Genomic DNA, 72,089 nt, shown 5'->3' on the forward strand with positions numbered 1-72,089 from the left:
ATTTAAAAATGCTTCTTGGAAGCAGATCATCATAAGAAATCCAAATTTTGCACCCTCCCTGGTGGCTCCACAGTAAAGAATCTGCCTGCCAATGCAAGAGATCCAGGTCCAATCCCTGGGTTGGGAAGATCCCCTAGAGGAGGAAATGGCAACCCACTCCAGTACTCTTGCCTGGAGAACCCTATGGTCAGAGGAGCCTGGTGGGCTAAGGTCAGTGGGGTCGAAAAGAGTCAGACACAACTAAGCAAGCACAGGCAAGCACCAAAGTAGCATTTCAGGACTCAGATCTATCTCTGGATGGCACCACACTGGTGGACGGCCATGTCAGGGAAATGTTCTGCCCTCGGGTTCTCTCCATCCAGGGCTGGTCATGTGTGTCTCCTGAGGATGGCGCTCTCTCTTCTTGCCACTACACTCTGCTTTGAATGCTCCTGGTGGTAGTTGATGCTGGTTAGTTGTTCAGTCATATCTGACTCTTTGCAACCCCACGGACCATAGCCGATGGGATTCTCCAGGCAAGAATACTGGAGTGGATTTCCATTCCCTTCTCCAGGGGATCTTCCCAACCCAGGAATCCAACCTGAGTCTCCTGCATTGCAGTGGATTCTTTATCATCTGAGGCACCAGGGAAGCCCTGCTTTGAACGCTGCTCTAATTCAATTAGCCCTCATCCCACAAACCAAACACATCATAAACTCCTCCAGAGAAATTCTAAAGACCACCCACCGCATCCCACTCATTCCGTTTATTCTGCAGCAGGCACTGAAGCATCTCTACTCTTCAAATATGGGACATACAGAGAAGACCCAGGAAAGCAGGAAGCCAGGGCCCCCTAAACTAGAAAAGGATTAACTACAGATTTTTAATTCTGGTGAAGACAAAATAAGAAGTTTTATCCCTCTAACTACAATGTGTAATTTCACCTCTTCGGTATAAATGTTGCTGTTAGATGCCTCTTTATATTTCTCTTTTATTTACCTTTAATTGGAGGATAAATTGTTTTACAACATTGTGTTGGTTTCTGCCATTCATCAGCATGAGTCAGCCATAGGTATACTTATGTCTCCTCCTTCTTGAACCTGCCTCCCACCTTCCACCCCATCCCAGTGCTCTAGGTTGCTACAGAGCACCGGGTTGAGTTCCCTGAGTCATACAGCAAATTCCCACCGGCTATCTATTTTACACATGGTATTGTATGTGTTTCCATGCTACTCTCTCTATTGCCCCTTTCTTTATGTTTCAGTGAGGTCAGTTGTACGGGAGATGAGGTAGTTTCCGAAGCTTCATTGGTTCTTGTACCTTCAGACTCCTGGTACCCTTAAAAGATATCACAAATATGGAACTGATAATGTTTTGAAATTCTGGTGGGTTTTCCTGTGTATTTTCCCACAGAAGGAAAAATGGGGCTGCCTCTGTTTCAGAAGAAACCCATTTACTGCCCAGGAGCAGATCATCTACAGAAAGAATCTGTACCATCAGATTCAAGGACACTCAAAACACCGTCCTGGGGGATCAGGGGTGGGAGAGGGGTGGAGTGAGAGGGTGGGTCTAGCAGATGCGAACTTATATATAGAATGGCTAGCAAAAGGTCCTACTGTATAGCACATGGAGCTACATTCAATCCTGTGATAAACCGTAATGCAAAAGAATATGAAAAAAAGGGGGCGGGGGGAAACATTGTCTTAAAACAATAGGACTTGAACGGGAGTACATCTAACTATGTTCTTATATATTCCTGTAAATTGGATACATAGTTGAAGATGGGTGAAGCTCATGGAACATTGTCCTAATTGCCTTCTCATGTGGGCCCCCCAGTCCAACAGGATCCAAACTGCACACTTACATAGCAGTCAACATAGGACCCAAACTGAATTTAAGTAACAAGCTCTGAATTTGACTTCTTTTCCTGCACTACATCTTTAGTGCTGTTTCATGTCATATAGCAGCTGCTCAATACGTATTTATTGAAAGAATGAAGTGGATATTTTAAAGCTTGTATTTTCACCTCTTTTATTATTCTGTATTTTCAGTGCTATCCCATTGTGGACTGTGCCTGTGACATGAGGTAAATGAGAGGGGGACATTAAAGTAATATTAACAAAAACTAATAGGGTCACCTTCCTCTAAACACAACGAAAGTCTGTGCGTGCAGCCCCCAAAGACACCATGCAGCCAAGCTGGCCTGACTGCAGGCCGACTGCCTCCATCTCCAGGAACCAAGGCCCCAACCGGTGCTGGCCAATCAGCCAGCCCTCTCCACTTTCTCAGGGTCCATCACGGGCCCTGAGAGTTTCCATCCAGGAAACTCTAGTAAAAGACCCAACGAGCTCAGATTCTCCACGAACAAAGCACCGTCGACACATCCAGAGGGCCAGCAGCTATAAGCTCTCTCTCCCATCCCTCCTGCTCTTTTATGTTTCATCTCAGACATGACAACCTCAGATCCTCAAAAGTCCACGAGGCGCATGTACATATCCCAGCCCCCGGCCCCTCCCATCCCCGGATTCATCACAATACACCAGGGTACCTGTGGTTTAAGCTCCAGGACCCCTGGGGGACCCCGCCTGTCTCTTTACTGCTGATGCCAGATCCACACAACCAAAGAAAGGGGGAGAGAAGGCGTGAGGAATAAGGAAACAGAAAGGGAGGCAGGGAGGGCAGGATTTGCTCAGCCGTGAAGAGACGTTCAGAGGACCGCCTCCTTTTGAAAGAGCACTTATAGTCCTCAGCATCTTCACAGGCCAGGAGAAGCCCTCTTTTTATTCATCAGAAGCAGAAATCCCACAGAGCTGCCATGCACTCGCCCTGCACACCCGCAGACACTGGAAGCCAGAGACAGCAGCCAGGTGGAGCCTCCAGAGTGCTCTGCCACACCCCTCAAGGTGTTCAGGGAGAAGCCTGCCAGAGTGTGTTCACAGCAGGGTTCCCCAGGCCGGGCCACGGACATGGTCAGGACCACTTGCCCATCCCTGGAGGCCCTGAGCAAGGCAGGCAAACTCAGCAGCTCAGCCCACCACAGGCTGATACACCATCTTGTAAATCTTTCATTCCTAGCATCAAATGTGCCCGGTTCAGTCCATGAAAAACAATAGAAATCACAACCAAAACCACAACATAATCAGAAGGATCTTCAGAAGGGCTGGGAAAAACAACAGCCAGTTACAAGCAGTTGGCCAAGGGTTGTTGAGATACCTGGTGCTGTGCTCAGTCGTGTCCAACTCTGCGAACCCCTGGACTGCAGCCCACCAGGCTCCTCTGTCCATGGGGATTCTCCAGGCAAGAAGGCTGGAGTAGGTTGCCGTGCCCTTCTCCAGGGGATCTTCCCAACCCAGGGGTTGAACCTGGGTTGCTTATGTCTGCTGCATTGGCAGGCGGGTCCTTTACCACTAGCACCACCTGGTAATTTTGAGATACACCTGGGGATGCCTGCAACTTTTTAAATTCAAATTGTTTTAAAAATGTTTTCCAAGACATAAGCTGGAATATATTCAGAGAATAATGAGAAACCTAAAGATGGGTTTTCTCTTCGACTATCAATCAAACAGCAAAGAGGCCTCTCTTTGGTGTCTTCCCAGCCTCCCTGGTCACCATCAAAACACCATCCAAACTTACAGCCGGACCCACCACCCTAGTGAGTGTGAGCTGGCACAACGCCAAGGGGTAGGACCCACATGGGCAATACTTATTACCACTTTCTTCCCAAAGATGATAGAAAAGGCCAAATCTCGTTTCTGACTGCTCCCCCTACCAACCCGGTGAAGAAAATGTCAAACAAAATTCTTCTAAAGACCCTAGGGAACCGGCTGCCCAGGCAAAGGGCAGGGAGAGAAGCCACACAGAGCTCTGCTCCCACCTGGCCAGCCCTACACACTCCCCAGGATGCGGTACTCTTAGTGATGGAGGCAGGCACCTTGCAGTCTCATAATTCCTCCCTGTCCCACTGGTAACAATAAAATATCAGTTTTAAACCATGAAATGCCTGTGGACACAGTATGTCACTGCATGTATCACAGATACATGCACACAGACACACGGGCTTGGTGGCTCACGCCTGTTTTGAGTCCATCTGGTGCTTTCCCCAACCCCCACCATTTCATTGCGCTTTCGCGCAAGTGGCCACAAACAGTGGATCTAAATCTGGCACGTTTCGAGGTCCAATGACACAGCACACACAGAACGCGACCTCAGACCGCGCCTTTGTCCCCTCACCGTCCATGGAGGCCTGCACACAGCTCCGAGTGCTGCCCGAGGCATGCCCGCGCCTCTCTAACCCTGGCACCCCCCACTCCTTCATCTCAGGCTCACAGAAAAGACAGACACCTGGGTGGGTCTGCTCCCTCCTCCCAGCGCCCCACCCCCTCATCCCCTCAACACACACGCAACAGCTGTAAGAGCAAGGAGATCGTGTTTTTAAAATTTCATCAGTTGGTGTAGGCACAGAGTCGGAAGCAGCTCCAACATGGACATCGAGTAAAAAATACCAGTTTTCCAAAGTCTGTAATTATGTATTTACACAAATTACATAATCCTGTATGTATTTACATACAATTACAGATTATCAAGTAAATAACACAGCATAGTGTCAATGAGATGAAATCGCATGAAAACCATAAACTGAAGCCGTTCACTGACCCACAGAGCAGGACATGGCAAGGACAGATGCCCCGGAGTGACCTGGCATGTCCTTCGACACGGCCTGGGGACAGGTGCCCCAAGGTGATGTGGCATGTCCATTGGCATGGCCTGGGGACATTTGCATGACAGATGGGGGCGGGGGTGATCAGTCCATGCCCGTTAAGTCTGTGACTGAGGTGCAGGGTTGGCACCAGTTAAGACAGTGGTTTGGCTGGCCAGGCTCATGTTTGTGAAAACTGGACCCACCACTCCAGAAGTGGGGGGCAGCTGTCCACAGCCTTGGGTGCCTTGCAACAAGAACCGGGTGCAAAGCCGGGAGCTGGGGGGCTTACTCCACGGCCCCGCAGGACAGTGCCGGCCCCAGACCTGAGCCATCCACTCCCCCGGCACACTTATGTACAGAAATTGCATAAGTCAGTATTTATTTATTTACACACCATTACAGTTTATTATATCAGTTGCCAAAGCATATAACATTTTTTCTTAAAAAAAAAAAAGTCACTGAAAAAAAAAAAAAACACCTCCAAAAGTCGACATTAAAGTAGCACTTTCTAGGAACCCATGGAGAGGTTTGTCTTTTTCGCAGATGGTTTTCTTTCTCTCCGACGGGTCAATCCAGCATCTAGTGCTACCTTAAGATCACTTTTGGCTGTCTCCTAAAATCAGTTTCTTCAGTGCTAAACATTGTACCCACGACATCCTAGAAACGTGATCCTTCCCTGTGGTCAGAGGCTTGGTGTTTCTCAGCCAAAAATATTAAATGCCTTTTGGAAAATCTACAGCCTGAATATGTGCACATATTAGCAGCAGCAAAGGGTTAAATAATAAATAAGAATACTACATCTTGGGATTAAATGCAGCTTCTGTTTAGAGGGAAAAAAAGGAAAATAAATGAAGAGGACACTCTGACCTTTATCATAAATCAGATATTTTACATTGCTTCTGACCCCTCCCCCACAACATTTCTTAATTCCAAACACTGGACTTGGTTTTTCCTTAATGCACATCAGTGAACCTGTCCATTCTCCACTTTGGGCCAGGGAAGGGGCCCCTGTGCTCATGACAAGAACCCATGAGCTTCTACCTCAAAACAGCTTTGACTCACCAGTGACATAGTTTTATTTTTCATACAGAATGTGCATCAGAGCAAAACAAAGCTGGAATATTAAACTTTAAAATCAGTTACATAAATCCCAACACATTTTTTAACTGTCACTTTCAATTTCCCATGTAACTGGCTAGAAAGTGTTATAAGTGATATTTGAATTTGTTATAAATTTCTTCTTCTTAAATATTGCTTTAAGAATTTGGCTCTCTTCTCCTTAGTATAGAGTAAGAAATAGTCTCCCTTGCCCAAGGGCAGGTTTCAAAATTATTGCTACTAAAGAAATATGCATTCTTATGCTTTTTAGCATAAAATGTTATAAAAGGCTAGTAAAAGAGATATTATATAGTAACCTCCCCTCTAAAAAAATCAAGTGCTTGTGAAGACCCTTTTAAAAAACAAAACACAGTCAACAAGTATTTATTTTCCCTCATTGTTATGATTGATGGAGATTTATTAGTTTCATTTTGCAAGTCATATTTGAAGGGTGTTTATTATGACAGGTCACACCAAAAGCAATTTTCTATAAAAGATGTTACAATGACCCCTATGGTGCTTGTGTAATTTAATATTTGAGAGCCAAGTTTATAAGAATTACACTGCTGTTTTGATTCAGATTGTTGTCCCCTAAAAAAAAAAAATCTGTACCAAGTAAGCTTTTTTTTTTTTTTTTCCATTTTGAGAATTCTAAACCAGTACATGTTTGAAATGAGTCCTGTTGTTCTGGAGCTCGACTAAAACAAAAACACAGTCATTTTTTAGCTTTGGTATATTCTGTGATAGATTTAGACAAGTAGGATATATTCCAACCATCATGTTCAACCGTGGAGGAAGCCACTTAGGAGAGAGGAAATAGTACAGACACAGAATAAACGTTTGAGACCCAGTTAATCTTTAATCCTCTGGGGTAAGCTATGGGACAAGCAGTCTGAAGAGTGGATACTCGGTGTCATGAGCAGTACGCGTTAGTTTACAGTAACATGGGCACAACAGCGGCTGTCGCCTTCGGGACACAGGGCCATTCGAGTGTCTGAAATCCATGCACGCCACGTTTGCACGTGGACTCACCACAGGTTCTAGCGGACTTGCCATTTAATGCTTACAGAGCCTAAAGCTTCCAAATGCCTATCTGGCCTGTACATATTTCATTAAAAATAAACTCTATATAATAAATAAATATATAAAATAAATAAAATGTCGCCTTTGGAATCTCTATAAATAAATTTAACTTTTTTTTCTTTTTCTTTTTTTTTTTTTACTAAGAGGTCTTTGCTTTAAATTCACTGGGATGACACCCGTGACAAGGAACCGAGAAAGTCTTGTCGGTAAGACCGCGCGCCCACCACACCTGCGGAGACGCAGCGGGCCCGTGGCCACCGGCCAGTCCCGACGCGTCCAGCTGGAGCAGCTGTGCTGACCAGGATGAGAAAGGACAGACTGGGCAGGTACATGCATGGCCTGTCCTCTCTCCTCCCCACTCTCTGCAGGCCCTGCCCCCACGTGCCCCCCACCCCACATCCCCGGCCGCCCTCTGCCCCAAGACCCACCCGGCAGCGCAGCGGGCAGGGGTCCCACGGGAGGACGAGCCCGGGGCACAGCACAGTCACACGTCCCCTCCACGCCTCCGTCAGGCTATGCATGCGACAGAGTTTGGCAACAATGGATGTGATGACACAGCAAATCAATAGGGACCCACCGCGTGAAACCTTTATAGTGGTTACTTTTTTAAGGGCTCAAGTGAAGAAACGGTCTTTGTCAACTTTGGCTTAGGATATCCTTATAGAGTTCGGGTACTTTGTCGGGGTCCACGGGTCTGGGTAAAAAATGGGTGAATTTCTGGTGCCGCTTAGTCCTGGTTCCTTCCCGGGGGGTCCCGTCCTTATTTAACGCGACGTAGAACCTCCGTCCAGTGTCCACATGCTTATACAGGTTGGAGGAGTACGTGTTGTACCAGTTCTCTTCAAACTGTTCTCTGAAGACACACTCTTGCGTGAGTTTTTCCTGTCAAAAAACAAAAGCAAATATTTTGCAAAATCAGCTCCTTTCTGTATTTAAAAGTTGTTAAATAACTGGTGAGAAAATACCGATTTTAACCCACTTTAAAAGTACTCTGCAAAAGCTACTTACCTCTATAAATTCAACTATGTTCTAATTTTTTTTGTAATGATTAAAGCACAAAAAGAATCTAAATTTTTTCTAGTTAAACTTTTCCGAGTCCCAATTATCTGAATGAGTCAGCAGGCAAACGCAACTAACACCATGAGCTGTTCCTGTTTTCACCACAACAGTTAGGATGGAGACCATCCTGGGGGCGGGGAACCTTCTCGTGGACAGAGTTTCAGACAGCCGCTTCATCGTCAGCGTCCTTTCAGAGTCCTTGCCGTGCGGACCAACATCGCCCATGACGTTACAAGTTTTCTGCCCTTTGAAGCAGCGGAAGTAATTTATTACTCTACAAGAGTGGTTTTCAAACTTCAGCATGCAGAAGAATCACTTCGGGATACTTTTTTTCTTTCAATTAAGAGTTCCAATCCCCAGCCCTTTAAAATTCTGAGCCAGAAAGTCTGGAAATACGCATTTTGAACAGGCCCTTGGGGAACTTGGAGGCAGCCACCACTGGGTCCACATTTTGAGATAACAAAGCTTTCTATCAGGACTGGGTCTTCCTTAGTACAAAGAAGTGAAGACAAACATCCCAGCCCTCGGGCTTCCTTGAACTTAGACAGAAGAACCATTCCCCTCCCGGTTTAAAAGCAGAAAGGGTCCACATTTTCATAAATGTATTGCACTTTGCCCTTCACTGGAGCTTTATGAAAGCCTGGATTCCCAGGAACCACACAACCAGGGCCCCTGCAGTCATGTATCCCGAGCGCCAAAAGGAATAAGGACCAGAGGCCCTGCTCACATCTCACCCCCACCGTGAGCTCACTCCAGGCACAGACACAAATGGGGCAATGTGGGGCGGGTTGGGGGGCTGCTCTTCTTGCCGTGCTGAAACTTCAAGGTCCATACCTTCCCAGGTGGTAGTGTAAAAAATAAACACTAAAATGACTTTTGAAAATATTCCCCTTGCTCTTGCACACCTGGCCCCTTATGTAAGAAAGAAAACCTACAAATATATGTTCACACAGTTACACACTTGAGGATACAACTCAGAGCACTGATTCACAGCCAGCCTGATGCACAGTGAGGGTAGGGACAAGGGGGGCAAGTCCTGCTGAGGATGCTGAAAACCAGAGAGGACTCATGAGCCAGCTTCCTGACATCGTTCACCAAACGCTTAAACCACCCAAGGCACACAGGACCCACACCTCCTAGGAGGGGCACTTCTAGGTGATCAAAAACACTGAGTGGGTTGGTAACAAAATACGTCCTTGGACAATCTCTGTTAAGTGAGTTGAACCAGGGGAAAAGATTGAGCAAGAAAGACCAATGGGGAAACACTGGACCGCTGAGGTTGCAGGGGGAGCAGCAGCCCCTCCCCTGGGAACTAACAGAAAGGCCCCCATCTCCCTCCATGAGCAAACCCAGAGGAAACCCCCACACTGGGGAGACCAGGCTGAATTTGATTTCTCTTCCATCTCCATTAAAGCAGACAAAATAAAACTAGTGTTAAAGACATTAACAGCTACTTCAGACTTTACTTCCATCTGTATAATAAATATTCTCCCCACAGACAAGACTACTCTTGGCTTAAAAGGTCTGGTTTGAGTTTGCAGTGATTAAGTAAGTTTTCTAAGCAGGCGATGTTCATTTATTTTCTGCTTAATAAAGTGGACCAAAGAATGGAATTGTAGAGCCTTCAGTTCTACCATGGAAATCAAAAAAGGAATTCAAATCCAGCTTTCTTTTTCTTAGCAGGAAACCACATTACCTGACAGATGCATGTGTGTGCTAAGTCACTTCAGTCGTGTCTGACTTTGTGTGGCCCCCTGTACTGCAGTCCGCCAGGCTCCTCTGTCCACGAGATTCTCCAGGCCAGAACACTGGAGCGGGCTGCCATGCCCCTCTTCAGGGGATCTTCCCAACGCAGGGATGGAACCCATGTCTCTGACAACTTCTGCATCTGCAGGTGGGTTCTGTACCACTGCACCACCTGGGAAGCCCTGGCAGATACTTTGTTTATGAAACAGGGTTCCCCTCCTCCTGGACCCTGAGCTGTGCCCTGGCTTCTGTCTGCTCTGAATACAGGTCACACCTGCTGGACACTGGCCCTCTATGGATCAGGATGAGACATGCCACCTCAGGGTCTGCACCCATGAGGGGCCTGCCTTTGGAGCCACAGGCATGCCCCCAGCTTCAGCCTCCACAGCCCCTCCTGGAGCAGGTCAGCGCCACACCTGGGGCGGGGCCAGGTCAGGCGCACAGCTCAGGACACCGCTGGTCACCAAGGTGGCTGTGGACACTTGACATCAGAACCTCTCAGAACTGGAGCAAACCTCAGCCAACAGCAAGTGCATCTTTCCCCCGAAAATGCCCTAGATGGGGGTCCCTGCTCAGGATCCTGTTGTCATGGTGACAGCGCATCTCCAGGAGCTCTGCCCAGACTCTCCACCTTCCACTTCTCACTAACAGAGGCTCCCTCCAGATATCCTGTCTGTCCAGGGACTTCCAAGGCCCCTCCAAAGGGGCTTTACATGTTTGGGGGGTATTGTCAGTTTACAAAAAAACCTTTTTAAAAAAGTTGAACGTGGTTAAGAAACTGAACTAATCTTTTCACTGCTCCACAAACATGGCTGTTTCCCTTATGAGGCTGTTGTAACAGTTGTATGTGTACAACAGTTGTAACATATTGTATGTGTATGTCGTTACACATACAATATAACTTTTTAGACAACTCAGAAAATGAAGTAAACTGTTCCACTATGATCTCCAGACAGCAGTTTTTGTGATGGCTGAAAGGTCAATCATCTCATTCTTGGGAGGACTGGATAACTTCAGTTAACTAGTTAAATGAGGCATGCAGACAATACATTGCCAAACGCCTGGTCCAGTTGAGCTCCTGTAATTATTATGCAAGGATTACAATGCCGCTCAGATAAACCTGCAGACCTTAAAAACTTTTTCTAATTTAAAGGATCATAAAAATTAAAGACCCTGATACCTTTCTATACCATGTATATGCTTTCAAATAATTTTTTCTTACTATTTGGGTTTATGTTAATGTGTGATTTTCGTTTTAGACAAACACAAGATTTACAGAATTAATCTCTTCATGACCAGACTTCAGTACTTAGCGATAAAATATTTAGCTGAGGTGAATATATTTATGTTAGGAATGTGTAGTCCAAAGTTATTTATCTAAATTAAAAATAAGTAAATAGATGCAAATCAGGATAGCAAAAATATATATATTAACCTGTATTTATATATATATATATATATATATATATATATATATGCAGAGGAGAAGAAACAGTTTCTGCCTTCAAATAAACTATACACTTTAGAATTATAGAACTCAGATGTTTTAAAACTCACATGTTTCCAATGCAGACGGTTTATAGAGTATTCCACTATAAAGTGATCAATTCTTGTTTTATTGTATTTCCATGTTTTAATTTTTTTTTTAGATTATTTAACTGTAGCTGTTTATGGCATACCTATCTTTGAACTGCTGGATTATGTCACTAGGCTTGGGTGGAGAATGTGGCTTTAATTCAAAAGTCTTCTAAAGCCCATGCTTTGGAACAAAATCTGGTGAATGTTAGCAACTATGGAAACCTCTTTTCATTTTACATCATCAAATTCTAAGCAGTGGGAAAAACTGAAATTAAAACTTCAAAACTTTTACCAATCCTATTAAAACCAAAGCATGAGATAATAATGTAAAAATTATAGTATGCCCCAGAGAATATTTAGGAATGTTATACGACATAAACTCATATGGACACTAATTTCAACTATTTGACAATTGGAAAATGTGTAATTCACATGGGCGTTACCATGCCCAAGTCCCCATTTAAAAACTGAAATCAGAAGTTTCCAAACTTTGAGAGTCAAGAGTTCTCATTGAAAATACTTAGACTTATGCTGCTATTTTAAAACATGATTCCATTTTTATACATATAAACATATGGTGTAGTTCTAACCACACCATCCAAATGGTTGCTTGTGTTCAACACAAAGAGTTGTTTAAACCCCCAGCATAAACATACTCACAACATGTAAATTCCAAAGTCAGAAGTCACATTGATAGGAGAGTTTCCAACCTTTTATAAGTTAATGATTTGATGTAATCACTCATTCTCTGTTGTTGTTGTCCAGTTGCTAAGACCTTTCTCATCCATCACTGAAGTTTCCACGTGCAGGCTTATAGATTTCAGCAACCCTGTTCTCCTTACCTCCTTGTTGTTCAGTCGCCAAATCGTGTCTGACTCTTTGCGACCCCATTGACTGCAGCACACCAGGCTTCCCTGTCCTTCACTGTCTCCTAAAGTTTGTTCAAACCCATGTGCACTGAGTCGGTGATGCCATCCAACCATCTCATCCTCGGTCGTCCCCTTCTCCTCCTGCCTTCAGTCTTTCCCAGCATCAGGGTCTTTTCCAATGAGTCAGCTCTTCGCATCAGGTAGCCAAAACATTGGAGCTTCAGCTTCAGTCCTTCCAATGAATATTCAGGGTTGATTTCCTTTAGGATTGACTGGTTTGATCTCCTTGAAGTCCAAGGGACTCTCAAGAGTCTTCTCCAACATCACAGTTTAAAAGCATCAATTCTTCAGTGCTCAGGCTTCTGCCTATCGTTTACCCCAGTCATGATATTTAGACTTCCCTTAACTACAATTACTTATATAGATGCACCTTCCTCATTAATAATCTAGCTGTAAAGTCTTAGTGGGAACTACTGCAAGGATTGGGATGATTAAATACAATGATGAAAGGACCATTAATAAGAAGCCAGGTCTTTTAATGTTTCTCTCCTGGGAGAAGTCCCCAAACAGAAAGCAACAAACACAGAGAACAGGTGGGAAGACACTGTGTCTTATTTGATTAGAAGCTCCAGTTCCTTAACATGTCTTACCTCCCGCCTCATTTTTCAAAACTTCTTTAAAATCCCCACCATCCCCAATGGGCCTGCTTTTACACCTGCAATCCTGGCCATCAAATGTGCCACTGGAATTGGGGGAACATGTGAAGCAGGTGTGTCTGGTGAATGCACATAGAACAGCTGGACAGGCAACACTGTCTCATCAAATATACAGAAAATTAAGAATTCCTACATTCTCTCCACTCCTCCCGCCAAACCAAACCAAACCAAACCCTCCAGAAGCGGCTTAAGCATCTGTGGACTCAAAGGCAGGGCCCAGTCTGAATCTGGAGGAACATACCAACATCTCCTAGCCTGTATGCTCACCAGCCACGTGGCACCCACAGTTCAGCCAAAGACAGGACCTGCCAAGAGTACTGCAAAGCAAACAAGGCTACTTAGAGGTAATCTTCACAGCTACTCCCAGAGACAGACATTTGTTTGGTACATCATGTTAGTTCACATACTTGCAATATATTTTCAGAGATGGAGACCCACAGGGGAAAGAAAGTCCCGCCCAAGGTTGAAGAGAATTCCCGTTTGAGAAGTTTAATATTCACTGTAGGCAATATTCTTACTTCTGTCTCAGTGTCTAGACAACACACATTTGATTCATCTGCGAAGAACTCTACGCAAGTTCTTGAAATTTTTTTCAGGATCTTAGAACACCTAGTTAAAAAGAAAGCTTATGTAACATTTCTTACCATAATCACTATCTTGATGAGAGAAGTCATTCAATGACCACTTAAAATGCACATCACAGACTTGCAAAAGCTGAAAAAACTTCAAGCTAAACATTAGCTCTCTCTAAAACATTGCTCTCTCTAAAAACTGAAAGTAGAAGCACAGACAATGGAGGAGAAGAGGAGAGCTTCAAGGCAGGGAGGTGGAATGAAGGAAACAATTCCTGTTGTTAAGGAGGCGCCTGGAAACAATGGGACCCAGACACCCAGTCTGCAGGACAATCAACACACACTGCAGGGGGTGGAGTCAAAACAGAAGAACGTACCAAAGATTTTCTGCGGTAGACCAAACAGGCAAGATTCAGGCCTTGGGTTGCGGAAATGAAATTAGAGAAACTGAAAGATCAACAAAGACAATGGCTGTGAAGCCCAAAGGCAATTTCTGAAGAACTACAAGATTCACAGAATCTCTGAAGTGACGGTGACCTCACACCCACATACACACACACCCCAAATGGGGTTGATCAGCCATCCTGGGGGCTCAAGTTCCTTCTCTGTGAAGAGAGGGTACAGGACCCAGAGACATCTAGGGTCTTTCTCAGCCTAAGATCAAATGGTCCAGCCTTGGAGCATCCAGTGTGGAAGCCGAGATGCCCACAATGACTGGAGAAGGACGCACTGAATGGGAAATGGAAAAGGAGCTGCAGTGTCGCTAGAAAATAGGGAAGAAACCAACTAAAATGTGCAGCATCCATTGCCAACGCAGAGACGCAGCCAAGTGATGCTTCTGGCAGCGGCCAAGAAGGCAGGCTGCTGTTTCAGGGAAGAAAGGACGGGGACAAAGACAGGGCCGTGGCACCAGAGGCCTCTCCTTCCCTCCCTGGGAGACTGTCAGGACACCCCCCTTACAGGGTGTCTTATGTTGGGGGACCACTGCTGACCTCTTCCCTATGTTGACCTCAATAATCACAGCTCACGAATGAATGTCTGCCTGACCAACAAAACCTGTGTCATGAGCTGCCCCAAGAGAACTGACTGGGAAGAAAAGCCAAAACCTGTAAGAAAACAGTTCTCAAAGTCACAGAGTATCCAGAGTAGCACATGTGTGCTTAGTCAGTTAGTTGTATCCAACGCTTTACAACCCCATGGACTGTAACCCACCAGGTGCCTCTGTCGATGGGATTTCCCAGGAGTGGGTTACCATTTCCTTCTCTAGGGGATCTTCCTGACCCAGAGATTGAACCCATATCTCGTGTGTATCCTGCATTAGCAGGGGGATTCTTTACCCACTGAGCACCTGGGAAGCCTAGGGAGGGCCTAGAGCTGGGGGCAAAGCTGAACATGTCACACAAGGCAGAGGAAAGGCAGCCCCAAAGAGAAGTGACTGAGGACTGCAAACTTCTCAGACACACACTGTCATCTCCCCAAGATGCACAGAGAAACCCCTCGGGGGGTCACACACACACACACACACACACGTGTCTCTGCTATCTCCTGACTCCCTGGGTGCCCCCACCACTCAGCTCCAACTGGATTCACATCAACCCAGACTCCTCTAGAACCAAACTCATCCTCCCAGCCCTCGCCTGGTGGTAGAGAAATGGCCCCATGCTCGTGCAAAGTTACCGGTGCCACTGTCCCTTCCTCTGAGCAACACGCAGGTCACTCTCTCAGGGCCCCTCTGCTAACAGCCCACTTCCAGGACAAATACGAGCTGACATTATCAGTCACCCAGGCAACAGATCCACAGGCCATCATGGCCATTTTCAAAAGAATGCCTTCACTCCGAGACCCCAACTCTGGAGGTGGACACTCTGGTGCCGCCACAGCTGGTAGACTTCGCCAGCATGTGGATAGGAGAAACCATCCTCGCCACCATCAGTGATGGAAACTCTGTCCTTAATAAAGAAATCCAACTATTTAATTCAACAAAAAACATAACATACTAATGTGCTGCACTTGAGAAGAAGGTATACAAAATTAACCACGGCAAACACAGCTTTATGGTTTACAGTCTGAAGGATAACACAAGGGATGTCATAATTTGACCTGAAGGAAAATGCTTATTTCCTTCCTAACTCTTAACTTCTGAATTCAAACGTTCAAGAAACACGACTTCCACAGGGAGCTCTGAAGTCGGATAGGACAGCACATCCGTCGTGGCCGCACTCGGTCCTGAAGGAGGCTGAGGAGCCGCTGCTCAACCCCAGGGAGCCCAGACGGCGCCCGCGCCAGCCGTTCTCACGACGGGCTGTTGTCAACCCTGGTTCCTACTCCAGCCCGCAACCCTGAGGAGGCGGCCCTGGAGCTGGGGTCCCAGCCCTGTGCTTGCCCCACTCCACGCTTCATCTCCAAGTTCAAAGTCTTCAGGATGCAAGGACAGGCAGGAACCTTCCATCAAGACACAGCAAGCTGAAAACCAACTCAAAAGACAGGGAGGGAAGGAAAAGGGATCTAAGCCACTCCAGAGGACCCGGAGACAAGCCCCTGCAGACAGCGAAGCTGAAAGAAAACAGGGTTTGGGGAGTGGGGAGGAGGGGACACAGAGATCAACCCCGGGTGGGGAGCAGACAGCAAGCCCGTGTCCACGTCCAGGGCAAGGCCCCTGCAGGCCACGCGGAGCTGCCCGGTGGCGGCTTTGGCATGACCCTAACGATTCCGCGCTCACAGCACACGGGCACTTCCCACAAAGGAGAAGCAAACCGCGGCGGTGATGTCAGGACAGTGACAAGGACGACAAAGGGCTGAGGGAGGAGGAGACGAGCTTGGTCAGGATCCTAAGCACTCACAAGCCCTTCTTGGGCTCCACTTGATACCACGGCCTCCCCATCCTTGGGGGGCCCTCAGCGGGGGTGCTGGGAAAGCACACGCATCTTTCAGCTGCCTGTGAGATCACCAACGGACACCCAGGTCAACGGACAAGTCCTCCTGACCAGGGCAAGGTTGGGGGGGTAGCCCCAGGATGGGAGGCTTTGTCAGGGCGGCTCCAGGGTGCCAGCCAGGACACAGAGCAGCATGGCAGCAGTGTCTCCTGAGCGGCTAAGGACAGTGACAGTGGAGGACCCCTCAAACGTCAGCGTCGTGGCCTCTGGCAGCTGCCAGGAAAACCAGAAGCAGAGACAGGACCAGTGTGTGTGGGGGGGGGGGGCGGGCGGGGAGCGGGGGAGCAGAATAGGGACCCGTGAGCAGCCACATCTCCAAACCCTGCAGCCCCAAGGTTGCCTTCACACCAGCCCCTCCCAAACTGCCTTCTCTGTGAACCATCCAGATCTCCCTCCCAGCCCGGGATGAAGCCCCGCCACCAGCCCTCTCTGGACACAATTCCGTTACCTCAACCATGTTTGCACATCTGACTCCCCCCAGCGTGGCAAGTTCCCCTTGAACCAGCGCCAAGGTCGCCCCAGGAGGAAGCAGCCTTACACGCGATGCCGCTCTATGTGGATCAGGCCCTGAACTGCAGCTCCTGGGGAAACGCGGGTTCGGAGCCTGTTTCTCTACTCATCACATGCTTGTCAACCAACCAACACACAGCCCTGCTTTGTTCTGTCTCCATTTAAGTTAATATCGTGGATTTGTCAGCTGCGGACGCAGGGCAGTGACTCAGGACGGCTGAGACTCCTGTGAGGCCCGTGTTTCCTCTTTGACACACGCCCAGACTCCCGCATTTGGGACACGCACAGCATCTCAGCACTAGGCCCCAGGGGCATTCTGATCAGAGAAACCATCCTGGAAAAGCACAAAAACATGAGACCCAGGCACTAAACATATGCAGGAGAGGATGCTCACTCAGCAGGAGCTGAAGGCACAAGGCCGCACAGCCTCACAGGGCCCTGGCCAGCAGTAGCTTCTGCTGCTACTCTTGGCAGGTTTGTGAGTCACACCATTCCAGGGTCATACAATTGGGTACACAAACTCCAGCTGGTGGACAAACGTGCAAGCACGTGGCCTGCAGTCACGAGGGTCAACTGTTCTCCAGCACCTACAAAAGTGCTGGCCTGTGTACGCAATGACACCACCAAACCCTGTAGGGTTATGAAAACGAGTGAGTGTGCACTCGCGTGTGGGCGCGTGTGGCAGGGAGTGTGCACGGCTGCCCCTCAGCATCAGTGCAAGGAACGCGGGGATGCAGAGACTGAAGAGAATCAGAAGGTCATGTCCCCCGCATCTAAGCCCCAGGCCAGGCCCCACCTGTTCTACAAAGAGATGTGATGTGGCGGGCAGGGGGTGGGGGTGGGGGAATCAGAGCACTGACTCAGGAAGCTTCTGTGCTGAGATCCTGGAGCCTAAAGGAAGCCCGCCCCTAAGCACGAACCCCAGTCCCAGGCCATCCTTCTCTTTCTCTCTCCGTGCACATGGGTGCACTGAGCCCAGTTCATGGGCCTGACAATGAAAACCAGGTCCCTGGTAGCTCAGACGATAGATCGTCTGCTCCAATGCAGGATACCTGGGTTTGATCCCTGGGTCAGGAAGATTCCTTGGAGGAGGAAATGGCAACCCACTCCAGTATTCTTGCCTGGAGAATCCCGTGAACAGAGGAGCCTGGCGGGCCACAGTCCATGGGCTCACAAAGAGTCAGACATGACTTAGCGACTTCCCTTTTCAGAGCCTGTGATGCCTCCCCACCTGTGAGCCCTGCCACCACTTACCTGCCAGGTTAGCCACACAGGCCTCAAACCATCAGGGGAGTCAGCTTGCTGCTTAACAACAGAAACTTGACTACAGTTACATAAAGAAGAAGATAAATTTTTTTATAAAAGATGATTTTCCACTAATTAACAGCCAGGAGTATAGATGCTAAGGAAACAAATGAACCACTAAGTAAAAACTAGGCTGCTAGAAGGAAACAATTGTTTCAAAATCATGTCCCTGAAGGACAGACTAGACCCTGCTCTGATAAAAGGGTTATTTCTGGGGGGGGAAATATATACATATATATTTTTTTTTAATTCACAAAAACAGATGGCCACTCTTATGTGTATCAAACAAGATTAATTCACCTGCATTCAAACCAACTCCTTCCTTACCCTCTGTGTGACCTTGAGTCCGTCACTAAGCCACCAACCCCCATCTCCTCACCTCCAGCACAAAGATGCTCTACTAGCTAAACTGGCTAATACAGTAGGAATGGTCTCCCGAGGCGCTGCCCTCCTTCACAAAGAACTGCCACGCAGTCCTCTGACAGCCAGCAACCTGCACATAGGATGGGAGGCCGGGCTCCATCACTCGGTGTCTGCTTAAAGCCACCCGCTTGCAGAGCCCGCCTGCCCCAGGGAGGCCACAACACAGAAGACTCTTGCCATTTCCCCTGCAGGAATGACACCCCTCAGACTCAGCATCCAGGACCCGCTGGCATGGCCGCTGCCGGAGTTGTCTCAACTGACACAGCACACAGACAAACCGCTGAGTCCAGCAGGGACTGGCCACCAGGCACGGTGTCCTGTTCCACAAGCACACGCTCATTCTGCATGTGCCCACGCTGCTCACACAGGTGCTGCAGATGCCTCACGGAGACCACAGGGACCACCCCCCATCCCAGCACGTTTCCATAGCTGCACATCCTGGAAAGATAAAGGCTAATCCAGGGGCAACAAGCTTCCTGCAGGAATATCATCTCGGACTTTTCATCTCCCAAAAAGTAAAGGAATCCTTTTAAGGCCACTCAAAACCTCCTGAGGCCTGCCTATAGCCACAGATGGTTGCCCAAGGATGTGTCTGTATCTGACGTCACCTTCAGCGCTAAGCAGCAAAACCCTCACCACTGGAACTTATGGGAAGAGAAACAACATCCTTGGACTGTCCGTGTGGCCCAGGTGACACCTGGCTTCCCAGCAATTCACCCAGGAGGCCATGGGAGGAGGCCACCCCCCCAACCCCAGTAGCCCTGGGGACAGGTATGCTGCGCACGAAGCTGTATCTCAGCCCCACTCAGGTAGCTTCACCCATCACATCAGACCCCGCCCACCACTCCAGAGCCCAGCCATTCCACGGTCCAGGGTGAATTTGAATATACGCGTGGTTTGCGTTGCAGTCGCCAAAGGAGCACAGAGTATCTATGTGTGTACATACTCAATTAAAACAAAAATAATTTAAGGCAAATGGGGTTTGGGGATGTGAGATATTTTGCCATTTCCTCTTACCGGGGTGGACATAAACCTTCATCCTGGGATGGGTGGTCCTTGAAGCCCCCCAACCACTGCCCCCCTCCGTGGAAACACCGCACGAGGGACAGCTCTGGTTCACACAGGCCCAGCCAGTGTGGACAGGCACCCCACGTGATGTTCTGGGCTTTAAAGTTTCTACGCAGTGGAAACACAGTCTGAATCCAGCACACCCTGGTTACTGATTACACAGACTCACATGGACCCAGCCGGGTGCAGCTGCGTCTCTGGAAATGTAACAACTAACCAACGGTCCACAGGTGCCTGTGTGACCAGCGTCTCTGGCAGGTGGTGGCCAGGCTCCCGTGCTCCAGCACTGGCCTGAGTCCTTGCTTTGTCCCAAAAGCTCTGGCCCAGGAGCAAGTTACCCCACCTCTTCTCTTTCAGCCTTAACAGCTAAGCAAGGTCCCAGCAGCAGAAAACCGGGGTGGCCCAGGTGGAAACCCAGGACAGTGGAGGTGGACAATGACGGTTCAGGTCACGCTATCTACGTGTGACATACTACACAGGTGCAGGCGTGACCAGCCAAATGGCTGGGGTGACGACCCTACATGCCAACAGCATGCGACACACACAGCAGGGCCTTCAGGAGACAGAGACCGGCTCCTAAGAGCCAAATTCAGTGGGAAAGACCAACGAGAATGAAAACTCCAGACAGAAAACAGCAGGTGCTGAAAGGGATACAATCAGGCGTCTGTCATCCTCCTCATCACGTCTTCAGGTCCCATGCTCCCCTTTCCTGCACCATTACAGTTCTAGAGATTGTGCTGCCTCTTTTTAATGAAAATGTCAACAACTCTCATTAAAGGCAGGTTTCTTGAAACAGATTAATTGTTTTCAAGGCATTCTTTTTTAAAGAAGTATTTATTACAGTGAATTATTCTTAACACTTTGAAGTAACCTGATGATGCTCAGATGATTTAGGTTAAGACCCTAGAGGTAATGAAGCCTTACGTCTACTCTCTGTCATGAAAACAAAAGTGAAAAATGTAAACTAATATTCTAACATTTTAATTCTCTGCCCAAGTATACACTCGTGTGTGTGTGTGTGTGTGTTTGTGTGTGTGTGAGAGAGAGAGAGAGAGGGAGACAGAGAGAGAGAGAGAGATCTAAAGAGAGAGAGAGAGAGATCTAATACCCTTCCTAAATCTCACCCAGGCAGGGTAGTCTAATCTTTACATTTGAAAAATTACACACCGTTCCTTTTATGCCTCCCTTTTTGGAGACTCCTATACATCCCTCAAAACCCAGTGAAATGCTGCCACCCAATTTCCCCAGGCAATTACTTAGACACTCTTCTGGATTCTCAGGATATCTGTGATTCCTCTAACATGGTGCAGTTCACACTGAACTGAATTATTTATAGGTCTATTTCTCCCACCAGAGTCTGAGATACTTGCTGTGTTGTCATGCACTTAGCACAATGCTGGGCACATATGAAGTATAAATGTTTGAAGAAATGAGCAGATGAATGGACATCTAGGGATGAATTCAAAACAGGATTACAATAATCAAACTCCATCCCAGAAACAGAATGGCTCAGATCTTCCTTAAATCACATCATAGTATACATCAGCAATAGAGTTTTTCCTGTCTCCACAGTATGACAGGGTGTGTGCATGCTAAGTCACTTCAGTTGTGTTTGACTCTTTGCAACCCTATGGACCATAACCCGCCAGGCTCCTCTGTCCATGGGGATTCTCCAGGCAAGAATACTGGAGTGGGCAGCCATTCCCTTCTCCAGGGGATCTTCCCAATCCAGGGACAGAACCCACATCTCTTATGTCTCCTGCACTGGCAGTTGGGTTCTTTATGACTAGCGCCATCTGGGAAGCCCTCTGACAGGGTTCAGAATACTATATATTTTTCTGAAGAAGTATTATCCCATTCACCTCTGACCTTTTAGATCTAATACTAATATAGTCTTGGAAGCAAAAGAACCACATAAATGAAAAGAGAAAAAACAATCCTAAATACACTTTACATTAACTTTTGCTGCACTTACACATGCATAGACTTTATAAAAGTGATGGCTAATTCCCCAAATCTCCTGTTCACCTTCTTTCCCAATGAGATCAGTCTTCCCAAGGTTTCCTCAATGTTTAGAAACACACCTTCTCCACTCCGCTGAGCTTCACACAACTTCATATAGGTAAACTTCTCAGCTACGGTTTCTGGCGCGCTCATAACAGAATCGCTGCCTGCTTCTCCCTCCTTCTCTCGGTCTGTTTGGGATGGAGAGGGGATGTGCGGGTCACCCCATTCTCACTGCCACACAAGGGTGATGACAACCACAGTGCAGTGTAGCTCTGGCCACCGAGGAGATGGACTCCCTCACATCTGTGTGAGGTGTGCACACAGGCAAACCAGGCAGGCAGCATGGAAGAGGCAGTCCTGCTGTGTAACATCATGGGCACACAGAGAACATCAAAGGACAGGCAGGGAAGATGGGAGTGAAGCCCAGTCAGCCCAAGGCATGAAAGGCCCAGACCCAGAGCAGAGGAGCCGTGAGGCCGCCCGAGTCTAGCCCCTGTCTGGACAGGAGGAGCAGGCGGGGGCTCCTGGCATCCCAATGGCCACCACCCTCCCCGGACACCATCCTCTCCAGCCTCTGCCCCTCCCCCAGGGATGAACGCTAGGACAACACATCACAGTGCGGCTCAGCATGGGGACAGCAGAGAGGGACATTCCCTCCAGCAGGGCCCAAGGGACACACTGACCACACAGGCAGAGACAGCCAGGGCTGCACCTCGAGGGTCGGGAAGCCATGAATAAACCACAATGTTCAATCCACTGCAACCCAACGAGGACCCTCGCCAGTGCAGGCCCAGGCTGTGTGCAGAGCAACACTGAAAGGAAACCTGCAGCCCCCACCTCAACACACTAGAGAACACGGACCCACAACAAACAGAGACACAACCACATCGGAAGTCTACATTCCTGGAGTGGACACATAACAAACATGGACACAACCAACATGGACACACAACCAACGTAGACACACAACCAACACAGACAAACAACCACACCAGAAGTCTATGTTCCTCCAGTGGACACATAACCAACATGAACACACAGCCAACATAGACACATAATCACACCAGAAGTCTACATTCCTCAGGTGAGGATGGAAACATAAAGAAGGCGCTGCCGGAGCCCAGAGGACACACACGCACACACAAGATGCTGACCCAGAACTCGGGCTCCAGTGGGTAGGGAAGGTTTTGCAGAAGAGGCAGTACTGTCACCGAATCCTAAAGAAAAAAAGCTGCCTCCTGAGGCACAGGGAGGAGGGGACGGCAGGGCGGGGTGGGGGACACGACCCCACGGCCCATCAGATGACAAGTGACCAGAGAAGAGCAGGGAGGCAGACCTGAGGCACATGAGACAGGGACAGGAGACGGCCTAGCAGAGCAGACCTGGGCAGCAAGGTTTGGCGGGGCGAGTGGATGGAGGCAGGTGGCCGCCGCCTTCAGGGCAGGAGCTCAAGCAGTCTGAGCGGGAAGCGGCGGCGTCGGGGGCTAAGGAACCCTCTGTTGGTGGGACCAGGGTGGGCACGGGGGAGGCTGGAGGCTGAGGAAGGAAATGAGGGGGTGGGCAAATGCGGGCCTGATCAGCTGTCCACCAAGCAGGGCCCCAGCCTGAGGACACCTCCAGGCAGGCAAGGACACAGAGGGCAAGGGGGCTGTCCCACCTCTGCTGGGCACCTCAGGCTCTGAACCAGGCAGCGGGCCTCACAAGCCCCGAGTCAGGCCTCCCCGCCACCCCATGGTCACCAGATCTCTGCCCCAGTGGGGCTCAACCGGGGACACGCAGAAAGGGTGGGGGCAAGGAAGAAGGCAGACGGGCCCCTGAAAGAAGGCAGATGTGGCCCCACAACGGGCCACAGCCTCGAGGACACAGGTCCATCTGCTGTGGACAGAACGTGGCCTCTGACTGCCCACTCGTCCATCCCTGCCTTCAGAGCACTTCACCTTAATGCATGCTGCATAAAACACATAAAACAACATAACGTATATGGGCTACACTTTATGTACACAACTTTTAAACAATTTGACATGAGGCACTGAGATCTACGCTCAGAAAACTCTGAAGACCACAATTCCAGGTGCCCGGCCAGCTGCAGTGAGTGCTCTCTGCCTCCACAGGGAGCTTCCAACCCACTGGAGACAGGAAGGAAGACATAAAAGAAAAGAAACTCATAATACTTACAAATAATTATTATATTTTTCTATTCCTTTTCGCCTACAAGAATATCTGACAGTAATTTCCATCTCCCTTGTCTCTACATAATGAAAATCTTATGTAGCTCAGAAAAAGGGCTGATACTCACTGCATGGTCTATTTCTAGTTTTAATTACAATGCTTGCCAAAGCTGGGGAGAGATCATTTCAATTCATTTCAAAAATAACTCCCATTCAATACCAGAAGATGGGATTTTTCACAGTTTTGAATTTTTTATTTACTGGGTAATGAAAATGGCTCAGCATATACATAAAGCGTTTGCTTTAGAAACTTTGGTCTAGTGAAGATTCAGGGCTGACATCTATTCATAACAATGAAGTGGTTTTCTTCAAAAAAGTGAAAACCTACACTCCCCTTCCCACCACCACCAGTTTCATTTCTATTTATAACCTCAAGAAAGAGTGGTTCCCAGCAAACGTGAGTCAGGGAGGCTGGCGAGGTGGCCCGCTGCACTTACCGATCCATATAGCTCCCCCTTCTCATTCATGCCGAGGTAGAGTCCACTGTCCACGCCACGGATGCTGACCAGACCCACGGCTATACTGATAAATTCCAGGATCCCTGCAAGACCAAGACAGAGGGACACAGGTCAGGGCCTGGAGCACTGCCCTCCACACATCCACAAGCCCAGAGCACCGAAGAGGAGCACTTACTCAGGAATCGTCTTCTCTTAAAACCACTGCCCCAAAGAACTGATTTTTCCACTAGATCTTAGCTTCTAGTTATGAGACAAAAACATTTATCAACATGACACATAACAAAAAAAAAAGTTTTTAAATAAAAAGCTAGCATTTATTTTCTCTTTTAAACTTTTTATTTTATTTTATATTGGAGTATAGCTGATTAGCAATGTTTTGATAGCTTCAGGTGGACAGCAAAGGGATTCAGCCATACATATACATGCATCCATTCTCCCCTACACTCTCCTCACATCCAGGTTGCTACATAACACTGAGCAGAGTTCCCTGTGCTGTACAGGAGGTCCCTGTTAGTTATCCATTTTAACTACAGCCGCGTGGACATGTCCATCCCCAACTGCCCCCAACTATCTCTTCCCCCTAATTTTCCCCCCAACCTTCCCCCATCCTCATAACCATAAGTTCATTCTCTTAAGAAAAAATCTGGTATTTACATAGATATGGTAAGAAATGACAGGTCAGATAAGCCAGTGTACATGTTTTAAGTTATACGAGTATAATGTAAGAGAAAAGTTACTTCTACTTTAAAACTGTGAAATGAAGTATCCGTGTATGGGCATGGATTGGAAAAAAGTTCTATTCAGAGAGAAGTCTATGTCTCTTCAGTAAGAATGGAGATGCCAACCAAAGACTTGTCTGGTTTACATCGAAAATTATCCGGCTCTCTCTATCCAATATAACTGTATTATGCTCCATCTGGAAAACTAAAAGGCCTACATCCCAAATATTTCTGCTTAAACAAAGTATTGATTTTTCTCTGTGCTTATCTAAGCCGCAAAGAGATAGTTAAGCAATTAAGATAACACAATATTTGGAGGAAAAAAAAAATGCTCATTCCAAAAAAATGCTCTTGATTTAAAATAGGCATGGATTACTATAACCCAAAATCAAATCAACATAACAATCTTATTTCCTTCTTTCCTCTTGCTTACCTCACTAAGAATAACATTGCCTAAACTGGGCATAAATCCAGAATTTTATAGTCACACAACAGCAGCTCTAGGTTCCATAACAATAGTGTTGTTTTAACATGATTATCCAACGGCATTTTGGGACAATAGTAAGACACTCACGCTCAGCCATTTTCTCCACATTTTGTATTAAAGTGCTACACTCTGTGTAAACCTTGCATTAACACATACCAAATACTGAGCTGTTTTAGAAATATCTGCAAATATTAAAGTAATTTACTTACATTTAAAAAGTTTAGAAAAAATAGGGATAACTGCGCTACAGTCAGTCTCCTGTGACTTGTAAAAAAGCACTTACATGGATTTTTAAACAATTAATTTTGCAATTCTCACAAAACAGACTGTGCAGCAATCATAGCAAGACATGGAGTACATAAATCTAATAAAGCAAAGGTTCCAAGGTGATGGACAGAGAGAGAGAGACTGCTTATAAAAGGGTGTTCCTAGTCCTGTTATAAGCACAAAATGTAACACATTCTTTGAGCTTAGTTTACAGGCTGTCCATCTGAACATGCGAAAAAAAAAAAAAACACAACAACTATGTATTTTAACAAAATGTGAAATAATGTGTGGGAAAATATGATGAGAAATTGCCTTCTGAATCTGATAATCGATGAGTCTCGAATGAAAAACACATCTGAAATAAGTTCATTAATCAGCCATTCCCTACCTCACAAAGCAAATGGAAAGACAAATAAGGCAATATTTCCATAAGAGTCAGTTCATGTGAGATGCACGCCCTTATTGATGAATCATTTTATTTCATTATGCCACATCCAACTCTTAGGATTAAAAATAACTTACACTGTGGCATTTTATTACTAAAGGAGTCACATACTACAGTGTGTCTCTTCTTAGCTACCTGAAAACACACACTGTAAATCATAGTAATCCTGAAATAGGATAAGGAATTCATTAAGGTCCAATTTTCACTGTAAAATGGAAACATTTTGCCCCATTGCAGCTGAACAATTTAATACAGTATGTCAACTGAAAGTCATAAAACTAAAAGATACTTGCACCTTCTAAGAGGGTATTTGATGATCTTTTCTTTCCCTAACATGAGGCAGCTCTGAGAGAACTAATAACAGCTATCAACGAACATTGCCCATCAGCCCCAACAAAACCTAAGTACACGAGCTCTGACAAAGCCATGTGCCTGGCTGGTCTACAGGACATCAGAAGCACCAGTCTCGTCAGTGACAACCCAAACAGCCAGGGTCCTCCAGCATCTAGTGTGTGCCCTGTGAGAGGCCTGACACTCGGGCCACATAACAGCCCAAGGCGTCATCACATGCGAGCCGTCAGATGACATATGGGGACACTAGGCTTAAGGACAACCTCCCCGGGAGCAATCAGACTCCAAGGCCTAGGTCCTTACTGACCACGCACATCTTCCCATCAGCTTTACCTTTCCTCAAAAGTCTGGGATTTCTGTACTACTTTTTTTTAAAATTAATTTATTTTAATTGGAGACTAATTACAATATTGTAGCAGTTTTTGCTATACATTGACATGAATCAGCCATGAGTATACATGTGTTCCTCATCCTGAACCCACTCCCACCTCCCTCCCCATCCCATCCCTCAGGGTCATCCCAGTACACCAGCCCTGAGCACCCTGTCTCATGCATTGAACCTGGACTGGTGATCTATTTCCCATATGATAATATACATGTTTCAATGCTGTTCTCTCAAATCATCCCATCCTCGCCTTCTCTCACAGAGTCCAAAAGTCGTTCTTTATATCTGTGTCTCTTTTGCTGTCTCATATACAGGGTTATCATTACCATCTTTCTAAATTTCATGTGTATGCGTTAATATACTATATTGGTGTTTTTCTTTCTGACTTCCTTCACTCTGTATAACAGGCTCCAGTTTCATCCACCTCATTAGAACTGATTCAAATGCATTCTTTTTAACAGCTGAGTAATATTCCATTGTGTATATGTACCACAGCTTTCTTATCCATTCATCTGCTGATATGGTCATTCCCTCACTAGGGAAATGGAAGATGTTGTCGAGATGAGGCTTGGCCGAGCCAGCGCTCAGGACAAGCAGCAGCAGAGGAAATGAAGAGCAGGCGGGCTCCTGTGTCTGCACTCTCTTCACACAGGATGTGGGAAGGTGGGCAGCTCGGTGTGTTAATATACTGATTTTGTGCACACACAATGTAAGTTCTGAAATGATTATTACACATTTTGGAAATGAAAGTGGTAAGAGATCAATCTTGTTATCTCCTGGCATCAATAAGACATGTACTCATTCATTAAATCAACAAACTAAGGAGTAAACCAATGGGCATGCCCGGTGGTTCAGCAGTAAAGAATCTGTCTGCCAAGACAAGAGATGTGGGTTTAAACCCTGGGTCTGGAAGATCCCTGGAGAAGAAAATAGCAACCCACTCCAGTGTTCTTGCCTGGGAAATTCCATGGACAGAGGAATCTGGAGGGCTACAGTCCATGGGGTCACAAAGGAGTCAGACACCAGTGAGCAACTGAACAACAACAAATTGTAAGCCAAGCACCACAGCAAGGACTAGACTATGACCTCAAAGAGCTTCCCATCTAGTGGGCAGAAGGACAGACAACCAGGTAAGTGTAATAACAATGGGGGAGATGCAATGAGAGGTGGGTATTTCTGGTAGGCAGGCAGCTCACTCAGGCTGGGAAAGGGGAGTCTGGGGTGCTTCCAAGGGTTAAGACCAGAGACAAGTCTTCAAGGAGAGAGACTTCAGATGAGAAGGAGCTACATCTAGGGACCCCAGATGAAAAGGATGTCATCACCTCAAACTAGCATCCTTAGCTCTGCAGCCCCTTAAGATGCAGAGACCTCAAAAAAACAGCCCAGCTTTTCATGAGGTCATCTCGTGATCTGAGGGCAAACAGAATCTAGAACATCTGAGTCACAGCTGCTCCCCCACATGCAGAGCTCATCAGAGCTACAAGGCCAGGAAGACCTGGCAACATGGCAACAAGCCCCTGCCCCACCCAGACTAGAATCCTTGACATTCCTGGTACTATCCTGTCCACCAGAACTCCAGAACCTCCAGCAGGTAGGCTATCCTCTCTCTGGGCCCAAGCCAGTGCCAAGCATCTGCTTTGGACTGCACTTATCTGAGCAGGGATGCCCCCTCCATGGCTGTTTCCACCAGCATGAGACACAGGGTGGGGTGTGGCTGTTGGCTCAGGAAGAACCTGGGGAGAAAGCTTCTGTGTAGACACAGAAGGGCAAGAAGGAAAGAACTAGGAAGAGTAGAAAGGAGGGAGGGAGTGGCCCGTCTCTCTTAGGCAGTGCAGGAGGGCCACAGCCATAGGCACCGATGGAGTGACCTGGGCAGCCGAGCTCCGTGATGGTGGCATCTAGCTGGGCCCTTCCACAGCAGGCAAGCACTCCCATGAGGATGCAGTCCCCGGGCCCAGGAGGCCTGGTGGGGTCTGACAGGGCCCACGGTCATCTGTGGTCCACAAGAAGCCAGGTCAGTTCCTGAACCCCTTCAGGAAAATGACCTCAGCACAGTATCCCCCTGACCCCAGACTCACCAGGTAAGTCGTGTTTGGCCCCAGGCTCTGTGCACATGGACCACTACCCCAAAGCTGGCCTTGCTCCCAGGAGGCCCTCAGCCCTGGGCCGCACCTCCGCTGGCCCTGGGAAGTGCGTGGGCCATGTGAAACAACCCTCCAGCCTAAAAGCCCCCAACACTTAACAGACCTGCATTCTTCAGAGGACAAGAATGTGTGCAGGCTGTGGAGAGAGGCACCAGGGCAGGCTTTCTAAAATAGATTAACCTCCCCCCTCCAGCCCCCTGCTTGGAGAGAACAGCACACCAGGGCTGCCAGATCAGTCATCTCAGAGCCTGAGGCCTTGAGCAAAGCCCAGGGTTCATTTGGGAAATGACTAGCTGAACGGGAGCCACCACCTCACCGATTTTTCCAGAATCTGGGCCTATCCTGAGAACAGCATCCTTTCCCTGACTGATACTGAAGAACAGATACACAGAACTAAGTCGTTTCAAGCGAGACCCTTGGAAATTGGATTGTTTAACCTGTTTTTTTAAAGCTCAGCTATTGATCATATTTCTCCCCTCTGGCACTACTACTACACCTGACCCCGGGACCGGCCGCCCCAAGGCCCCGGCGAGGACCAGCCGGCTCCGCACCAGGCTGGGTCACCCGGCTCGGCTTCCGCGTGCCAAGTCAAATAGCGGATCAGGCCCCAGGCTCCCTGTTTTTATTATCCGCATTACCATTTCCTCCACTGATTTTTCTGCTCACTTTTTCCGTCCAGCACTATTAGGGAACGAACCGTCTGGTTCCCCTGGGCCTATCACCCCAGATGGGATCCTGGGTCCCCTTCTCCGGGCCTGGCCTCCGCACCAAGCCAGCGCCCCCCACCCGGGGAAAACAAAGGGCCCCCCGCGGCCCCCGCGCCCGCGTCGCGGACGTACAGCTCCCGCAGGCACAGCCGCAAGGCTCCCCGCCCCCCGCCCGCACTGACGATGCTGTGTCACCGCCGCAGCCGCAGTCACCTGCGTGGGGGCGCGGGGGGGCGTCTCTCCCGCTTCCTCTGCCATTTCCCGTGGCAGGTGGAAAAAGCACCTTCTGTTTTAACCGAGGTGCAAGCCCCCTTGGCCCCCTACCCACAGCTCCTCTCCTCTAGAGGCTTGGAAGACAAACCGGGGGTGCTCTCGAGGTCCCCAGGGCGCGGCTGGAGGGATGCGCGCGGGGGAGACGAGGGGGTCCTAGGTGCGGCGGGCGGGGCGAGGTGGGCGCCAGGTGTGCTGGCCGCGCCCCCCCCCCCTCGCCCCGCTCAGGGTCCTAGCGCCCACTCGCCCCCGGGCGGGGCCCGGAGCCAGGGTGGGCGGCCGGCGCCGCGCTGCGGACATTGCTGACACTGAACCTGCCGCGGCGGGAGGCCGCGGCGCTGACAGATCCTGTGGGGGCTTCTCCGCGCCGCCCCCGGATGGAAGCCGCAAGAAGCCGGCCGCCGCCCCCTCCCTCCCCGCCCCCACCGCGCGCGCAGCCCGCTCCGCCGCATCCGAACCCGGCGCGGGCGCGCCCCTCCCCCGCCGCCCGCGGCGGCCGACCCCAGCCCCCGGCCCCCACCCCGCCCAGCTCCGGGCCCGGGCTTCCGCTGCCCGGCCCCCCAGCCAGCGCCGCCCCCAGCTGCCCGCCGGCCGCGCGGGCGGACGGGGAGAGGACGCGTCACCTCCGGGATTGGGGGCGGGAGTGCCGAGGCCGCGTTTTGTTTTACGGTCTCCGTGCAGCCGCCGGGCCCGCGTCCTTGTCGGCTGACCCCGGAGCGCGCCTCTCGGCCGCCACCCCCCCATCCGGCCCCCGGCCCCCTCTGTCCACCCCGGTCCCTCGCTGTCCCCGAGGCAGAGGCACTGGATTCCTAATGACCGGGTTGCGTGTAGCGAACGTCCTACCCGAAAGGTGACTGCGTTTAAAAAACAAAAAAAAAAGCGCACGGAGAGGAGGAGAAGCCCCAAGCGGAGCCTCCCGGTCTCCCCGGGCGGGCTCGGCTGCTCCGCACCGGAGGTCGCCGGCCGCAAGCGGGAGCCCACGGCGGGCTCCCCAGGCGGAGAGGGACGGCGGGTCCGCAACAATGGCACGCGGCCCCCTGCCTATGCCGCCCTTTGTCCCCTCTCTCTACCCCGCGGCCCCGGCCCTGCCGGCCGGCCCGACCCACCTCCGGCGCCGCGAGCCCACCGCTCCGGGACCCGGCTGTGCGCTCCGAAGGACGGAGAGGGGTCCGAGACGGGACTGGACTCCGGGGCCTCGGCCCCGCCGCGCGCGCCTCCGGCGGCTCCCGCCCCACGCGCGGCCACGCTGCTCCCGGCGGCGGCCCGATCCGCTGGACCTGCGTTCTCACGCCGCGAGCGCGAAGTGACGCGGCCCCGGGCTCAAGGAGCCCGATCCCTAAATGCGGCCGGAGTGCGCCCGGGCCCGGCGCCCCGGACTCGGCGGTCCCAGCAGCCCAGGGCGCGCGGGGCGGGGGCGAGCCGCCGAACCCGAGCGCGTCTAGGACCGCGCGGAGCAGGCCGGCGGCAGCCGAGTGCGCGCGGGGCCCGGGCAGCCGAGTGGCACCTGCCGGCCGGCGCGCGGGGGCCCGGGCTGGGCGCGACGTCCACGCACCCGGCCGCCCGCCCTGGTCCGGAGCGCGGCGCGAGCGCTGGCGGCCTGGGGGCGGCCGAGGTGAGCGCTTGTGCGAAGTTTCGTCCTCGTTCCGCAGCGGCCGGAGCCGCCTCCACTTCTCGAGCTTCCTCTGGGTAACTGGAGACTGCAAAACGGACGGGGCCGCGGGAGCTGGGCGGGGGGGACCCTGAGCCGTCTCCCTGGTGGGTCCCTCCGGGCCGAGGCTCGGAGAGGGAGGACAGAGGCAGGAAACCCCGGGGCCGGCCCATCTCAGGCCCGGGCCGGCCTCACCTCGGCCATCGTCTGCAGCCCACGAGCTACACGGACAGTTGAGACCGTGCTCAGCATCTGGCGTGAAGCTTGACGAACAGAAAGCACCACAGGACTTTGCTTTTACGACCTAGTTTAAGTTGTCAGAGGGGTTCGCTCAATAAGTTAACTCCTTCCAACAGTCCGGTTGCCCAAACACCGCCACCTCCCCCACCCCACCCCCAGCTTTATTTTGTAAGTATGGGGGGGAAAAAAACCAGGAGAAGCCCCTCCACCCACCACCCCCGGGGCGCTGCCGTCGGGCCCGGCGGCTCAGCGGGCACGTGTGTGCAGTCATTAGAGCGGACGGTCTCCAGCCTCCGGGGTCTGCAGCCCTCGTGCTGAGTCACAGACACCCTCCTCCGGAGATGAAGCCCTAGGAATGCCCTTTAAAATTAGCTCGCCGCTTTTGCATGCGCGCACACATGCACACCCGCACACCAGAGGCACCCAGGAATCCTACACAGGGCTGCGCGTGGTGGGAACTAGACAGCACAGGGCATAAGTCGATGGCTGGAAGGACAAACGACCCTAGACAGGGCCCTGCCCCTGCCCGAGTCCGTCCCCCAACCCCCCTGCGCCCTGCCCCTGCAGCCCCGGAGTCTGAAATACGACTTGAGTCTCTCCTCCCACGGAACAATCTGCAACCTTCGCCTAAAGCGCCCCAGTCCCACTCGGTGGGAATCAGCAATACGCTTCATTTACAATTTAAGCAGGACACTTTTTGGAGGAATAAAGGGAAGGGGCAAAAACTTCATTTGGCACGAGATGGTAAGCATTGCCTTGAGCAAAATGCATTTTAAGTTCTCCGTAGTTAATGATTAAAGCTTGAAACTCGTGGAATCACTCCATTCAAAAGAAACTTCCTAAACCCGATCTTGCCGGCCTATATGATGCAAAAGAACTAGGGGTATGTGTTATATTTATAAATCATGCCCTCCTTTAAAAAAAAAGCCTTCCAGTGTAGACCCGCATCAGTGCCAGCGGCAGGTCTGCAATTCCGGAGGCTTTTTTCTCCCCTGGAGTTAATGAGACCGAATCAGTCCGAGACCAAGGGAGGCAGACCCCTTCCCGCAGACCCCTTCCCTCATCCCCCGCCCGCGCCCGGCCGCCTTCTGGGTAGCTGCGGTCCGAGCCTGCCAGCTCGGGCCCTCAAGGGTTAACGGTGCACCTACCGAACCGGCTGTGGTCCTTCCTGGTTCCCTGGATAGTACCGTTGGGGAAGATTTCTAAGTGAAATCCAGTCCTGCAGTACAGCTGCCTCCGCCTGAGAATCCCCTTTAAGTGATCCAAGTCCGTGACCGCGGGTCCCCTGGGAAGCCCCCCTGCTTCGGACTGACCCAGGTGGTCACTTAGCAAGACCGGGCTGTCCACCGGCAACACCGGCCCGTTCCCGAACGGCACCGCATCCTGCACGCCGAAATAGTTCCCAACTTCACCCAGGGGAGCCATCGGCAGAGTCGGCAGGCGTTCCGAGCACAGCGATAAACAATGATGATGGTGCCAACCCAGGAGGTACTCGGCGAGGTAAATCCAACTCCCGTCCCTCACTGCAGTTGCAGAGAGAAGAAAAGAAAAAGAAAAAAGGTCCTTTTCTTCAATCCATGAAATGCATCAATAAAAGTAACCTGCCGTTTCGCTGGCTCAGGTTCAAGGTCAAACCGCGGATAGTCTAAGCAAGCACCACTTTATACTCGCACACTGACATATTGATAAACGTATCTATGTATCTCTACACACAGATCCCCAGCTCTCGGCAGGCACGCAGGTCTTCATCTCATCCGACCGTAGGGAGGGAAAAAAATCCGGAGTTTCTCCATTAGGCTTGCGACCAGAATGACCATAGCAACTTAAATGCCTAGGCGTTATTATAGGGGTTTTTAAGATGCACGGGCTACGTCAGAATTTACGGATCCTGACTCCAGGAAGGCATGCGCTGTTTTTACTCTAACCGACTCTGCAGACATCAGCAGGAATCCTTCAAGGGAGGAAAAAAAAAAATCTCACGTTGGTGGCGGCGACGAATCTGCAGCCCCGTCCCCTCCTCCAAAAATGAGAAGGATGATAATAAAACAAAAAGAAGGGAAAACTTTAGGCGTCCAAGGCTGGTGTCCAGAGTCCTCCGGGGGCTCGGCTGGCGTCCATCGGCCGGGCGCGGGCGGCGGGCGGCGGCGGCGGCGGCGGGAGCGAGGGGCGCCGCGGCAGGACCCGCGTGCCGCCGGCGGCCGCGAACAGGTGTCGCCGGGGCGCGGGGCGAGGTGGCCGGAGCGCTCCTCCTGCGCAGCCCCGCGGCGCGCAGAGTGGCGCAGGCGGCGGCATTGGGCCGGGTTTAAGGTAGCGCCGCGCCGCCCGCGCTCCCCGCGGTCCTAGCGCCCGCCTCGCCCTCCGCGTTGCGGCAGGCCCCGCGCCGCGCGCCGGAGCGCGGGGACCAGGGGACGCCCCGAGCCTCCGGTCGCACAAAGGAGGCGCGAGACCGCGGGCCCCTGGGCCTCTGCGGCCGCGTCGCTCACGCGGAGTCGCAGCCACGAAGCTAACCCCTCGTTCGCTGCGGCGGCGGAGGTGCAGACTGAATCGGGAGAACTAGTTTTCCCACTTGGGGCTCGGGGGCTGCTTTGAGTTAAATAAAACTTAGCTAAGAGTTGGAGTGAAGGGGGCTGATTTAATGAGCTTGAACGGACCCCACAGTTCCGCTCTCATCTCTCCTGCAGACAGGAGCAAGCGGCGCGGCAGGTGGGACCGGTGAGGCGGGGGCGGGGGACTGTGCGCCCAGCCCCCTCCCACGCGCGCACACCGGCCGCAGTGGCCGCTCCTGGCCGGGTTCGGGGCTCTCCCGGCGTCTCACAAGCCGGCGCTGCGTTTAGGTCCCGCCCCGCGGCGCGGCGGGCTTGGGTGAGGGGGCGCCCGAGCACCGCCTCGCTCCGCGAGCTCGCCTGCGTCTGCGGAGAGTCCGGGTGCAGGAGCGCGCGCCGGGGGCTCCCCCTACCCTGGAACCCTGGACCGCGCTCCGAGGGGCGAGCTGGACCCGCCCTCGGGGGATGAGAAAGCCGAGGGCCCCGGGTCCCTCGCGGCCCCGAAGCCGCCGCCGAGCTGAGGGAGCCCGGTGCGGGGAGCGCCCAAGGGTCGCGGACGCTGCTTCCTGCTCTAAACCCGCGGGACGCACGTGGAAGTCGGAGCCCCGAGCCCGGGGCTCGGTTCTGCTCGCGGCCGGCGTCCCTCGCGCCCAACCCCGGGCTCGGGACAAAGAAATCCGGCGCCCGAGCTGCCAGGGAGCCGCGCGGCGCGCCCTGCGCCCGATCCCCGCGGGGCCGGTTGGAGCGCGGCACCCCCACGCCCACCCCCAGCCCGCCAGAGCGCCCGGCTCGCCCCTGCTCCTCTTTGTTCACATTGTCTTAGAAACGGCCAGACTCGCGGGGCCAGACGGTGAAAGTTGCCGAGACTGAGCACCGCTCCAGGCCGCGGGACGTGCCAGGGAGAAGCAAGGTGGGACGCAGACCGCGGCCCCGGCACTGGGAGAAGTAACTGCAGCGTTTTTATGGGGAGAAGTCGGGTCCGCCTCTGCGGCCGGCTCACGGCTGGCGGCGAAGGACCGGGCTGGCCCTACTCGGCACGGAGGGCTGTCGCCGGAAGACGAAAAGGAGCAATGAATCTGCAGATTTCTCGGGCGCCGGAGGTGCCGGCGACCCGGGGCGACCTGCCCCTGCCCCCCAGGCTGGAAGGCGTGCTCGGCCTGCCTGGGGGAGGGAGGGGGCGCGGCGTCCTGCCCCTCCGTGCCCACACCCGCCGCCGCAGTCCCGGGTCACTGCGCGTCCGGGGCTGCCTCGTGCGTCTCGCTTACGTGTGCGCGGAGCTCCGGAGCCCTGCCCCGCGGCCTTTACAGCAGTCACGTCGACGGTGGGCTTGAACCTGAACTGCCCGGCGGCAGACACCAGAGGCGGGGGAGGAAGTGTCCCTTCTCAGAAACCACCCGAGCTGCTCGCATCCACCACGGAGGCGGCCAGCGGCGCTGGGCTAGGCGGGGGCGTTACTGGACCACTTGGGTACAATGCGCCGGGTTGCTTACTTTTTTTTTTTTTTTTTTTGGTAAAACCTAATGAAGAAAGACAGGCAGGCGGGCAGACGGAAGGAGCGATGCAGAGAGAGGGAGCCGCCCGACTCGGCAGGCCGAGCGGCACGTGGGCACGGGCCCTGAGGCCGGGCTGGGGATGCTTCCCACCCGCCGGCCGCGAGCGCATTCTTTCGGTCTGGATTTGGACCGGCAGCCAATGAGCCGAGAGCATTTCCGCTTCCGAACCCCGCAGCCGCGTGACGGCTACAGTAAAAGCGCTGCGGCGGCGGGCGAGCCCCAGCGAGCCGGTGGAGCACCTTCCCCGCCGCCGGGCGCCCCTCTCCGCCGCAGTCTCTCCGCCCGCGCTCCTCTGCGGCTCCACCCCCGGCTGCAGGCAGTGTACGCGGCTCCCTCGCCCACCGGCTAGCTCCCCCTGCCCCTCGTGCAGGGACGGACGCCGTGTCCTTCCTCTCGCCCATCACATCCCGTTTCTGCGGACCTCACCCACCCCCCGGGGCGGACGCCCTGCAGACCTTCCCGGCTCCGCCGTGGTGCACGACTCCCCTGCCCTGGCCTGTGTGTGTGCTGCACGGGTATTCTTCAGTTAGTGCACAGAGGCTCAGCTCCGAGAGGACCCAGGCCTTGCTTTCTTAGAGGCACGCGGTGTCACCGCCTCGGAAGACTGTTGTTAGGAATAAAAGAGAAAATGCCCATGGAACAGGCAGCACACAATAGAAGCTTAAGACGTGGTGGCTGTAACCACACTCTTCCTAACAGAGCTCCGTGGCTTCATCTGCGCGCGGGGTATTCAGCAAACATTGTTACTGATTTGAACCCAAAGCCCCCGTTAGGCTACCTCTTCCCAGTACGTTCATCCTTCTGGTTTCCCCGCCTTCCAGTTTGCCCCCTGTCTTTCCTGCTGATAATTTAGTCCTCGGACCCAAACAGGAGACTTGACAAGGGAAGTGAAGAGATTCGGAGGGGAGTGCGCACTAGGACGGGGTGGCATGCCTGCACTCGGCTTTGCCACCCCACCCGCTCCCTGCGACTTCCGGTTCCTCCCTCGCAGTCCTGCTGAGCGGATGCAACGATGGGGCTAGGATACCTGTGTGTAAAGTGGCCTGAAGCTATTGACTCGCTACAAACCTAAGGAGGCATTGGAAATAGTGCTCTGTCCACCCCCGCTGCTTACTCCATCCGCGTGTGTCTCCTTTGATTTCCTTCGACCCCCAAACGCAGACCATCCAGAACCCTTTCATTCTTTTCCTACAACAACCAGGTAAGGGGTCTCTGTCCTTCCATCTCCATCCCCCCATCCCCCCACCCAATAGCCCTTCCTCTACTGGTGGGCTTCTTGTGAGAAGTGGGAGGAGGGGCAGTGGTTCCCGCAGGTTGAAGTCAGTTCCCACACTGACCCCCATGGACTAGATTTGAGCTTTAATGATGAAGACAGAACCACAGTAGCCAACATTGATCCGTGGCTTCCTGTGCTCCAGAGACTCTACTAAGGGCTTTCCTGCTTTATCTTTTTAACCCTCAGACTACCTTACGAGGTAGGTACTGTTGCTATCCCATTGTACACCAGAGGAAATTGGCTTATAAAAGTTAAGTAACAGTACCCAGTGCCATGGTGCTCCTAAGTCGTGGAGCCAAGTCCACAGACCTCAGACCCCTATGGTGCAGACCCCAGCTGCCCTCTGTTTTACTGAACATATGCTTGTAAACGTTTAGAAATAGCATGTTTCCGTAAAATAAACATATACACATAAAAACAACCAGTTAAAATATGTAAGGAAGAAATAAAGGCCACACTTAAAATAGGAAAAAGATAAGATTCACAGGAAAAAACTTAACAGAAATGCACAAGATTTATATGAATAAATGTGTTTAAAGCTCTCTAGGGACATAAAAGAAAACGTGAACAAATGGAATGCCACACAATGTTCTTAAATGGAAAAACTAAGTTTCATAAATATGCAATCATTCCTAAATTAATCTAAAAACAGCATCATAATAAATACTATCAGCTGTTTTTATTAGAACTGATGCTAAAATTAATATACAAATTTTAAATTGACAAAAAATGTTTGAAATTGACATGAAATTGACATTAAAAATGAAAAAGTAACTAGCAGCCATAAATATTTTAAAGCTGTACTAATTAAAACAGAGAAACATCATCCTATAACATTCATTTTAGCATGTGAATAAAGAGATAAAGCAATAACACAGAATAGGAATCACAGAAATAGACACAAATGCATATTGGAATTTAATACATAATAGTCAATGGGGGAAAAATGTGAACTATTGAGTAAATGATTTTGAAACAACTAGAGAGTAGATATCTAAATAGTATATAGTAGTGTCTATACTTCACATTCTACATGAAGATGAAACCTAAATGGAGCAAATATTTAAACATAAAATATAAAATCATAACAAGTACTAGAAGGAATAATGGAAGAGTTCCTTTATAATCTGAGTTATGAAGGCCTTACTAATTGTATCACAGAATTAAAATGTCTAAAAGAGAGTAATAATAAATTCAACACACACAAGACATTTGTTTAACTGCATGGGGAGAAAACGCAAATTTAAAATATAAAGGACAAAATGGGGAAAAAATGGTCATCTTATATCAAGACAAAGGACGGATTTTTCCTAATATGCAAAGAGCTCCTACAAATCAATAAGGCAAATATGACTTCTGGTCTCAGTTTGGACATGCAGAGCTTGGAAGTCTCTCTTCACAGAAAGAAAAAGGTTGAACAAAGTGAAAGTCAACAGCCCTTCTTAGATCCATCAGAGAATTGAGGTCACAGGACAAACTGCTTGTCTGAAACTGGAGAGACAGACAGATGCAGAGAATTCTTAACTGGAGCCCACAGCTGGAACCAGGATCAGTAGGAACATTTTAAACTATAATTGATGAATTTCTGGGGGCTCAGTGTGGACAAGTTTGACAATTAAAAACTCAGAAGAGCCCCAGTCTTAGAAGGGGCTCCACACTTTCCTGAGATTTGCCTCCAGAAATCCTACTAGGTTCTCACTGAGGAGATCTGAAAAAAATTCCTTCCTGCTTCCTTCAGGAAGAGGAAAAATAGTAACCATTTTGAATCATGTCCAGATCTCTCTGTTTTCCTTAACACAGCTTGCCTTCAAGGAGAACTATCTACCAGCACCTAACACACAGAGAAGGCAATGGCACCCCGCTCCAGTACTCTTGCCTGGAAAATCCCATGGACAGAGGAGCCTGGTAGGCTGCAGTCCATGGGGTCACTATGAGTCAAACAGGACTGAGCGACTTCACTTTCACTTATCATTTTCATGCATTGAGAAGGAAATGGCAACCCACTCCAGTGTTCTTGCCTGGAGAATCCCAGAGACGGGGGAGCCTCGTGGGCTGCCGTCTATGGGGTTGAACAGAGTCGGACATGACTGAGGTGACTTAGTAGCTTAGCAGCAACACACCTGCAGGGAAGGGAATACACAAGTCCAGCCCCTCCAGCCTTCAACGTGGGGGAGGGGAAATCCCAGACTCAAGCTCCCTGAGAGACTGAGACCTAGTCATGGGATCACAGAATACTCCCCTGCCCGCACACCTCACTGGCTGCATCCACCGGGCTTCTGTGGGATAACAGGGATTAGAGCTAAAAGAACTACATGGGCTCAGACCCTATTTAAGGAGTCTCCAGGGAAACCCAAAGACAACAGGGGAGGCAAAAACAAGGACACCAGAAGAAATTTTAGCCCCTGACACCATAACTACTACAAACAGTAAAAGCAGCCTAGCTCCCAGACAGATAAATATAAAACCTCACACTAAGGGACTATTGACCTCAGCAGTTTTTACCCAATACAACTAGCTTTCAACAAAAAATTTACAAGGTGTGCTAAAAAATAATTTTTTAAGCCTGTAATATGAAGAGACAAAGGACTCATTGGAATCAGACTCAAACAGACTCAGACATGATAGAGATTTGAGAATTATCACACCAGGAATTTGATATAACCATGATAAATATGCTAAGGGATCTATTTGGGGAAAATGGGCAACGTGGGAACAGACAGACAATGTAAGCAGAGAGATCAAGGCTAAAGGAAAGAATCTGAAGGAAATGCTACAAGTAAAACCACTGTAACAGAATGAAAAATGCCTTTGATGGACTCATTCATAGACTGGACACAGCCAAGGAAAGAACAAGTGAGTTTAATAATATGTTAATAGAGGTTTCTCAAGCAGAAATGCAAAGATAAAAGAAACAAATGGAACAGAATATCCAATAACTGTGGGACAATTATGAAAGGTGTAACATATATGTAATGGGAAGATAAGAAGAAATATTTGAAATGATAATAGTTGAGAAGTTTCCAAAATTGATGACAGATTCTAAGCCACAGATCTAGAAAGCTCATAGATACCAAGTAGGATAAATACCAAAAAAATCTATGCTGTATCCCATGTTCCTCATATCATATTCCACGTCTACAATGTAGACAAACAAGGACAAAGAGAAAATCTTGCAAGTGGCCAGAGAGGGGATAAAAAATCTTGCCTATAGAGGAACAAGAGTAAGAATTACATCAGACTTCTCTTCGGAAACTATGCAAGCAAGGAAAGAGTGGAATAAAATATTTCAAGTGCTGAAAGAAAAAAGAAAAATACTAACAATAGGATAAAATAGTTTACAGAAAAGAAAATATAAATGGTTCTTAAACATTAGTAAATAAGCTCAATGCCATTCATACCAAGAAGAAATAAAAATAAAGCCACTGATATACCATTTCTTACCTATAAATCTGACAAATAGTAAAAGTAATATGAAATGGTGTTAGAGTTTGGAAAATTCAGGTACTTTCATACATTACCACGGAGGTGAAATTGACACAGACTTTATGAAAAGAAGTTTGGTAATATTTATTAAAATTACAAATGCACAACAATGTCTTTGATGCAACAATCTCTCTTCTGGAAATTTCTCTTAAATACCTGAACATACATGTGCAAAATCATGTGCTTAGGAGACTCCTCACTGTTGCACTCTTCATGTTAGCAGAAGACTGGAAGCAGCCGATCAAGAATATCCATCACGAATAACTAACTGGTCATGTGACTTGTAATAAATCCATAAAGTAAAACCTTGAGCAGTTTGTTAAAGGAAAAAAAGGGAGGAGAGTAAAGTTTTCTTATACAGCTCTGAACCAATCTCCAAAGAATGTGCTCAGAAGCTCAGTCACATTGGACTTCTTGCGACCCCCATGGACAATAGCCCCCACTAGGCTCCTTCTGTCCATGGGACTTCCCAGCCAAGAATCCTGGAACGGGTTGCCATTTCCTTCTCCAGAGAATCTTCCCAAGTCAGGGATCAAACACAAGTATCTTGTGCCTCATGTGTGGGCAAGTAGGTTATATACTGCTGAGCCCCCTGGGAAGCCACAAAATCAGGGAGACCTTGATAAGAAATAAGAAATCATTCCAGGTGTGGTGCACAACCACTGTGACTGACGACAATTCCCTTGCAAGGGTCTGCCCAGTGGCCTTCACATTGCACTTGTTTCTCTTTTCAGACATAACAGACACAGAGCAGGGTTTAAAAACACCATGGGTGTCCTCTGGAATTTTATTAACTCGTTAGAATCGGTCCTTATCTTTCCGGTACTTCCTGTGACTCCATATTCTTTCCCAAGACTATATTTTCCCAGGTTTCCCCACACCCACTTCTCCCCAACTGAAGCTTAATTTGTAGCCAGGCACCCACTGCATCATCTGTCCATGGCCCGCACTCATATTTCCTGCCTCAGAACCTTATCATTAATGAAACATCCAGCTGCCTCGTTTCTCACAGTCCTATGCCTTTCAGCAATTCAATGGATAATTACCTAGTTATCGTTTTTATAACAAGTACCTAAGAACATAAGACATAGAAAGAAGAGAAAAACTATAAAAGCATAAATTATATTAAGGAGAAAAAATAGTTTTAGAAATTTTTTTAATTTTAAAAATTAAATTTTAATTTTTTAAATTTTAAATTAAAAATTAAAATTAACAAATTTCTAGAAGCCATACATCAAATGTGGTAAAGGATGAGTGAAAAAGGAAAGAAGGGTAAAGAGAAAATCATTATTTTTTAAATACTTTTATTATTTATTTATTTTTGGCCATGTGGCATTTGGGATCTTAGTTCCTCGACCAGGGATGAAGCCTGTGTCCCCTGCAGTGGAAGCGTGGAGTCCTAACCACAGACCACCAGGGAATTCTAAAGAGAATATTAACAAAGAAAATAAGGGCATCTAATTCCTATTATCTCTCCTAGCAAAAACTTTATAATTCATGAGAAGGGCCAGGAGGGGCTTGTCCAAGGGCTTCACTGCCCTAGCCAAGCTGTGTCTTCTGCTTTCTCGTAAGGCCAGCTTGGTAAGGCTCTCTAGAGAGACAGGAAGGATAAACATGTCTTCCTCTTCTATGATATCGATATCACAGGAAGACATGTTTATCCTTCCTGTCTCTCTAGAGAGCCTTACCAAGCTGGCTTTACGAGAAAGCAGAAGACACAGCATCTTTAAGCACCTTCTTGTGGACAGCTTGGCCAGGTCAGCGAAGCGGGCACAGTGGCCACTCTCTGGCCCAGCTGGTCCTCAGCATGGCAGTCAGCAGGGCTTCTGCACTGACCTCTGGAAGCGATCCAGAAAGTCTCCCTGACCAGAACTTCACCCCTTGGACTAATGCAATTAAAATCGAACAATATTCATGCTGATGTATGGCAGAAACTAGCACGATATTGTAAAGCAATTATCCTACAATAGAAAATTAAAACAACAAACAAACAACAAGAGCAAATCAGAAGGGGAAGGGCTGTGGCCTTATTCACAAACTGGTCAGACTCTGAGGACACCATTAATATCGGTGTGGGAGCATTTACAGGGCTTCCCTCATAGCTCAGTCGGTAAAGAAACTGCCTGCAATACAGGAGACCCGGGTTCGATTCCTGGGTTGGGAAGATCCCCTGAAGAAGGAGATGGCAACCCACTCCTGTATTCTTGCCTGGAGAATGCCATGGGCAGAGGAGCCTGGCGGGCTACAGTTCACGGGGTCCCAAGAGTCAGACACAAATAAGTGACTAAAGAGAGAGAGAGTGAGCATTTACTCAGGAATAATTAAATAGCATGAGCTCAGAGAAAAGGAGGAAAACGCAGCCGCACCCAGCACACTGCATCGCGGTGAGTGGTTAATGTTGGTGAGGCATTCTTCTTTGCAATATACAGGAGTGACTTAGCAAAGGAGGTGGACGCATGCTCTAAACACCAACAGTGCTGACACTCCCTCCTCCACAGGGCTGTGTTTTAATCCATCACCCATCAGCGATCAATGCAAAGAAATAGAGGAAAAGAACAAAATGGGAAAGACTAGAGATCTCTTCAAGAAAATTAGAGATACCAAGAGAACATTTCATGCAAAGATGGGCTCGATAAAGGACAGAAATGGTATGGACCTAACAGAAGCAGAAGATATTAAGAAGAGGTGGCAAGAATGCACAGAGGAACTGTACAAAAAAGATCTTTATGACCTGGATAATCATGATGGTGTGATCACTCACCTAGAGCCAGACATCCTGGAATGTGAAGTCAAGTGGGCCTTAGAGACCATCACTATGAACAAAGCTAGTGGAGGTGATGGAATTCCAGTGGAGCTATTTCAAATCCTGAAAGATGATGCTGTGAAAGTGCTGCACTCAAGAGGCCAGCAAATTTGGAAAACTGAGCAGTGGCCACAGGACTGGAAAAGGTCAGTTTTCATTCCAATCCCAAAGAAAGGCAATGCCAAAGAATGCTCAAACTACCGCACAATTGCACTCATCTCACATGCTAGTAAAGTAATGCTCAAAATTCTCCAAGCCAGGCTTCAGCAATACGTGAACCGTGAACTTCCTGATATTCAAGCTGGTTTTAGAAAAGGCAGAGGAACCAGAGATCAAATTGCCAACATCTGCTGGATCATAGAAAAAGCAAGAGAGTTCCAGAAAAACATCTATTTCTGCTTTATTGACTATGCCAAAGCCTTTGACTGTGTGGATCACAAGCAACTGTGGAAAATTCTGAAAGAGATAGGAATACCAGACCACCTGACCTGCCTCTTGAGAAATCTGTATGCGGGTCAGGAAATAACAGTTAGAACTGGACATGGAACAACAGACTTTCCAAATGGGAAAAGGAGTACATCAAGGCTGTATATTGTCACCCTGCTTATTTAACTTTTATGCAGAGTACATCATGAGAAATGCTGGGCTGGAAGAAACACAAGCTGGAGTCAAGACTGCCAGGAGAAATCTCAATAACCTCAGATATGCAGATGACACCACCCTTATGGCAGAAAGTGAAGAGGAGCTAAAAAGCCTCTTGATGAAAGTGAAAGAGGAGAGTGAAAAAGTTGGCTTAAAGCTCAACATTCAGAAAACGAAGATCATGGCATCCGGTCCCATCACTTCATGGGAAATAGATGGGGAAACAGTGTCAGACTTTATTTTGGGGGGCTCCAAAATCACCGCAGATGGTGACTGCAGCCATGAAATTGAAAGACACTTACTCCTTGGAAGGAAAGTTATGACCAACCTAGATAACATATTCAAAAGCAGAGACATTACTTTGCCGACTAAGGTCCGTCTAGTCAAGGCTATGGTTTTTCCTGTGGTCGTGTATGGATGTGAGAGTTGGACTGTGAAGAAGGCTGAGCACCGAAGAATTGATGCTTTTGAACTGTGGTGTTGGAGAAGACTCTTGAGAGTCCCTTGGACTGCAAGGAGATCCAACCAGTCCATTCTGAAGGAGATCAGCCCTGGGATTTCCTTGGAAGGAATGATGCTAAAGCTGAAACTCCAATACTTTGGCCACCTCATGCGAAGAGTTGACTTATTGGGAAAGACTCTGATGCTGGGATGGATTGGGGGCAGGAGGAGAAGGGGATGACAGAGGATGAGATGGCTGGATGGCATCACTGACTCAATGGGCGTGAGTCTGAGTGAACTCCGGGAGTTGGTGATGGACAGGGAGGCCTGGCGTGCTGCGATTCATGGGGTCGCAAAGAGTCGGACACGACTGAGAGACTGAACTGAACTGAACTGATGTTTGAGGCTGTTTAGGATGGCATGGTTTACCTCAATAGGTTATATACACAGTGAAAGGACAATGAAGAATTCTTAGTGTTTCTAAGCATACCCCAACATTGAGAGAATGCTACATTTTGAATCAGTTCTCAGTGAAAAGGTACAATGAGATCCATTTGACGGTGCCCATTAGTAGTCTTTGAATGTTTCTTTAAGGACAGCTGGATTTTTCTTAGTGTGCTTTCCATCCTTCCAAAAGGGTTGGGTGTCCATGGAAGGGGTTTCAAGTATGTAGCTGACTATGTGGATTTCAAATGGGATAGTTAATCAGTGATGAACCCAAACCTAAAAACTATGGCTTTTTCCTCTGCAAAAAAATGATTGGAATGTGAACTAAATATGAAAACATAAATTGAAGCCAAACACCAATATTCATACACTTAAAGAAAAAAGGCATGCTCCCCTTTGCTGAGTTGTAGAAAACCATTTACACTATAACATAAAATACAGGGCCAGATCCTGAGTCTCTGACATATTCTTTTCCACAGAACAAGGTGCAAAGGGATGTTCCCCACAGTTCATAACTCCTGGATCCACAGATGATCAGGTGAAATAAGCAAAACATGACAACATAGCAAGGTAGAAAGAGGACAGTCTTCAGAACCCTGCCACCTGGCAAACTGGACAGGCTGGACAAGCTCATGAATGGTCCTGAGACCAATTTCCTCATCGGATGGTATTTGCCATGTACTTGGTTTGAGGATAAAAACAGAGAGACCATGGAAAATGCCTGGTACCTAAAAGAGACTCAGTAAAAGTTATTAATGAGCATAAATTAATGTTATGTACACAGTAAAGCTATTTTCAACAAAGGAACAATAAAGAGGAAATGATATTTATGAAGACTGTTCATAACAAAGGGAAAAGCAACAAAACAAGAAACCTCTTGAGACAGTATGACCCCCACCACACAGACGCACATTTGCCTGGGGCGGGAGGGCAGGAGGGAACCCTGGCGGACCTGCGGGATGCCCGGCCCTGCTGGTCACCGCCGTGAACTCTCCGCGTGTTTGTGCCCTAGTTCACAGACTTTCAATGGTGGGCTGAATGTTACTTACATAATGAAAAACACTGTTTTTGAATTTTGAAAGCTAAACGATGCCCTTTTCCATAAAAATCACCTCCTTCCTAGCAGAGACATTCAAAATATTGTTTTCTATACTCCAGAGCTGTTTGCATAATTGCTCATAATAATTTCATTCAGTTCATCATTTATTGAGCGCCCGTGTGCCAGGGTCCAGGAGGAAACAAAATAAATGAGATAGGGTCCTGTCCTCATTATGTCCCTTGACAATAACAATGGTGGTGGTTCTCCTATTGTAAATCAGTTTGTTCATTAGGCTTCCAGGGAAACAGAGAAGGGGGGAGGGGTGGGAGGTTGATTGAAAGGCACTGTGGGGGCTGGCTTGGCAAATTCCAAGTTGGGCAGGCTTGCAGGCTGGAACGCTGGAGCACAGCAGAAATTTCCTGCACTTCAGGGAAACCTCACTTCTGCTGCTTCTTCTTTTTTAGAATGAGCATTCTTTCTTTCTTTCTTTCTTTCTTTTTTTTTAACTTATTTTTTCTATTTTTTGACCATGCTGAGCAGCATGTGGCATCTTAATTCCCAGACCAAGGATCGAACTTGCGCCCTCTGCAGTGGAAGCACGGAGTCTTAACTACTGAACCTCCAGAGAAGTCCCCTCACTTCTGCTTTTAAGGTTAAATTGATTGGATCAGGCCGGCCAGGTTATCTAGGATCATCTCTCCTGCTTCAAGCCATGTGGTCCGGACATTAAGGACATCACACATACTGGAGAACAAGCCTGGTGGATGGTTTGACTGGGTAATAGGGAGCTGCAGCCTCTCCAGGTGGACACTTCACACTGACCACCCGGGGAACCAACTTTCCTCTCCCTCATCTTCTCCTACTTCCTCCTTTGCTTAAAGCCACTCATATCTCAGCTCATTTCAGAAACAGGGCTCTTAGCAAACAACATTCTTGCTGATCCTCGGTCTTCCCTCCTAGGACCGGCAGGACACACGCTTGGTGGTTGTGCAACTTTCCATGGAACTGAACCATCGTTACTCAAACACAGTGTCATTACTACAGGGTGTAAGAGCTCTCTCACTAGACGGTGTTCTTACTCTGGGTAGGCTACAGCCTTGATCCTGGCGAAACTAGGGTGGAGAGGGACCAGGGAAGTCACGCACAGCAAAACCCCTTCCTCTTAGCCACATGTCAAGTGTGAGGAGCCAACACCGCAGGCTCCAAACGTTGGAGATTCCTTGTGCATGATCAGTTGCTCAGTCGTGTCTGACTCGTTGCAACCAATGGAATGTAGCCCAACCAGGCTTCTCTGTCCATGGGATTCTCCAGGCAAGAATACTGGAGTGGGTTACCATTTCCTTCTCCAGGGGATCTTTCCCACCCAGGGATTTGGCAGCTGGATTCTTTACCACTGAGCCACCAGGGAGGCCAAGGGATTCATTAACTTTTACCTTTCTATCAAGCAGGCTCCTGTTTGAACTTACTTGAGGCTGCGGTCCCTCACTTAGTCACATGCCTGGCCTTGCTCATGGCATCTGTGTCTACACTGCAGTCATTCTCTCCCCAGGGACTCCAGGCCACTGCTGGAGATCTGTTTGGTTGCCACCAACGGGGGAGCAGGAGTACCACTGGCACCTACAGGGAAGAGGTGCGCTACACAGATGGGCAGGACCCCCGATGAAGCATTATCCAACCAGGTGCACCGATGCTGAGGTTAAGAAACCGTGGTCTAGCGTGAGTTCTGCCACAAATTCCAATCAAGTACCTCAAAAACTAAAGCTATACAGAAAAATAACTTGTTAAAATTTCTTAACTTTTAGTTTCCAGACATTACTGAAATTGCCCTTCAATATTATGTTAGAGTTTTTAGGGATTTTGAAAGCGAAAGATGAAGACAATACATCTGCTTTTAAACTAGCTGAAATAATGTTCTGAGTGAAAGTAACTGATTGTGGTAAGAGTTTTAAATGTGATCATGTGTATGTCTACCACACTGTTGTTAGTTTTTCATGAGGCAATTTACGTTATTGATATAACATGTTTCAAGTGATTTATTCAATTTTCATTTATTCTTTAACTGAACCTACATTAAGTCATTTGCTCCTTTCAAAATGCATTTCATCTCAAATGTGGAAGGAGAGGAAGTTTTCCAGATCACAAGTGTAGCATCCTCATGCCCAGTGGTTCTGACTGACAAACAACACATTTACTTTTCTGCTAACAATCTGATATGTTTATCATTGAGGAAAAAAATAAAGGCTAAAAATACATGAAATACTGTGAACTTTTCATTCCCCATTGTATTAATCAGAGTTCTCTCAGTCCAGTTCAGTCACTCAGTCATGCCTGGCTCTTTGTGACCCCATGGACTGCAGCACACCAGGCTTCCCTGTCCATCACCAACTCCCAGAGCTTGCTCAAGCTCATGTCCATCGAGTTGGTGATGCCGTCCAACCATCTCATCCTCTGTCATCCCCTTCTCCTCCCACCTTCAATCTTTCCCAGCATCAGGGTCTTTTCCAATGAATCAGTTCTTCCCATCAGGTGGCCAAAGTACTGGAGCTTCAGCTTCAGTCTTTCCAATGAATACTCAGGACTGATCTCCTTTAGGATTGACTGGTTTGATATCCTTGTAGTCCAAGGGACTCTCAAGAGTCTTCTCCAACATGCTTCTCCAAAGCATCAATTCTTCGGTGCTCAGCTTTCTTTATAGTCCAACTCTCACATCCATACACGACTGCTGGAGAAACCAAAGCTTTGACTAGATGGACCTTTGTCAGCCAAGCAATGTCTCTACTTTTTAATATGCTGTCTAGATTGGTCATAGCTTTTCCTCCAAGGAGCCAGCGTCTTTTAATTTCATTGCATAGAGAACCAGGGTTGTCTACAGAAATATAATCAATATGACATATGTGTGCATGTATATATATGTAGGGGCTTCCCGGGTGGCACTAGTGGTAAGGAAACCACCTGCCAATGTAGGAGACACGGGTTCGATCCCTGATCCGGGAAGATCCCACAAGTCGCAGAACAATTAAACCCGTGCCTCACAACTGCTGAGCCTGTGCTCCAGAGCCCGGGAGCCACTGCAGTGAGAAGCCTGCACCTCTCAACTAGAGAGTAGCCCCTGCTCACCACAGCTGGAAAAGAACCCTCGCAGCAACGAAGATCCAGCACAGCCAAAAAATAAATTTTAAAAAAAATTTTTAAGGGAGAAGAGGGAGAGCAGAGGCGGGGGGCGACTGGCTCCGAGGACCCTGTGACCCTGCAAGCCTCCGCTAACCACGTCCCCAGGCCCCAGCTGCCCCCAGCAAACCTCCTCTGACCACGTCCCCCTGGGCTCAACCTCTCCAGGGGTGAAATCGTCCAAGTGCGTCCCATCCAGTTCTCCTCTGGCAGATGCTGGCTGTACATGCTCAATGAGAAAGGAAATAAACAAGCTCATAAATAGACACCACAGAAACCTGCACTGAGAGTGGAGGTGGGCACACAGACAGCGCACCTGGAAGTGTGACCCAGCCCCCCGCACGCGGATGGTGCGGACTCCTTACCTCTCTGGAAGAACAAGTCCCTTCCGGCAAGCGCATCCTCACCTGCGAGTCAGACACGAAGCGTGCTCTAACCTGCAGAGCTGTGACTGGTTCACGTTCCGTGTTTCTCTCTCTAAGACGATCCGTTACTGAGCCACGTTCAGTACATTAGGGCTGGATCAGGGGCCATTGATCTCCTTGTTTTTCCTCCACTGGCTCCGTATCCCCTCCTTGCACCTCCTTGAATTCAGATTTCTCTCCTAGTTGACTTTTCCCTCTGCTTTGTCCTCAGAGTCATTGTCGTCTCCAGATGACAATTCTTCCTAATAAGAATACCACCCTAAGTCTCCTCTCTGCCGATTCTGTCATCCCACTTTCATTGTCCTCATTTCTGACCTTACTCTGTGTCTTGGGTTTTCTCCGCACCTCCCATAGAAGAGGACGTGCTCCCAACACCACCCAGGGGTGAGGCCTGCAGTCACCCGCACATTCAGGTCCCCAGAAGAGGCTGCCCTATCGCAGGGGCTCAGCAAAGAGGACCTGCCACCTTCCAGGTCTGATTCCACGTGACAAGTGAACTCTGCACCAGAAAAATTCAGTTGCCCTCTCCTGACACAACAGCACTGGAGCCAGGGTGTTTGATGACACCGCACAAGAGGAGACCCTGGAGAAGGAAATGGCAACCCGCTCCAGTATTCTTGCCTGGATAATCCCATGGACAGAGGAGTCTGGCAGGCTGCGGTGCGTGGGGTCACAAAGAGTCAGCACGACTGAAGCAGCTAAACAACAACACAAGAGGAGATGTTCTCAAGTCCTATGAGCTAGTACCTGTGACTTCTTTCCAGAGTGTTCCTTTTGCACTCAAGCTGTCTTATGCACATCAGCCTTGAGGTTGTAGCGCTAACTTTGCCTCTAACATGTTTCATTCCTGGTTTCCAGAAAGAACGGCGGTGAGGTTTCATGCCAAGCCCCAGCTTTACCCTTGCTTCTGGGTCAGCATGCCCTCTGGCTTGATGGAACAGAGACTGTTGACACTGGGTCAGAAGCCAGTTTTGAACAAAGGCTGATGCTAACATCTTCCTCTTCCTGTGTGAGTGGTTATCTCCTCCTCGCGTTCGCTCCAGAGCACAGTGACTTCCGGAAGAAGGTCTCCGGCTTGGAAAACTGGGGGCAGGTTGCCCCTTAGGGGAACTAGGAGCTCGACCCTCCTCTCCCTCCATGCAGGGACATTTGCTGTTGTTCCTCAGCCTATTCGGGAAGGAGAGGAAACCCTCCAGGAGGAACCTGAGCAGCCCTGACGGCTCCATTAGACCCTGGCAAAGGCCCAAAGAGACCACCAAGCTCGCTCATAAATGCACGGTGTCTAATAAACATGTGGTGATGATTTCTATGATACATTTATTGAGCAGAAGAAATGCGCTACATTTAAAAATGCATGTACTCTGCTTTTCATACCTCCTGATGGGTGTGTAGAAACTGCTAGCTGTATGTCTTCCCCAGTAACTGCATCTTGCTCTCCTGGCCTGAGGGCTGCCCAAGGCCACCATTCTGCTCATGTGCTGGGGGTTCTGCATGAACTGAGGGCTGACCGCCATCCCACGTCAGGACCACTTAACTGGGGCGAGCTTCCGTGTACAGATTGCGTCAGGGATGTTTACTGACCCCATTGGATTTTTTGTTCTATTTCTCCAGGGGAAAGCATTCGTTTGAGCTTTCAGAGTGAGGGATTTGCTTCTTCACCCCAAAACTACACACACACAAATGCCATCTCATACCCTGAATCCAGTTCCGATATAGAAACCACTGCAGGAAACCAGGACCCTCGCAGCCTCTTCTGTTTGGAGAACAACAGCAAGAAATTGGTTCCTCAGGGAATTTCCCCCAACAACCATGATGTTACAAGCACTTTATCAACTCAGGCAAAGCGTCTTAAACAGCACGTGTTTAACAAGTGGGAAACCGCAAGTTGTGTTTCAAACCAGAAATTGGTGCTCTGTGCTCACTTTCTCTAAACTCTGCAAAGAAAAGAATAAACCCAGTCAATAGAAAACTCTTTAAATCAGGTAAAGTCTGTTTTTCTTCCTTCCACTCCTTAAAAGCTAGAAGTAAGCAAAATGACTCAACCAAGGCAGAGAAGGCGCATTTCAGGACCCAGCACAGGAAGGCCAGTACTCAAAATAACCGCCCCCCATTTTCACACCTGCAACTATTTTCAGGCTCAATGATAGAAGTAAAATTGGTCACTTGTGAGCTGAACTCAGCGCTGGCTCCTTATTTTGACTGCATCAGAATCATCTTCTAGTGAAATTATATTTTACAACCAATTTTTGTATCTGCATGTAAGGGCTGAAATGAACTACTGCACAAACAACAGCAACTGCTCTCCTTAAAACTTAGTAAAACACAAAACGTGTTTGTCATTTTCTCCCCTCCTTGCTTTTCTAAGATGATAAATTAACACTTGCCATACATGCAAAATTAAAAACAGCTAAAATAAATTCAAAGTCTCACATGTTTTGTTTTCCAAAAAAAAAAAGGTCTGGGTTTAAGTCTATCAGTTATGCTTAAGAAAAATTCCTGTGATGAAAATGACCCAGCTTATCTCCAAATCCACTCAGTAAAAGTATTGTCCTATTTTTTTCTGAGTGTTTGTGTTTAAAAATAGTCTGTAATTCCCGCAACTCCTGTCTTTCTGCACAGAGGAAGTGGTATATGTGTCCATGTTACTGAAAGCTCACCAAGGTCTTAAGTGAAATAAAGATAAATGAATGAACTCACGTAAGAGAAAGCACCCATGACTAGAACCCAAGGGGCTCGTCTGGGGAGGAACTGGGGTGGGCACATGAGGTACCCAGGATGCAGAGTTTAGGGGAGCTTTGGGGAGCTGGCCCTGCCCTGGAGGGACCCTAAGCAGGAGGCTAGCTTCCTCCCTCCCCTGAGTCTGGGTCACTCTGGAGCCCTCAAGGATGAGGGGACCAGGCAGGGCTGGTCCCTCTCACAGACGGCAGCCCTCACAGCCAGAGCTGGAAGCCCCCGTGCACCCCCTCCTGCTGTTTAACCTGTGATGCTGAGCTGGGCGAGTCCTTTGAGTAGGAGCCCTCCCTCCCTGTCCACTGTTCCAGGGAAATGTAGGTGGAGGTGGGGGGCTCTGTGCTGGTTGGAGGTGCAGAGATGTCTTTGCACTTTGTAGGCAGAACTCGGGAGTCATGTACATGGGGGCAGACAAGCTGGGTCTGGACCCCAGCTCTCAGGGGGACCCCAGCCCCCTGGGCTCACTGGCGCTCCAGCCCACTGGCATTGTTGCGGTCAGCGGGGCCGCGGTGGGCGGTGGCGAGAACTGCCCTGGCAGCGGGGCCGGGCCCGCTCATGTGGAAGGGCGGCCGCGCTCATTCCCAGGCCCCCGGCCATTAGGGAGCCAAGCAGCTCATTAGAGTTCCTCCCCTCTCAACGCCAATTACCCCCAGATAATGACGGCCCGGCCACGCTCTGCCTGCCTGTCCTCTCGGCCAGCGCATCCTCACCCAGGCCCGGCCTCCCCCCACCAGCCTGGGAACTCGGCCCCCAGCGTGGGTCTCTGTCCAGTGCTGGTCCGAAGGGGGTTGGGTGCCCCCCCCCCAGAGCTGGCCAGTGGAGGCGCCCCAGTCGTCCTCTTCCAGGGGAGCAGGCTGTGAGTGGCAGAGGTTGCCGTGTCTCTTCGTTGCAGAAAACACTACAGAAGAAAAAGCCAGCCTGAGCCCCTCCCCATGGCATGTTAGTTTAGGAGTAAAAGGAATGACTGGAAAAGGAAGTGGTGACCCCTTCCAGTGTTCTTGCCCGGGAAACCCCATGGACAGAGGCCATGCTACACTCCCCAGGGTCGCAAGAGTGGGACATGACTTAGTGACTAAACCGACACTACCAAAAGGAGCGGCAGGGAAGCCAGGAACGAGAGAGGGAAGCACTTCCCAGGAAAGCAGAAAACAGCCCGAATCTGTTCCGAAGCTGCCTCTTCGCCAGGGACTGCATGTTGAGCCTCTGGACTGAGGCCCTGGGCTCGGGCACTGCTATGCACATACTTTTATCTGCTGTCATCAAGCTTAACTTGCTCCTCGCTCTCTGACCTGCGTACTTCACTATCTGTGCTGCAAATTCACATTGAGTTCGAAAGCCACAACTTTTTTGTTTGCTGTGTTGTTGTTCAATTGCTCAGTCATGTCCAACTCTTTGCAACCCCATGAACTTCAGCACACCAGGATCCCCTGTCCTCCACTATCTCTTGGAGCTTGCTCAAGACCCAATGATGCCATCCAACCATCTCATCCTCTGTCATTCCCTGCTCCTCCTGCCCTCAATCTTTCCCAGCATCAGGGTCTTTTCCAATGAGTCAGCTTTTCACATCAGGTGACCAAAGTTGTTGTTTGTTTTCTAATTTATTTATTTTTAATTGGAGGACAACTGCTTTACAATATTGTGTTGGTTTCTGCACACACATCAAGATGAATCAGCCATAAGTGTACATATGTCCCCTCCCTCTTGAACCTCTCTCCCACCTCCCACCCCATCCCACCCCTCCAGGTTGTCACAGAGCACCAGGTTTGAGCATCTTGCATCATACAGCAAATTCCCACTGGCGGTCTACTTTGCATATGTAGTGTATATGTTTCCACGCTACTCTCTCAGTTCATCCCAGGCTGTCCTTCCCCTGCTGTGTCCACACATCTCTTCTCTATTGTCTCTGTCTCCATTGCTATCCTGCAGATAGATTCATCAGTACCATCTTTCTAGATTCCATATATATGCATTAATATACAATATTTGTTTTTCTCTTTCTGACTTACTTCAATCTGTATAATAGGCTCTTGGTTCATCCACCTCATTAGGACTGACTCAAATGTGTTCTTTTTTATGCCCAAGTAATATTCCATTGTATATATGTACCATAACTTCCTTATCCATTCATCTGTCAATAGACACCTGGATGAAAGCCACAATCTTTAATTTCCAGCTTTCTGGCCACGTTAAGCAATTTGTGTTTGATCACCTGTGCCCTCACCTGCAGCTCCTGCCTTATATCTGGTGCCACTGAGAAATGTCACATGACTCACATCTAACCCTATTAAGGCAATGTCTCCAGGGCTGTCACTGTCATAAGAAAATGGATCATCCCACTGTTTCACTATCTTAAATGAACCCACTTGTTTCCTCTGTCATGTCAATACTCTTTCAAAGACGCAACAGCACATTTTGGAAACTGTTATTTTATGGGCAGATCTGGTTCATGGGAAATGATGAAGGGGGTGTCTTCAAAGATCATCCAAACAGCACGGAGTCCATCCTTTAGAGGGACACTGACCGACCTAGATAGCATATTCAAAAGCAGAGACATTACTTTGCCGACTAAGGTCCGTCTAGTCAAGGCTATGCTTTTTCCAGTCGTCATGTATAGATGTGAGAGTTGGACTGTGAAGAAGGCTGAGCACCGAAGAATTGATGCTTTTGAACTGTGGTGTTGGAGAAGACTCTTGAGAGTTCTTTGAACTGCAAGGAGATCCAACCAGTCCATTCTGAAGGAGATCAGCCCTGGGATTTCTTTGGAAGGAATGATGCTAAAGCTGAAACTCCAGTACTTTGGCCACCTCCTGCAAAGAGTTGACTCATTGGAAAAGACTTTGATGCTGGCAGGGATTGGGGGCAGGAGGAGAAGGGGATGATAGAGGATGAGATGGCTGGATGGCATCACGGACTCGATGGACATGAATCTGAGTGAACTCCGGAAGTTGGTGATGGACAGGGAGGCCTGGCGTGCTGCAATTCATGGGGTCGCAAAGAGTCAGACATGACTGAGTGACTGAACTGAACTGAACTGAACTGACGGTCAAGAGAGGCAGAGCCCATGCTTCCTGATGTCCTAAACTAATACCCCAGAGTCCCAGTGGAAAAAAAGTCACAACTGTTTGTAAAGTAACAGAACTACCGAAAGCGAGACAAAATCAGCTGTGCAAACAGCCAAAGCTAAGACTCTCTTCGGTTTATTCTGCAACAGGGTGAGGATGTAAATGGTGGTTTCCAGGTGGAAAATGAAACCAAAGAATGTAGGCGCCCCCTTGTGGACAGAGCCATCACTGCCCTTCAGGTGCCTCGTTTACATCACTGAGTGTGTGGGTTCAGTCGCGTCTGAGCCACCCGGTAGTCTGTAGCCTGATAGGCTCCTCTGTCCCTGAGATTCTCCAGGCAAGAACACTGGAGTGCCATGCCCTCCTCCAAGGGATCTTCCAGACCCAGGGGTTGAACCCATGTGTCTTACGTCTCCTGCATTGCAGATGGGTTCTTTACCACTGAGCCTGCGGGGAAGCCCCATTTACATTAGCAGTGTTAGTTGCTCAGTCATGTCCGACTCTTTGTGATTCCCTTCTTCAGGGGATCTTCCCAACCCAGGGATTGAACCCGGGTTTCCTGTATTGCAGGCAGATTCTTTACCGTCTGAGACACCAGGAATGCCTAGGGCCTAAATGGCAGGTAAGTTTTCCAAGATCTTCACCTTCGTAATTACTGCTCAGATGAACATGCACCCTCTAGGCAAGAACATCAGAGCTTCGTGTGCTATGTAATCAGGGTCCTTGACCCCAAAAGTCTCCCTAGCAGACCCACTGTGGGTCTCCCGAGCCCCAAGTGCTAGTGGCTCTGTGGCTGTCCCCCTCTCAGGGCACCCAGGGCTTCCCTGGTGGCTCAGTGGTTAAGAACCTGCCCAGCAGTGCAGGGGACACTGGTTCCATCCCTGGTCCGAGAAGATCCCACACGCCACAGGGCAACTAAGCGCGTGCACCACAACCTCTAAGCCTGTGCTCTAGAGCCCAGGAGCTGCATCTGCTGAAGCCAGTGGGCCCTAGAGCCCATGCTCAACAACGAGAGAAGCCCCCACAATGAGAAGCCCACGGACCACAGCTAGAGAGTAAGCCCCTCTCTCTGCAACTAGAGAAAGCACAACAATGAAGACCCAGTGCAGACAAATATAAAAAAATTTTAACAAATAAATAAGATGAGAGTTTGTGATAAATGAAAAATACACTTTCTTAAAAAAATCCACCCAAGTCAAATGCACTTGGACGGAGGCATGAGGAGGTGACAGAGGTTAGACACCTGGACTGAAAGGGAAGCAGGGTCCCTCAGTGGCAGCTGGACCCGCAGTGGCCTGGTGGGCAGGCAGGAGTGGGGGCCAGGACACACCTGGCCTCTCCTTCCTGTCCATGGGATCCAACCTGAGGACCTGCCTACTGCACAGCCCGGAAAAATGGATTTTTATCATCCGTCAAGGCAGGAGACACATCTATGGCCACCGTCCATTTAGAGAAGCTGTGTGCATGTTGTACAAGAATCCATCCATTAAGACAGATAAGAAAACAAGAAGAGTTGAAGGTAAGGGAAGAAGGAAAGAGGACTTCAGTCATTAACACCCTAACACAACAGGCTTTGCGTTTGCTAGAATGTGTGTGGAATGCAAAAGTATTAAAGCCTGGTAACACCATGGTGTGCGGGTTTTTTTTCTTTTCTTTTTTTTTAAGTGAACTTTTTATCTAGAGGGAAGTCCCTAATGAGGAGTCGGTAAGTCTGGACTAGCGCAAGAGCAGTATAGAAACATCCAATCTCTGGGCTCATATTACTTCCTTTGTAAAATTAGAGGGTTAATTTAGAATTTTCCAAGGCTTCTTCCAAATCTAAAATTATATACTGCCTCTAACCACTCAACAAGAATTTTCAATTTCTATCTTTTACTTTTCTTAAATCTAGTTTTGTATATCCAATATTCCGCCTCATTTTTATGGCGTGTACACGAGTGAGCCATTATCCTACCAAAAATGACTCAGTTGGGGGAGAGTCAGCTCTGAAAAGACAGTAAATCAGTAACGTGGTTCCTCAACCTTCTCCCAGGTTGGGGGGAGCACAGCCCCAGGGTCAGGGAGGACAACTGGATCAGACTCCACTAGGCTCCTAGCCTCGGCCCTGCTGCACCCAGTTTAACGATGTGTACTCCTCCAGCCGCTGGGATGCAAGAAAGGTCTCACACCCAGACCAACCCACCAGCTGCGTGAAGCCACTTATATCGGCCATTACTACCCACACTAGTTCTAAGGAAAAGCTTTTTCTTCTTCTTAGTACACAGGGCTTCCCAGGTGGCTCAGTGGTAAGAATGTGTCTTGCCTGCCAATGAAAGAGACACAGGAAAACGTGGGTTCAGTCCCTGGGTGGGAAAGGTCCCCTGGAGGAGGAAATGGCATCTCACTCCAGTATTCTTGCCTGGAGAATCCCATGGACAGAGGGGCCTGGCGGACTACAGTCCATGAGGTCATAAAAGGTCAGACATGACGTAGCAACTGAGCACCCGAACACAGTCAGCATATAAGAAATTTGCATAACAAAATTTATTGTGAAAAAAGTTTTTAAAATTTTCTGCTCAAAGAGTCATTCAGAAACAAAATTAACTTCCAGAAAATTCAAACATTTCCATCATTACACATAAAGGACAAATGGGTCTTTTCTCATGTCATTAGTATAAATATTAGAAGAATGAAAATACCTTTTCCTCTATTCAGATAGCATCTCTTTTCCCAAGGAGTTCGATGTGTTTCTCGAAAGTATTTTCTTTAAATATCTTGACTACAGCAAATAATCTCAGTTACATACTCTTTGTCATCTCCAGTATCGTTTTTTAAAAGCATCACATTTTAAGATAGACTTTACTATTAATTATTACTATTAACAATAATAATGCTAATTATGATCATTAGCCCTTGGCAGCTGCTCACACAGAGAAACTAAAGACTCAATGAGCTTCTTCGAGTTTAGCATTTCCGTGAAACATATAATTTTGAAATACTGAAAATAGATTTAAACACTAGTAATTCTGTATTTATGTCCTTAATAGTGACGTAATAGATTTCTTTCCTACTTAGTTTTTTCCAGCTGCATACATAGCAATTACCCAAAACTCTGTAATTCACATTAGACTTAGATCCAGAGAGCCCAATAAATCTTTCTGGAGTTTGAAGTAAAATATATCAATTGACATTGTTAAACCTGACATGATTTATTATGCTTCTTCATTAAGCTTATTTTAGAGCCTAGAGACAAATATATAAGTGTGTGTATATATGTGTGTGTATGTATGTATATGCATTTTTATGTATATATGTATGTGTGTGTATGTATATATCTATATATATGTGTGTATATATATATGTGTGCATTCTCAGTCACTCAGTCATGTACGATTCCTTGCCACCCTATGGACTGTAAAATTCTCCAGGTAAGGCTTCAACAGTACGTGAACCAAGAACTTTCAGATGTTCAAGTTGGATTTAGAAAAGGCAGAAGAACCAGAAACCAAATTGCCCACATTCGTTGGATCATAGAGATAGCAAGAGAGTTCCAGGAAAACATCTACTTCTGCTTTATTGACTATGTCAAAGCCTTTGACTGTGTGGATCACAACCTCCTGTGGAAAATTCTGCAAGAGATGGGAATATCAGACCATTTTACCTTCCTCTTGAGAAATCTGTATGCAGGTCAAGAAGCAACAGTTAGAACAGGACATGGAACAACAGACTGATTCCAAATTGGGAAAGGAGTACGTTAAGGCTGTGTATTGTCACCCTGCTTACTAACTTATATGCAGAGTGGTGGTGGTGGTGGTTTAGTCCCTAAGTTGTGTCTGACCCTTTCAATCCCGTGGACTGTAGCCCATCAGGCTTCTCTGTCCATGGGATTCTCCAGGCAAGAATACTGGAGTGGGTTGCCATTTCCTTCTCCAGAGGAACTTCCTGACCCAGGAATCAAACTCGGGTCTCCTGCATTGCAGGCAGATAATTTACTAACTGAGCTATGAGGGAAGCCCCCATATGAAGAGTAGATCATGTGAAATGCTGGGCTGGATGAAGTGCAAGCTGGAATCAAGACTGCTGGGAGAAATATCAATAACATCAGATATGCAGATGACACCACCCTTATAGCAGAAAGTAAAGAGGAATTGAAGAGCCTCTTGATGAAAGTGAAAGAAGAGAATGAAAAAGTTGGCTTAAAACTCAACATTCAGAAAACTAAGATCATGGCATCTGGTTCCCTCACTTCCTGGCAAATAGATGGGGAAACAATGGAAACAGTGACAGATTTTATTTTCTTAGTCTCTAAAATCACTGCAGATGGTGACTGCAGCCATGAAATTAAAAGACGATTGCTCCTTGGAAGAAAAGCTATGACCAACCTAGACAGCATATTAAAAAGCAGAGACATTACTTTACCGACAAAGGTCCGTCTAGTCAAAGCTATGGTTTTTCCAGTAGTCATGTATGGATATGAGAGTTGGGCTATAAAGAAAGCTGAGCCCCAAAGAATTGATGCTTTTGAACTGTGGTGTTGGAGAAGACTCTTGAGAGTCCCTTGGACAACAAGGAGATCCAACCAGTCTATCCTAAAGGAAATCAGTCCTGAATATTCATTGGAAGGACTGATGCTGAAGCTGAAACTCCAATACTTTGGCCACCTGATGGGAAGAGCTAACTCCTTAGAAAAGACCCTGATGCTGGGAAAGATTGAAGACAGGAGGAGAAGGGGACAACAGTGGATGAGATGGTTGGGATGGCATCACCGACTCAATGGACATGAGTTTGACCAAGCTCTGGGAGTTAGTGATGAACAGGGAAGCCTGGCGTGTTGCAGTCCATGAGGTTGCAAAGAGTCAGATACTGAGCGACTGAACTGAACTGAACTGGACTGTAGCCCACCAGGTTCCTCTGTCCATGGGATTCTCCAGGCAAGAATACTGGAGTGGGTAGGCATTTTCTACTCCAGGAAATCTTCCCGACCCAGGGTTCGAACCCATGTCTCCTACTTTTCCTTCATTGGCAGGGAGATTCTTTACCACTGAGTCACGTAGAAATCCCAGTATTAATACCAACAAATTACTCCAATTTCAAAATTTATACCACTCAAAATGTAAAAAGCAAATATTGCCAGAATTCCAGGAAGAAAGTAAAACCACCATCGCACGATGTATATGCAAACTGGAGAGATTTCAACATATCCTTCTCAAGACATGTCAAGTAAACAAAAATAAAAGCAATAGCAACTATAACTATGTAAGAATTTGGACACAACAAACATGCACGACTTATTCGACAGATGTAGGATGGATTTAATAATTAAAAAATAAACATTCTCCTCAAGCACAAATGGAGCATTTACAAAAAGTAGTATAAAGCAAGCCTTTACATTTTACAGAAATAACACATAAGTCACATTTGCTAAAGAAGACAATGAGTTAACAAAAGAAAAAAAAAGTCCCTCTATTTGGAAATTAAAGACTTCTGAAAATGGGTCAAAGAAGATACCATAGTGGAATTTTTTTAATGTTTATAAATAAATAATAGAAATACCATATTTGAGAACCTGCTGGGATATAGCAAAGGCAGTAATTCATGAAAATTTAAAGACTTAAATGCTTATTTTAGAAAAGAATGAAGACTGAAATTTAAGTGTACACTTCAGTTAGTAAAAAGGAAAAAATAGAAATGAAACAAAGTAGAAAGAAGGAAAAATAAAAGAGCAAAATAAATATTAACTTAATAGGAAAACACAGAAGATAACAAAGAAATTGTCCTCTTATCCAATTATCTAAATCAGTGGCTTTCAAACTTCAATATGCAAGAGATCATGTGGAGGGCTTGTTAAAATGTGGGCTGTTCAGAATCATCCCCACAGTTTATGAGTCAGTACGTCCGGGAGGGGCCCAAGACTCCACATTTCTAACAGACTCCCAGGTGGTGGTGGTGCTGCTTGTCCGGGGACCAAGCTTTAAGAATCGCAGATCTGAGTTAATGTTTTTAAATCCTAACCAAAATAACTGTAAAAGCACTTTTAATTCCAGTTATTGAAGACAGATTGCACATACACATATATCTTCTCTCCCCTCTGAGACTCTGCTAAAAGGTAAACCCAGGTAAAGGCAAAAGATTTATACGATCTGAAGAGAAACTGGGTGAGATGTATGGAAAGAGTAATACGGAAAGTTACATTCAGTTCAGTTCAGTCGCTCAGTCGTGTCCGACTCTTTGCGACCCCATGAATCGCAGCACGCCAGGCCTCCTTGTCCATCACCAACTCCCGGAGTTTACTCAGACTCACGTCCATCAAGTCAGTGATGCCATCCAGCCATCTCATCCTCGGTCGTCCCATTCTCCTCCTGCCCCCAGTCCCTCCCAGCATCAGAGTCTTTCCCAATGAGTCAACTCTTCTCCTGAGATGTCCAAAGTACTGGAGTTTCAGCTTTAGCATTATTCCTTCCAAAGAAATCCCAGGGCTGATCTCCTTCAGAATGGACTAGTTGGATCTCCTTCCAGTCCAAGGGACTCTCAAGAGTCTTCTCGAACACCACAGTTCAAAAGCATCAATTCTTCAGCACTCAGCTTTCTTCACAGTCCAACTTTCACATCCATACCTGACCGCATGAAAAACCATAGCCTTGGCTAGACGGACCTTTGTTGGCAAAGTAATGTCTCTGCTTTTGAATATGCTATCTAGGTTGGTCATAACTTTTCTTCCAAGGAGTAAGCGTCTTTTAATTTCATGGCTGCAATCACCATCTGCAGTGATTCTGGAGCCCAAAAAAATAAAGTCTGACACTGTTTCCACTGTTTCCCCATCTATTTCCCATGAAGTGATAGGACCAGATGCCATGATCTTCATTTTTTGAATATTGAGCTTTAGGCTAACTTTTTCGCTCTCCGCTTTCACTTTCATCAAGAGGCTTTTTAGCTCCTCTTCACTTTCTGCCATAAGGGTGGTGTCATCTGCATACCTGAGGTTACTGATATTTCTCCCAGCAGTCTTGATTCCAGCTTGTGTTTCTTCCAGTCCAGCATTTCTCATGATGTACTCTGCACATAAGTTAAATAAGCAGGGTGACAATATACAGCCTTGACGTACTCCTTTTCCCATTTGGAACCAGTCTGTTGTTCCATGTCCAGTTCTAACTGTTGCTTCCTGACCTGCATACAGATTTCTCAAGAGGCAGGTCAGGTGGTCTGGTATTCCCATCTCTTTCAGAATTTTCCACAGTTTATTGTGATCTACACAGTCAAAGGCTTTGCCATAGTCAATAAAGCAGAAATAGATGTTTTTCTGGAACTCTCTTGCTTTTTCCATGATCCAGTGGATGTTGGCAATTTGACCTCTGGTTCCTCTGCCTTTTCTAAAACCAGCTTAAACATCAGGGAGTTCACGGTTCACGTATTGCTGAAGCCTGGCTTGGAGAATTTTGAGCATTACTTTACTAGCATGTGAGATGAGTGCAATTGTGCAGTAGTGTGAGCATTCTTTGGCATTGCCTTTCTTTGGGATTGGAATAAAAACTGACCTTTTCCAGTCCTGTGGCCACTGCTCAGTTTTCCAAATTTGCTGGCCTATTGAGTGCAGCACTTTCACAGCATCATCTTTCAGGATTTGAAACAGCTCAATTGGAATTCCATCACCTCCACTAGCTTTGTTCGTAGTGATGCTTTCTAAGGCCCACTTGACTTCACATTCCAAGATGTCTGGTTCTAGATTAGTGATCACATCATCATGACTATCTGGGTCATGAAGATCTTTTTTGTACAGTTCTTCCATATATTCTTGCCACCTCTTCTTAATATCTTCTGCTTCTGTTAGGTCCATACCATTTCTGTCCTTTATCAAGCCAATCTTTGCATGAAATATCCCCTTGGTATCTCTAATTTTCTTGAAGAGATCTCTAGTCTTTTCCAATCTGTTGTTTTCCTCTATTTCTTTGCATTGATCGCTGAAGAAGGCTTTCTTATCTCTTCTTGCTATTCTTTGGAACTCTGCATTTAGATGCCTATATCTTTCCTTTTCTCCTTTGCTTTTTGCCTCTCTTCTCTTCACAGCTATTTGTAAGCCTCCCCAGACAGCCATTTTGCTTTCTTGCATTTCTTTTCCATGGAGATGGTCTTGATCCCTGTCTCCTGCATAATGTCACGAACTTCATTCCATAGTTCATCAGGAACTCTATCTATCAGATCTAGGCACTTAAATCTACTTCTCACTTACACTGTATAATCATAAGGGATTTGATTTAGGTCATACCTGAATGGTCTAGTGGTTTTCCCTACTTTCTCCAATTTAAGTCTGAATTTGGTAATAAGGAGTTCATGATCCTTACACTGAAACCATACTCACAGAAAACTAGTCAATCTAATCACACTAGGACCACAGCCTTATCTAACTCAATGAAACCAAGCCATGCCCGCGGGGCAACCCAAGACGGGTGGGTCATGGTGGAGAAGTCTGACAGAACGTGGTTCCCTGGAGAAGGGAATGGCAAGCCACTTCAGTATTCTTGCCTTGAGAACCCCATGAACAGTATGAAAAGGAAATATGATAGAATACCAAAAGAGGAACTCCCCAGGTCATTAGGTGCCCAATATGCTACTGGAGATCAGAGGAGAAACAACTACGGAAAGAACAAAGGGATGGAGCCAAAGCAAAAACAATACCCAGTTGTGGATGTGACTGGTGATAGAAGCAAGATCCAATGCTGTAAAGAGCAATATTGCATAGGAACCTGGAATGTCAGGTCCATGAATCAGGGCAAATTGGAAGTGGTCAAACAGGAGATGGCAAGGGTAAACATTGACATTCTAGGGATCAGTGAAATAAAATGGACTGGAATGGGTGAATTTAACTCAGATGACCATTATATCTACTACTATGGGCAGGAATCCCTCAGAAGAAATGGAGTAGCCATCATGGTCAACAAAAGAATCCGAAATGCAGTACTTGGATGCAGTGTCAAAAATGACAGAATGATCTCTGTTCATCTCCAAGGCAAACCATTCAATATCACAGTTATCCAAGTCTATGCCCCAACCAGTAATGCTGAAGAAGCTGAAGTTGAACAGTTTTATGAAGACCTACAAGACCTTTTAGAACTAACACCCAAAAAAGATGTCCTTTTCATTATAGGGATCTGGAATGCAAAAGTAGGAAGTCAAGAAACACCTGGAGTAGCAGGCAAATTTGGCCTTGGAAGGCAGAATGAAGCAGGGCAAAGACTAATAGAGTTTTGCCAAGAAACTGCACTGGTCATAGCAAACACCCTCTTCCAACAACATAAGAGAAGACTCTACACATGGACATCACCAGATGGTCAACACCGAAATCAGATTGATTATATTCTATGCAGCCAAAGATGCAGAAGCTCTATACAGTCAACAAAAACAAGACCAGGAGCTGACTGTGGCTCCAGCTGACTCTGGAAAGTTACATTACCATATGTAAAATAGATAGCCAACGGGAATTTGCTGTATGGCACAGGAAACTCAAACGGGGTTATCAACCTACAAGGGTGGGATGGGGAGGGAGATGGGAGGGAGGTTCAAAAGGAAGAGGATATATGTATACCTATGGCTGATTCATGATGAGATTTGACAGAAAACAACGAATTTTTGCAAAGCAATTCAGTTCAGTTCAGTTCAGTCGCTTAGTCGTGTCTGACTCTTTGCGACCCCATGAACTGCAGCACACCAGGCCTACCCATCCATCACCAACTGCCAGAGTCTACCCAAACCCATGTCCATTGAGTTGGTAATGCCATCCAGCTATCTCATCCTCTGTCCTCTCCTCCTGTCCCTAATTCCTCCGAGCATCAGGGTCTTTTCCAATGAGTCAACTCTTCACATGAGGTGGCCAAATATTGGAGTTTCAGCTTCAGCATCAGTCAGTCCTTCCAATGAACACCCAGGACTGATCTCCTTTAGGATGGACTGGTTGGATCTCCTTGCAGTCCAAGGGACTCTCAAGAGTCTTCTCCAACAACACAGTTCAAAAGCAGCAATTCTTTGGCACTCAGCTTTCTTTATAGTCCAACTCTCACATCCATACATGACTACTGGAAAAACCATAGCCTTGACTAGACGGACCTTTGTTGGCAAAGTAATGTCTCTGCTTTTGAATATGCTATCTAGGTTAGTCATAACTTTCTTTCCAAGGAGTAAGCGTCTTTTAATTTCATGGCTGCAGTCACCATCTGCAGTGATTTTGGAGCCCAAGAAAATGAAGTCAGCTACTGTTTCCGTTTCCCCATCTATTTCCCATGAAGGGATGGGACCAGATGCCATGATCTTAGTTTTCTGAATGTTGAGTTTTAAGCCAACTTTTTCACTCTCCTCTTTCACTTTTATCAAGAGCCTTCAATAAAAAATAAATTAAAAAAAAAAAGGTAAACCCAGATAACAATGAGAGTCAACAGATAAGAAAGTAAAACAAAGCTCTGGAAGAAGGTGATGGAGGGAGTGGTGTCAGCCAGAGTGAAGAAAGCCACGCCCTCCATAAAGACTAGACTAGACAGTCTGTGTGACTCCCAGCAGGACTCCGAGGGGATCCGGATCAAGCTGGGTTGGGTGAGATCAGACAAATAGGAGCTGCAGGGTGGGGGACGGTTGTGGGGGAGAGGAGAGAGAAAAGACAGAAAAACAGAATTAGTGAGAGACGCAAGAAAATACAGTATTCCCTTAACATTCAGATGAGTTCTGTTTCAAGAGAACTTTCTCAAGTCCAATTTGTTTGTTAAGTCCAACAAAGATAGCCCAGGTATCCAAGCATAAAGTTGGACCATAAAGAAGGCTGAGTTCCAAAAAACTGATGCTTTTTAACTATGGTGTTGGAGAACTCCTAAGAATCTCTTGGACAGTGAGGAGATCAAACCAGTCCATCCTAAAGGAGATCAACCCTGAATACTCACTGGATTTTTCCAATAGTCATGTATGGATGTGAGAGTTGAACTATAAAGAAAACTGAGCACCGAAGAACTGATGCTTTTGAACTGTGGTGTTGGAGAAGACTCTTGAGAGTCTCTTCGACTGCAAGGAGATCAAAGCAGTCAATACTAAAGGAAATCAGTCTTGAATATTCATTTGATGGACTGCTGCTAAAACTGAAGGTCCAATACTTTGGCCACCTGATGGGAAGAACTGACTCATTTGAAAAGACCCTGACTCTGGAAAAGATTGAAGGCAGGAGGAGAAGGGGACAACAGAGGATGACATGGTTGCATGGCATCACCAACTCAATGGACATCAGTTTGAGCAAACTCCAGGGAACCTGGTGTGCTGCAGTTCATAGGGTCACAAAGATCCAGACATGACTTAGCAACTGAACAACAAGGTACCAAACTAATACAATCGACTGTACTTAATAGGTTTATAATAGTTTTCACACAAATAATACATTTTAAAAAACACCATGAAACAAAGAAAACATTTTTCATCTTATGCTACAGTACCCTGAAAAGTACAGTAGTCCCGAACAACAGCTGGTACACAGGGGCCGGTATTGAGTGGACAGGCAAGAAGAGTGACTGACTGGAGGAGGTGGGAGATGGCAGAGCTGAAGGGCTGTTTACAGTAAGAGACAAAGGGCAAACTGCAGTCTCACTCACATGTGATGCTGATGGCAAGGTCTGGTTCCTTGCTAGAACCAGATGGACATTCCCATCTTTGAAAGTTTACAACTTGGAGGTTCATATGTAAGGGCTTTAATATAATTTGGCTTCAAGGGCCTTACGACATAGTTGGACAGATACAGGTACAAATGAAGATGTTGATTACGAAGCCATCAAGCTGGGTAACAAGTAACACAACATAAAGAAAGACTTTAGAAAAGAAGTAGAAACTGACCAAGTCCTTAACTGCCTATGTTACATGGGTAGCAAGAGTTTTGTTTTTGTTTTTTTTCCGTTTTGAGTACCAGTTTTATTGAGATGTAATTCACAGAGCATACAATTCACTCATTTAAAGTATACAAATCAGTGGTCCTTTAATGCTTCACTTTCTAAAATAGTTTGCATCATCGATGGGTGTCCCAAGGTAGGTTGCAAAACGTATCAAATGATTAAACAGATGACTTCCCTGGTGGCTCAAGGGTAAGGAATCTGCCTGCAATTCAGGTTTCGATCTCAGGGTCAGGAAGATCCCCTAGAGAAGGAAACGGCAACCCACTCCAGTATTCTTGCCTAGGGAATCATATGGACAGAGGAGCCTGGCAGGCTACAGTCTACAGGGTTGCAAAATACATGACTAAGAAACCAAATAAGAACAACATTTGATAAAAACTATAATCCTGGAGAAATTATTAAGGAGAATTGCTAATCTTAAATATTTGAGGCAAGCAGGAAAAGTACATAATAGAAATATTTTATGAGCACAAGGTCTTCAAATAATGTAAATAATAAATATATTCAAAGCAATATATTTTTATTCCAAAGACCGTGGAAATTCAGAAACAATTAAAGTACACCATATACCTTAGTTCTTTGACATTAGGATAGATTCAAAATGAGTTTGTGAACTTATAACTAGAGGGGGAAAATGGAAAAGATTAAATTTAAAACTTTAATGTTAAATACTTAGTTGTACCTTGGGTCTTCACATTTCTTTAAATCTTGCCCTAAGTCTTTTATACTCTTATGTGTAATATCATAGAACAGAGCAGGAATATTAAAAATTATTGAGCCAGTACACATTACCTTACATTTTATATAAGGAAAAGAAGATCCAAATGTATTCAATAAGTCCATTAATTGTTATTCTCTTAACATTAAAAAAAATCAAGATTTTAGTTTAAAGAAAAAATCAGCAGTTAGTTTTTTATGTGGTGGTATAGAATTTAGTTCAGTCGCTCAGTCATGTCTGACTCTTTGCAACCCCAAGGACTGCAGCACGCCAGGCTTCCCAGTCCATCATTCCCGGAGCTTGCTCAAGCTCATGTCCATCGAGTCAATGATACTATCCAACTGTCTCATCCTCTATCATTCCCTTCCTCTCCTGCCTTCAATCTTGCCCAGCATCAGGGTCTTTTCCAATGAGTCAGTTCTTCCCATCAGGTGGCCAAAGTATTGGAGTTTCAGCTTCAGCATCAGTCCATCCAATGAATATTCAAGACTGATTTCCTTTAGTATTGACTGCTTTGGTCTTCTTGTAGTCCAAGGGACTCTCAAGTGTCTTCTCCAACACTACAGTTCAAAAGCATGAATTCTTCGGTGCTCAGCTTTCTTTATAGTCCAACTCTCACAACCATACATGACTACTGGAAAAACCATAGCTTTGACTAGATGGACCTTTGTTGGCAAAGTAATCTCTGCTTTTCAATATGCTGTCTAGGTTGGTCATAGCTTTTCTTCCCAGGAGCAAGTGTCTTTTAATTTCATGGCTGCAGTCACCATCTGCAGTGATTTTGGAGACCAAGAAAATAAAGTCTCTCACTGTTTCCATTGTTTCCCCATCTATTTGCCATGAAGTGATGGGACCGGATGCCATGATCTTAGTTTTTTGAATGTTGAGTTTTAAGCCAGCTTTTTAACTCTCCTCTTTCACTTCCATCAAGAGGTTCTTTAGTTCCTCTTCACTTTCTGCCATAAGGATATAGAATTAAACTTAGCTTATTTACAGAGACACCTTTGTTTGACAGTGGTTGACACCAGTCTGGGACAAACACCCATTGCAGTGCTTTTTAACTGACATTTAATAAATGAAGCTTCATGAGTCTAGCTTAGCAAATGGAAAACAATAAAGGGACTACAAACATCTTATAGCAAATAAGGTTGATTTTTCATCTTCATGGGTTTTTTTCTCCCCACAGGACATTTTCCTGGACATCTATGTGATCATCACACTGTTGAATACTTTTTAGGAAGAGATGGGCAGAAACGGTATGGACCTAACAGAAGCAGATGATATTAAGAAGAGGTGGCAAGAATACACAGAACTATACAAAAGAGATCTTCATGACCCAAATAATCATGGTGGTATGATCACTCACCTAGAGCCAGAATCTTGGAATCTGAAGTCAAGTGGGCCTTAGGAAGCATCACTATGAACAAAGCTAGTGGAGGCGATGGAATTCCAGCTGAGTTATTTCAAATTCTAAAAGATGATGCTGTGAAAGTGCTCCACTCAATATGCCAGCAAATTTGGAAAACTCAGCAGTGCTGTGGCAGGACTGGAAAAGGTCAGATTTCATTCCAGTCCCAAAGAATGTTCAAGCTATGGCACAATTGCTTTCATCTCACACACTGGCAAAGTAATCCTCAAAATTCTCCAGGCCAGGCTTCAACAGTATGTGAACCAAGAATTTCCAGATGTTCAAGCTGGATTTAGAAAAGACAGAGGAACCAAAGATCAAGTGCCAATATCCATTGATTCATAGAAAAAGCAAGAGAGTTTCAGAAAAACATCTACTTCTACTTCTGCTTTATTGACTATACCAAAGCCTTTGACTGTGTGGATCACAACAAACTTCTTCAAGAGAAAATTCTTCAAGAGATGGGAATACCACACCACCTTACCTGCCTCCTGAGAAATCTATATGCAGGTCAAGAAGCAACAGTAAGAACCAGACAGGGAACAACGGAATGGTTCCAAATTGGGAGAGGAGTATGTCAAGGCTATGTATTGTCACCCTGCTTATTTAACTCATATGCAGAGTACATCATGTGAAATGCCAAGCTGGATGAAGTACAAGCTGGAATCAAGATTTCTGGGAGAAATAACAATAATCTCATATAAGCAGATGACACCACCTTTATAGAAGAAAGTGAAGAGGAACTAAAGAGCCTCTTGATGGAAGTGAAAGAGGAGAGTGAAAAAGCTGGCTTAAAACTCAACATTAAAAAAACTTAAGGTCATGGCATCTGGTCCCATCACTTCATGGCAAATAGATGGGGAAACAATGGAAACAGTGAGAGACTTTATTTTCTTGGTCTCCAAAATCACTGCAGATGGTGACTTTAGCCATGAAATTAAGACGCTTGCTCCTGGAAGAAAAGCTATGACCAACCTAGACAGCATATTGAAAAGCAGAGACGTTACTTTGCCAACAAAGGTCCATCTGATCAATGGTTTTTCCAGTGGTCATGTATGGATGTGAGAGTTGGACTATAAAGAAAGCTGAGCACTGAAGAATTAATGCTTTTGAACTGTAGTGTTGGAGAAGACGCTTGAGAGTCCCTTGGACTGCAAGGAGATCAAAGTAGTCAATACTAAAGGAAATCAGTCCTGAATATTCACTGGAAGGACTGACGTTGAAACTCCAATACTTTGGCCACCTGATGGGAAGAACTGACTCATTGGAAAAGACCCTGATGCTGGGAAAGATTGAAGGCAGGAGGAGAAGGGGATGACAGAAGATGAGATGGTTGGATGGCATCACCTACTCGATGAACTTGAGTTCGAGTAAGCTCCGGGAGTTAGTGATGGACAGGGAAGCCTGTCATGCTGTGGTCCATGGGGTCGCAAAGAGTCAGATACGACTGAACAATTGAAATGCCTGACTGGGCAGAAGTACACAGCACCTTTTTAAGTCTCAGGTACTTAGGGTTACAATGATCATTCTGTTCCTAAAGTTCTCCTTGTCCCTTCACCAAACTCTCTCTATCTTCTATCTCAACCAGTGTTGCTGAGGTATATGCAAATACAGTGCTCCCTCATTTAGAATGGACCAGAAGGAAATGGCAACCCACTCCAGTGTTCTTGCCTGGAGAATCCCAGAGACGGAGGAGCCTGGTGGTCTGCCATCTATGGGGTTGCACAGAGTCGGACACAACTGAAGCAACTTAGCAGCAGCAGCAGATTACCTCATACATTGTGGTATATATGTTCATGCTTCAAAAGCATCTTCCAGCTTAAGAGCTGCTCCTATCCACATGGTTCATCAGAATTGATTCCTGGTCCTCAGGCATCTTGAACATCTTATACTTCCCTCCCACATATTAATATTGCTAGTGGGTTGAATATGGATGAGATGGTTGTGTGCTGGTGGCACCAATTGTTGAAAAACACACATTAGAACAACTTGCTGATGAGCTCAGACATTGGATTCATTTTGGCTTTAAGATTACCAAGTGACACTATGCCATATTTAAAACAGATAACCACAACCTACTGTACAGCTCATGGAACTCTGCTCAGTGTCATATGGCAGCCTGGATGGGAGAGTAGTTTGGGGGAAAATAGTGGTTTAGTCACTAAGTGATGTCTGACTCCTCAATCCCATGGACTATAGCCTGCCAGGCTCCTCTGTCCATGGGATTCTCCAGGCAAGAATACTGGAGTGAGTTGCCATGCCCTCCTCCAAGGGATCTTCCTGACCCAGGGATCGAATCCAGGTCTCCTGCATTGCAAGTGGATTCTTTACCATCTGAGCCACCAGGGAAGCCTTGGGGTAAATAGATACATGTATATGCACGGCTGAGTCCCTTCAGTGTGCACATGAAACTATCACAACAGTTAATTGGCTACACTCCAATACAAAATAAAAAGCTAAAAAAAAAATTAC

At 47.5% G+C, this 72,089-nt stretch overlaps 1 protein-coding gene across 1 annotated transcript; it reads right to left on the reverse strand.

The window, feature by feature from the left end:
• Window positions 1-7,429: 7,429 nt before the first annotated feature.
• FGF9 (fibroblast growth factor 9) lies at window positions 7,430-35,274 on the reverse strand. Its single transcript, XM_069601678.1, has 3 exons — window positions 33,143-35,274; window positions 24,311-24,414; window positions 7,430-7,741 (listed from the first exon to the last, which is right to left on the reverse strand). Exons 1-3 carry the CDS (start codon window positions 33,417-33,419, stop codon window positions 7,496-7,498), a joined length of 627 nt encoding a protein of 208 aa, XP_069457779.1. The 5' UTR covers window positions 33,420-35,274; the 3' UTR covers window positions 7,430-7,495.
• Window positions 35,275-72,089: the final 36,815 nt, after the last annotated feature.

The sequence above is a fragment of the Ovis canadensis genome, chromosome 10 (genome assembly GCF_042477335.2).
Source record: "Ovis canadensis isolate MfBH-ARS-UI-01 breed Bighorn chromosome 10, ARS-UI_OviCan_v2, whole genome shotgun sequence".
In the NCBI taxonomy this organism is placed as follows: domain Eukaryota; kingdom Metazoa; phylum Chordata; class Mammalia; order Artiodactyla; family Bovidae; genus Ovis; species Ovis canadensis.

Coding starts and splice junctions, on each gene's coding strand:
- FGF9 (XM_069601678.1), bottom strand. CDS start 33,419: ATGGCTCCCCTGGGTGAAGTTGGGAACTATTTCGGCGTGCAGGATGCG. Junction 24,415..33,142: donor GAAGGACCACAGCCGGTTCG/GTAGGTGCACCG, acceptor TTGGTCTTGCAG/GGATCCTGGAATTTATCAGT. Junction 7,742..24,310: donor AGGGGGAGCTATATGGATCG/GTAAGTGCAGCG, acceptor GTTTTTTGACAG/GAAAAACTCACGCAAGAGTG.